Raw genomic sequence first — 72,089 nt, forward strand, 5'->3', positions numbered from 1 at the left:
GTTAGTCAACATAAATACAAGGTTGTCCGCTTCCTTTTATATATTTTGCTTGTCTGTTAGTCGGACAAAATAAATAGAAAATATGATTAAAACATTTTAGAAGTCTTTCAGGGGAAATGTTCAATATTTTGGATGAGTAACAGCTTAAGGTATTATGTAGTATTTTCATGCTTTGTATAATACTTAGCATGTAAATAACGTGAAAAATTATATGTTTTACGAACTTAGACTTCATGTAAATATATACTTATCCGAGAAAATTACGAGAATAGTCCCTATCACGTTACTCATAAGCTAAACTTTGGTCCAACGTTTGAAAAAAGTTACGATATTTACTTTTTTTTCCTGCCTTAAGGTGTACAATATATAGATAGTCAATATGTTAAGCATTAAAATAAGTGTCCACTATGGGTATATAATTCAAGATTCAATCACTGTATTCATTAATCATTAAAAACCTACCCAGGTTGTAAGCGGCTGCTTCTAAACTATGGACTTTTTCTAAATTATCCGTATTAATGGTTGATTTGAATTGCAATTTTCAATATATCTCCTCTATTTTATGTTTATGTTTCAAATTTCATCCTCTTTTTTTCAAAATTTCAATTTCTATCATGTTCAATTATCTCGTACTAACTTCATTTATCAAAAAATATATTTCAAATATGTAATAAATTCTACCATTAAATATTTACATATTTATATTTAGATACATTCACAAACATATATAAATCAATTATATATATATATATATATATATATATATATATATATATATATATATATATATATATATATATATATATATATATATATATATGGTTACGTTCTTGTGTTATAACTATCTACTATCTATTGTGGTGTGTATGTATGATTGATTTTAAACCAATCATTTTAGTTATTTTATGAAAACAATTAATTTATATTACAAGTTGAAGATATAATGAGTATTAATTAAATCTTCAGCATTTAATATGCATTAATTACTTTCTTAAAATAACTAAAATGATTAAATAGTATATATATATATATATATATATATATATATATATATATATATATATATATATATATATATATATATATATAAGGAAGGTAATATGGAAAAGGAAAAAAAAAATTCTAAAAAAACGTTAAAAATCGTAAAAATGAATAAAAAATATTTAGAGATCACAAAATTTTTTTTTTAATTTATATTCTAAAAATTCGTAGCTGTTTTATATTATCGCTGTAAAAAAATTTTAAAAATCGATTTTTTTCTGTAATCTTTTTCAGCGAAATTATATAAAAAATTGTTTATTTTTGGAATATAAAATAAAAAAATACATTTGTGATCTCTAAGTAATTTTTTATGCAAATTTATGATTTCTAGGATTTTTTATAGTTTTTTTATTTTCAATAGAACCTAAACCTTTCTCTCTTTCTCTCTCTCTTTCTCTCTCTCTCTCTCTCTCTCTCTCTCTCTATATATATATATATATATATATATATATATATATATATATATATATATATATATATATATATATATATATATATATATAAAGAGAGAGAAAGAGAGAGAGAGAGAGAGAGAGAGAGAGCGGGGGGGGGGGGGGGTGGGGGGGGGGGAGATAGGTATTGTTGAGATTAAAAATAAAATAGAGATCGTGAAATTCAACTCAACCATATATTTCACATATGCCGATCTAACCCACCAACAAACTAGTGCGACAGGTTTGTTATAATTATAAATGATTATATAGCATCACTAGTTAATTTCTCTTCCATCATCATTCCCGCCACTAATGGCGGATACAGGATCAAAGTAAAGAGTTTCTCCAACAAGTATAGGGTATCCCCAGTAAAAAAAATCGCGTAACATGCAATTTAAAAAAAAAAATTATGAAAAAATGACACTACTAAATTTTTTTTGAGGGGTATCCCGGGATACATACTAGATCCGCCAATGCCCACCAAGACAACCGCCACCACTGCCACCACCTCTGATATCAGCTGACCCCACCACTATCACCTCCATCGCTTATACCGCTGTTCTCTCTGTCACCACCACTTCTTTTGCCACCAACTATCATTATCTTTTTTGATTACTCAGTTTATGTGAACAGACATATATGTATAATTATTTATGTTTTGGCATATACATATAAACATATATAGTCATATATGATTATATATCTATCTGTCATATAATCATTTATAATTAAGCATACCCTGCTGCTGTCGGTATGTTGGAGCCTTAGAGCAGCAAATGAGAAATATATGACATTTTTTTAAACTCAAGAAAACGTCCCATATATATATATATATATATATATATATATATATATATATATATATATATATATATATATATATATAGGAAGGATAATTTGAGAACTCATAGTTTCGTGAGAGCCCGAAAACTAAAAATAGAGCGTTGGATAAAAAAAAGGGATAGTCAAGATGCACTGTGGCATTTTTGTAAATAAGTAGAAAAATAAAGGGACGGGGGCATTAGAATTAAATGGAATCAGGGGCATTTTGGGGTTATAGAAATTGACTCGTACACATACGTCTCCTATCACCATTCCTTATTAGATATCTCTCTCTCTCTCACTCTCTCTCTCTCTCTCTCTCTCTCTTTCTCTCTCTCTCCACCTTATCTCTTCCCCTCCTCTTGATCCTCGCTCAATCGGTCCACCTCTATGTCCGTCGACAATGAACGCGGCTACCAATTAACAATCTTTCATATCCAGATCATTGGTGATGAATTTACGAACCTATAGATCAACAATGTTAGTGTTCACCTTCGATTGCGATATTTGAAGCCCTAAATAGCCCGATTCATGATCATCGATTCATCGAGATCGATCAACAATGATCTCTCAAGTTTTTTTAAGCATCAATTTTGGTATCGAGTCATCATAAATTGGAAGTATTCTTCTAGCTCACTCTCCATCCTCCAATCTCCCCAATTATTTTTAACCATTAACTTCTAATTACTTACATACACTAAAAGCTTTTATAATCACATACAAATCAAATAATCATACCGTTCCATTATTCCTGAACCAAAATCAGTCAAGAAACAAAGCAGAAGGAAGCGTAAAACTATAGCAACCACGTAGAAATCGGCATCGATGAGTTGAGCTTCCAATTTGATTCCAGGTAAGTTTGATCAAAGTTTTAATCATGTTTTGTTGTTTATGTGTTCGTTTCGATTAAGTTCGTAGGATAAATTTGATCCTATGACGATCGTTAACTGAAAACCATAGATGATAATGCTCTTGATAGCTTTTCAAAATAAATTTGTTTTCGCTATCGATTTTGGATGAAATTGCAAGGAAAATTGTATTTACTATGAAGATGTACATGTAAAATCGTCATTAGTGAAGAATTCCAAAATTGAAATGATTATAAAAGCTTTAAGATAGAGAATCAATGATGGAAACAGTGCGATGATGAAGAAATCCACTGCTAATTGCCTAATCGTTATCAATATGCTAAACGTAACCAATCTGAAAAGAATAACATTAAAGAATAACATGATCATCCTTCTTATTTACACTAAAAGTAACCAAATCTGCTTTATGTATTTCTTTCATATCTTTTCAAAATTGCTAGAATTTAAACTGGTTGCTGAATTTATCTGATTTTTTATGTATGTTGAAAAGCATCTATTCCTTTAGAAGCATCAAGTGGATCATTATCTGGATCAACAAGCTTCTGGAAGAAAAAATTGTTGAAGAAGTGGAATTTGTGTCTCTCCTCAGGTTTGATTTTATTCTTCAAATACATGTCATCATTTAAAATTATAATCATTGTTAAGTGGAAAACGTAAGAACACTCTAAAATTAATGGCTTCACTAAAATCACTAAAGAGATCTTGTAATAAGTAATAACTTATCCAACATGGATAGAAAGTGAGAATTGTTACCTCCATCACATATACAACCGTTATCTCTGTTATCAGTTGACCCTATCACTGTCACCTCCATCACTTATACGACCGTTATCTCTGTTACCACTACATCTTTTGTCACCAACTGTCATTATCATTTATGATTACTCAGTCTATGTTAACATATATATGTATAATCATTTATGATTTGACATATACATATAAACATATAGAGCCATATATGATTATATATGTATGTCATGTAATCATTTATGTTTAAGCATACCATGCTGTTGTCGGTACGTTGGAGTGTTAGAGCAGCAAATGAGAAATATATGACATTTTTTAATATCAAGAGAATGTCCCAAATATATATATATATATATATATATATATATATATATATATATATATATATATATATATATATATATATATATATATATATATAAAAGGTGAAGTCTTTTCACATTATATTGGGGCCAAAACTGCAACAGATGTCAAGTTTGGGAACAAAGTTGGGAGTTTTCCAAAATGTTAACCAAACTTATGATTTTAAATGAACTTATAGGGACCATTTTTGTAATTTTATTGGTTATAAATGAATGATTTTATGAACATATCAAAACCACATCGACGTAAAATAATGGAGTATCAAACCCTCTTCTTCGTGCTTTCTTCTCTTTTCCCATTGATCATCTATGCCTTAACCAGTTGGAGAAGGCGCAATTCGCGGTTACCACCAGGACCTAAAGGTTTTCCCATCATCGGAAACCTCTTAGAATTCGGTGACAAACCCCATCAATCTCTTGCCATATTATCTAAACGTTATGGTCCTTTAATGTCACTGAAGCTCGGAAGCAATACAAGCATAGTTATTTCATCTCCTGATATCACCAAAGAGTTCTTTAACACACATGATGTAGCCTTCTTAAACCGATCAGCTCCTAAGGCTATCCAGCTCGGAGACTTTCATAAATACTCTATAGTTTGGATGGAGGCCGGAGATCAATGGAGAAAATTGAGAAGAATGACCAAGGAGTATATGTTCTCTGTTCAACAACTAGACGCTAGCGAAGTACTACGACGGGAAAAGGTATAAATTGGTTACATCAATGCTTTTATTGTAAAAAATAGAATTAAATAACAAAGATGCGGCATTAATTGAAACTTATGTTCTCATATTTATATATTCTAGGTACAAGAACTGGTCAACCATGTTAATCAATGTTGTATAGAGGAAAAACCTTTGAACGTAGGTGCATGTGCTTTCACGACGAGTCTCAACATCCTTTCCAACTTTATGTTTTCGATTGATCTTGCTGAATATGGTCCAAAATCAACACAACAATTCCAAGACTTAGTATTGCAAGCGATGCAAGCTGGTGCAAAGCCAGGTCTACCGGACCTTTTTCCTATACTTCACTCGTTGGATCCACTAGAGTTAATATGGTCGGAAAATGTTTATGCTAAGAAAATGTTGGCTATTTTCGATAAGATCATCAATGACAGGTTGCGAACTAGATCTGATGGTGTTTCAACCAAAAGCAATGATGTTCTAGACTTACTGCTCGACCAACACTCTAGTTTTACTCAAAATGATATGAGACACTTATTTTTGGTAAGTAAAACCTTTTACTAATATTTAAAAAATATTGCCTATTATAATAGCACATGCATTGATTAAGGTTTTGTTTTACAGACACTATTTATGGCGGGAACCGACACCACATCAAGCACGTTGGAATGGGCGATGTCGGAACTGATTCGTAACCCGGAGAAAATGAAAATAGCAAGGTTGGAGGTCGATAAACTCATGCAAAACAACAACAATGGAAACATACAAGAATCTGATATCTCGCAACTCACGTACCTACAAGCTGTGATTAAGGAAACTATGAGACTTCATCCTCCTGCCCCTTTTCTTATCCCTCGCCAAGCCCTACATGACGTTGCTATTCATGGTTTCGTTGTGCCTAAAAATGCACAAATTTTGTGTAACGTTTGGGCTATGGGTCGAGACCCAAACATATGGTCAGACCCAGAAATGTTCATGCCTGAGAGGTTTTTGGACGTGAAGATTGACTATAAAGGCCAAGATTTTGAGCTTATTCCATTTGGTGCAGGAAGGAGGATGTGTCCAGGATTGAATCTTGCTAATAGAATGCTACACATAATATTGGCATCTTTAATTCATAAGTTTGATTGGAAGGTTGTGGGAAATACTAGACCTCAAGATATTGATATGGGAGAAAAGTACGGGATCACTTTGCAAAAGGCTGAACCACTCATGGTTATCCCTATCAAACTTTGATTGTAGTTGTTTCTTAAATAAAACCTGAAAACCATTTGTTGCTGTACTTTGACTTTTATTTGAAATCATGTACTAATTTCTCTTATTTTGGTTGGAAACTATTTCAAGTTCTTTTGTTGTTATTGATTCATGATAAAAAGATTTCCATGTTGGAAGCTTCTTCAAAAGTACAACTAAAATTGTTTCAGAAAGAACCAAAAAATCTTAATGACTTTGATGCCAAAATATTTTACAAATAGTAAGTAATGGACATAATATCTACAACATTGAAAGAACCTTTACGATATAATCATAAAATACAAATGGTAAAAATTGATCAATATGATTATATCTGAAAAATAACCTATCACATTAGTACATAAGGTATCTTTTAATGTCGAATCTTGATTTTTTTTTGAGGCAGTTTCTTATTAAAACCGCATCATTAAACAGATATACCATTAAATAATATGAAAACAATGAAAACCACATTAAAAAAGCATCACCAGACCTATATTTTTTAATGCGGTTCACAAAGAATTAGCATCAGAGAAGATTTTTTTTTTGTGCAATTTGTTTTGATGGCATCATTAAATTACAATTTTTGGATGCTCTTTTTTATAAAACACATCCTTAATTGTCGATTTTTTGATGCAAAATTTTGAAGACCGCATCAACTAAATCATGGCTATTTCCGTTTAAGGTTTCTCTGTAAACGCTTACATACTTCGTTACTTCTTCTAGTGAATTTCTCTGCAACATAAATACATAAAAACTCAAAATATCCTCATTAATAGTTTTAATATCTTCACTAAAGGTATTTTTAATTTTAATGTACTTTAATTTTACTCTACCTATTTATTTAATAAATGGTTGTTGATTATTATTTTTTAAATTTATTTTTGTTGATTATTAACATGTTAAAATTTACGTAACTTGTTTGTTTAAAATCGATATATTTACATTCTTTGTTTGCTTTATTTTAATTTCAGATGAGTTGTGATTATTGGATGTACAAAACTTCACGTTTTTCTGAATTTTATATAGGGGATGTTCGAACTTTTATTATGGTTGCCGAAGCAAATCACATGAATAAAGGAAGTGGATCAATTTTTTGTCCTTGTAATATTTGTAAAAACTTTAAAACGTTTAATTGTACCAAAGAAATAGAGTATCATTTGATGCAAAATGGTTTTGTGCCCAATTTCACTTGCTGGTAAAGAGATGGAGAAACACTACTTGATTGTAGCACATCGACGAGCAATTTACATATTAATAATAGTACATACAACAATGATTCATATGTTGATGATGATGATCACCATTCGAATGACACTAAAGACAATTTCAATGAAATGTGTGATGGCATGGAGGCTAATATGGGTGATGCTGAACAAGAAAAATTACAACACATGTTTGAAGAAGCAGAAACACCATTATATAGCCGTTCCAAATGTATGAAGCTTGATGTTGTATTGATATTAATAAACTTAAAGTCGAAAAACGGATGGAACGATAAAAGTTTCACAAGTTTATTAGAGCTTTTGCATGACTTTCTTCCGGAAGACAATGAATTACCCATTTCCATATACCAAGCAAAAAAGCTAATGTGTCCGATGGGATTAGAAGTTAAAAAAATACATGCATGTCTAATTAATTGTATGTTGTATAGAAACAAGTTCGAGAATAAATAAAATTGTGTTTTTTGCAACGCATCGAGGTATAAACGAAAAAAAGATGCGGATGAAGTTGACGATGATGTGATAAAAAATGGACCACCGGCTAAGATGTTGTGGTATCTCCCTATTATACCGAGACTGAAAAGATTATTTTCTAATGAAAAAGAAGCAAAGTTACTTTATTAGCATTCAGAAGAACGTGTAACTGACAGAAAACAAAGACATGTTGTGGATTCACCTCGATGGAGAAACATTGATAAGAAGTATCCTGAATTCGGAAAAAAGATGAGAAACATACGGTTTGGGCTTAGTTCAGATGGGATCAATCATTTTGGGAACATAAGCACTCGTCATAGTACATGGACAATCCTTTTATGCATTTACAATCTTCCACCGTGGTTATGCATGCAACGGAAATACATTATGATGTTGTTGTTGATTTAGGGGCCATGACAGCCTGGTAACGATATTGATGTGTATTTGTCTCCTTTAATTAACGACATAAAAACTCTTTGGAGTTCGGGTGTAGACGTATATGATGCTTATAAGAAACAACATTTTTAATTGCGGGCCATGATTTTTTGTACTATAAGTGATTTTCCAGCATACAGTAACTTGTCAGGATAAAAAACAAAGGGTAAGAAAGCTTGTCCAGTTTGTGAAGATCAAACATGCTCGAGATGGTTAACAAATTGCAAAAAAACTATATACATGGGACATCGAATATTCCTTCCAAAGAGTCACCAGTTTAGGAAGAAAGTTATTGAGTTTGACGGAAGTATCGATATCAGAACGATGAGGAAGCGATTTGATGCATTTTTACGAGTTGGAAGTATAAATGTTGTGTTGGGAAAAAGATTTCGTGTTGATAAAGATGCCCTTTGAAAAAAAAAAGTCAACTATTTTGAATTGCCTGACTGGAGATATTTGGATGTTAGACATTGTCTAAATGATATGCATATAGAAAAAAGTGTATGTGAGAGCTTAATATGCTTATTATTAGATATGAAGCATAAAACTAAAGAGGTTAATGTACGAAAGGACATAGTCGAGATGGGGATACGTGAAGATTTTGCCCCGGAAAAAAGTGTTAACCGATATATCTCCCACCTGCTTGTTATACTACATCAAAGGAAGAAAAAATAATGGTTTGTCAATGTTTACATGATATTAAGGTTCCCTCAACTTATTCTACAAACATTAAAAGATTTGTGTCGATGAAAGAGTGTAAATTGTTTGGAATGAAGTCTCATGACTATCATGTTTTGATGACACATATGATTCCTATCGCAATTCGTGGAATTTTACAAGATGACGTCCGACATTCTATCACTAAGCTTTGTTTGTTTTTTAATAACATTCACTCAAAGGTTATTGATGTAGAAGACTTCAATCGATGGGAGAAAGATGTTTATGTTACACTTTGTGAACTTGAGACGCACTTTCCACCCTCATTTTCTGATATAATGGTTCACCTGATATCTCTTATCGTACAAGAGATTAAGGCTTGTGGTACTATATTCTTACAGTACATGTACCCTTTTGAAAGATATATGGGTATCCTAAAAGGTTACGTAAGAAACCGTTATCGACCTGAGGTAAGTGTTGTTGAAGGGTACACTTCTAAAGAGGTTATTGAATTTTGCCAAGGTAATCCTATTAATAATATATTACAGTTTCAATAATTTATAATATATTATATATAATATACTAATTTATTTTTTATAGGCTATATGAAAGATGCCGAAAGTGTTGGTGTTCCTAAAACTCGTCATCGGGTCGACTTGAAGGTAAGGGAAGACTCGGTTTGAAAATAACCATGCTAACTTATAAAGAGTTATAAGTTGCACATTTAGTGGTCCTAAAACACATGAAATGTCTTACTCTATACATTGATGAACACATGGACATGTTAAAGTCAAAATACCCAGGCAAGGAACAAATGTGGTACGTAAACAATCATAACAAAGAGTTTTCGAGGTGGCTAAAAAAGAAGGAAGCAGAAACTAATTTTGATGAAACTGTGAAAAGGTTGGGACATGGGCCAGATTGTAGGGTTAAATCTTATTAACGGTATGACATTAACGGTTATACGTTTTACACCAAATATCAAGATCAAAAAAGAACAATGCAGAATAGTGGAGTTACAATGATAGCATCAACGACTAAATTCGACAGACAGGATCATGATATTTTGATAAGAATAGCCAAAGATTCTTATTATGGTGTTATACAAAAATTTGGGAGTTGAACTATTATGACTTAGTTATTCCTATGTTCAAATGTAAGTTGGTGAATAACTGTATAGGTGTTCAAGTTGACAAAGATGGTTTTACACTCGTCGACCTTATAACTAATGGCTATGCATCTGAACCATTCGTTCTCGCAAAACATGTCACACAAGCTTTCTATATCAAAGACCTGGGAAAACAAAAAGAGCACATCGTCTTACAAGGTAAACGACGTATTCTTGGTGTTGATAATGTTGTTGACAAGGAAGAATACAGTTGATCTACCACTATTTTTCGTTGGTATTGAACCCGAAAATTATGATAATATTACACGCACAACATTCATACGATCTAACGTCGAAGTGACATATGTTGATTAAGTGCATGATTGGTTTTTTCTTTTTGTATTTTTTATTATTGTGGTTACATGATTTGTGTATCAAATACTATCCATTGATAGAGTAATTACTAGTGTCCTTATCTTTTGATAATTATAATGTTTCTATAGTAATATCCATTCATTATAATCATCAAATTAAATTATAGTATTTGTTTTAACTGAAAACACTAAATAACATTTGTGGTTTGTATTCAATAACAGTAAATATTAGTTCTTCTGTTAACAAAACAAACCATTGCACATTTAAAGAAAGGCAACATACTTATAAAGTTGAAAATAGCACCAGAAAATAATGAAACCGCCTTAAAAATACATAAAACAACATTAATAAATAGTTACAATCGCATCAAAAGATACACCGAACTAAAAGAAACAAACAACAAATGAAATAAAATGCGTTAAAAGCATCAAAAAATGAAGAAAATAGAAAAGGAAACCGCCTCATAAAAAACAGAAAAGCATAAAAAAAATGAAGAAACCGCCTTATAAAAAAATGCACCATAAAATTTTACTTAATTATATTGTAATGAAATTCAAAAATAAATAAATTTACAGCAGTGTTTATGTTTTCTAATGGAAACTGCACCATAAAATCAAGTATAATCCCTCTGAAACCGCCTCAAAAAATATGTTGAATAGCATTTAAAAATCCGCCCATTGGAACCGGCCCAAAAAAGACCTAAATCGCATCAAAACCCCTCTTTCCCACTAAAATTTTCGTCTTTTGCCTTCTAAATTTTGCTTACGCGCCAGCTATCTGCTGTGGAAACCTCCATTGTCGGATTCGTAAATGCTTATTTCTGTAAAACCTCCATAGCAGACGCTACTCCTCCGACGCTAACTCGGCCGGCGCTAACTCCTCCGACACTACATCATCATGCCGACAGAGGTGGTAGCCAACAACGTCGACACTACTCCTCTGACACTAACTCCACCGTCCTCGTTGCCAAAATCGTTTCCACAAGTCTCGGTGTCGACACATTGGCATTTATTGATATGTTGTTGTCTCGAGTAAGGTATATATTATATTGATTTGTTTTCAAAAAGTGTTATTACTTTACAAGTTTAGAATCTTTAGAATATAAACGTGTTTGTCTTACAGTATAGTTTAGTATATATTTATTTGTTGTTGTCAAAAAGTGTTATTATAGAATCTTACTGTCTCCTGTCGTATTCATTCCATTTGTAACATATATGGTCCTGTCGTATTCATTGCATTTGTAACATAAATGGGTCCACCAATTTCACTCGATAGATTACTTTTCAATGTACTATGTTGGATTGTGGTTTTGTTTTCTTGTAATATACTATTGTATGTTAATAAATGTAATATTTGACCCCACATATATGAGGTCTATCAATTTCATTGCATCCATCACTTTTCAGTTCATTATGTTGGAATATGGTTTTGTTTTCTTATAATATAAAATTGTAATGGATTAAGGTTTGTGTCGTTATGCCGGTCTAATGTTTTCCATGGATGAAATTATTTTTAATTTTTACAATGTTTTTAGGCTTATAAAAATGGAAGATGTTCAAACAAGAAAAAGAGTTCAACGCGGTGTTGCTTCATTTAAGTCAAAGATTCTTCCAGGAAAGTATCGTATTAAGTTTAATAAAAATAATATCCCAAAGGGTGGCATGTCAACTAAATTTATGTCTTGGTATGGCATGATGGTTCCGCATAGGTTTCCAACAGATATAGCTACTCATAAACTTGACGAAAAATATTATAAGGATTTAAGGTTGGAAGCCAAGGTATGTATATTTTTAATTTATTGCAAATATGAATAGCTTTTTATTAATTATTATATTTAACCCTTTTTGTTTTGAAATTATAGAGCCAGTGGAACATCGAGTCTGATGAGCACGAAAAATATATGAGGAAGAGCGCCGTGAAACTTGTATCGAATTTTAAATCAATGCAAGTTTCAAACATTGTAAAAAAAGGATTAAATGCTAGTGAGAAATATACTTTTATAGATCCCGTTGTGTGTAATAAATTCGTTGCACAGAAAACTATCCTAAGAATTTGGTATGTTTTAATTGTTTATTTATTTATTATTATTGAAAATATTATTAGTATGTTTACAATTAATTAATAACATTTTTTGATATGTGGCAAAAAGTCCAAAAACTAGAGAAAGCAATACTAAAAGGGAGTTCATTACTTGCTTAGGACGAAGTCCATTTCATGGTCTCGAAAAAAAAAACCAATTATATGGCCTCAACTCGTATCAAGATACAAGCTTTTGGACCGTATACAAAATGAACGATCTATGTTGTATTTATTGGCTTTTGCAAAAAAAAAACAACAACAACAACAAATACGTACTGTCTTCCAAAACAGACAATTGAAGATTTCTATGTTTTGGTAAATAGTTATGTTATTTAATCAATGAAGATTTTGATTTTTTTGGTAAATTAATGTTACCAAATATTTTTTTATAAGAACCAGAAGATAAAAGTATTATAGCCGATGAGAGTTATTATCAAAATATGGAAGACCTGATAGTTAGACTTTTGGGACCCGATCACGGGGGGCGACCACGGACAAAATCCAATATCATTGGGTGTACTCAGGTTGTCGATGGATTATTAAAGAATGTTGAAAATAGTCGAAGTTCGATACCACAGGTCGACACGAGCCCATCATTTCATAAATCTAGTGGTGCGTCTGGTGGATGGTTGATAGAATATTTACCAATTGAGGTAATAAATTTATAGTTTCCACATAAAAATGATATATATATATATATATATATATATATATATATATATATATAAAGTTATGTTTTTTATATTATATTTACAAGAAATGTTGTATGATTTGCATGTTGTGACAGAATGTAATTTGTTATTGAAAGTGGCCGACACCCAAATGAAAGTAGCTTTCGGTATTGCATGGCCAACCTCGAAAACAATTATACATTCGAAACCGATAAATGAAGGTTGTGTTAAAGTGCAAGTTGAAGAGATCATCGAAATATATGGGGTCTTGTCTGTGCATACCGTAACTCGAATAGAAGAAGTTGAATTTGTTAAACATCTTCTTCATACACTAGTTCAATGGCCGAGATGTGAAATAGAGGTCTATTTTTATTTAAATATAGCAATATATTGTAGTATATTTTTATTTAAATATTACAATATATTTTAGCTTGCAAATAGAACAACAAGCATGTCAAATAGTGGCATGGGAATCGGCTCGAATTGTGCATCGCCATAAATACACGTTGTTGACAACACAACTACTTTAGTTTATCATCCACAGGTAGTCGACCTCAACTGGTTCACTCTTTTATATTTTGTTTATTTTGTTTGATTTTGTAAATATGATAACAATTGTTTGTTATTTTAGTTTGAGGAAAACCACATTTCTTATTAGTATATGGAAACTAATGAACCTTTGCGACCACGACGTGGTTCAGTTGATATTGTTATTCTTAAAAAACTTGTTTTTAGATTTATTACATTTGTTTTTAGATATATTATGTTTGTATATAATCATATCTAAGTACTAAGTTTTTTTGTTTGTTTTTAGTTATTATCTATGAATCCACCACAAAATGATTTAAATGAACCCAGACCCAGACCCAGACCCAGACCCAGACCCAGACCCAGACCCGAACCCCAATTCGCACCCGAACCCAAAACTGAATCCGAATCTGAACCCGAACCCGAGCCGTCTTCAATTGAAAATCCTGAAGTGTATACATCTTTGAACAAAATACAACAACAAAGTCCTAAAATCCAACATGTTGCTTTTCAAGTAGTAGAAATGTTTGGGGATACACATGCCATTAATATTCTTCCACCCAAAGGAATGTATTGCCATAGGATTCGACTTTCCATCCCATATAACGAGGTGTTAGAACTATTTTTAAGAGATTGGCTTGATTTTAGCGTTATAGATTTGTTTGCGATGTAAGTTATTATACTTTTAATATGATATAATAACGTTTTAGATATAATTAATTTTAGTAACACACACACACGCACAGACACAGACACACACACACAAAGACTTTTTTTAGGTTGTGTAATTCTGAATGCGCTTTCTTTGATCCATTCTACATTAGCAATTTAAATCATCGAACAAATATTACGTTCACCATTGAACACATCAGAGAAGTATTTTCGTATCATAAAGGCAGAAAGAAATATTTTCTTGCTCCATATATATTTACAAGAGTAAACTCTTTGCTCAATAATACATACGTATACATATACACACTACACATACATGCTTATTTGTTCTATAATTTTAATTTTTGTAGTCGGCATTAGGTGCATTTTATCCTATGTCCAAATAGCAAATCCGGTTATATTCTGGATTCTTTAAGCGGTATAAAGGAAAAAGGCAAAAAGGACAAAAAGAGCGAAAAGGACAAAATCGAGGAAATTGACCAAAAGGACAAACCTCCTTCCATCTTTCGCTGATACTTTTCTAGGACAATTTAACAATTAGATAACGATACAGGTATGTTTTCTATTATTTTTTTATAAATTTATTTTAGTTAGTTTGATAGTAGTTAACTGTAGATTATATGTAGTGCAACCAACAAAAAGGTAATTGGGAATGTGGATACATAGTAATTAAACATATGCAGGAGTTTGTTAAGGCTGTTCAACATGATTTATAAAATAGAGCATATATTTAAAATATATCAATTTTCCTATTTGGTTGTATATATATATATATATATATATATATATATATATATATATATATATATATATATAATTTGTTTGTTTGTTGCATTTTAGAAGAAGAAAAAAATATGTTTTTCCTAATGAATTTGAAAATATTGTTTTAGAAATGATACTGCGTTTAATTGACATGGTGAATGATGGTCGGAAAAAATATGTGTAAGAATCAGGATGTTTTGTAGTATTAAGTGGTATTTTGATAGATGTTTGGGTGTTATTGTAACTAAGCACGCAATTAGAAATTATTGGAATTGTGTGCCACTGTTTTATAATGCATTTCTCATTTTTTTTGTTGCCATTGTTTTAATAATGTGTTTTTCACTTTTTGGTGCTCTAGTTTAATAGAGTTGGTACCTAATTTTTGGTGCGATATCTGTAGCATCAAAAAAATAAGAGAACTGGATCTAAAAAGCACTAAAAAACGATCTTTTACCGGATTTGTTAATGCGGTTTCCATTTATTGGTGCAGTTTTTTAATAGGCGGTTCCTGGTTTTTTGTGCTATTTTTATTTTTTTTTTCTGACATTTTCTAATGCGGTTTACAACGTTATATAATGCGGTTTTGGAACCGTATCAACAACTATGTTATTTTTTGCTGCTATTTGTATTTTTTCCCCGAACGTTTCTAATGCAGTTTACATCATTTTATAATGCGGTTTTTCGAACCTCATCAACATATATATTATTTTTTGATGCTATATTTATTGATGCGGTTCGAAAACTGCATCAACTAATAGTTTTAACCGCATCAGTAAATGTCTTTTGTACTAGTGTCACAAATGAATTTGCCAAAAATCAATCCATATCCATGATACGTCTTTTATTATATACTCATCATACTCCACAATACATAATCCTTGCACTTTATCTTCCATTAGGAACAATCCCTATAGGTTTTTAAATGTTCTGCAACAAACCATCCAGTTCCAAACTATAGGACCGATTATCTAGTTTGGTTAATTATGAAATCATGATTAACAAGTATGAATGTAATATGAGCACAAAAAAGTAAATAATTCATTTGTATTTCCACGAGAGTAAGAAGCTCAATCGCAATGAGGGACGTAAGAAAGAGAAAAGTACTTACTCTCACAACTAACTAACATCTCTATATATAGTAACCCAATAATCGAGTCGCTTAAAAGATAACCAATAAGCTAATGACACCTAAGCCGTGACTATAAAAAGGCACATAGAACCCACCATGTAGGACCCAATTTTTAAAAAAACCGGGTAATATTTTGTAAAAGTTGGGTTTTATAAAGGAGAATGTAATCTGACCCGATTTTAAGTGAAGAAACGGTTATATGATACAATTAAAGAACCCACATTCCATTGACATAACCGGTTCTTTTTGCAACATATTTATATAACACGGTTTTTCTAATGCAACCGTATTTTATGAGTACAAGGAGCGATTTATGAGATGGTTAAAGATCCATTTTTCAAAATTTACACTTTATGCCTTTCAATATCTTCACATAAAAAAAAGATTTTTATGTTATAACACATTTAACACCTAGTTTTTTTATCAATATGTTTATTTTCATATCCATTAAAACTCACATTCTTGGTTTTTCAACAAACTCTTTAATTATTATTTTATTCAATAGTACTTAGGATATCCAAAGCATCCATCATATGTTATTTACAATAAAATAAAACTAAACATAAACTCAATTGACTTAATTAGTAGTACAATGTCATCTGACATATACAATTAACATTTTTAAACATCAAAAAGTTGTTTCCAAGTTGTAGCACACCTATAGCTCGTTCCCATTACTGATAAACACCAAAAATTTGAAGATCCAAGCCAAATGTTTTCGATTCCAAGCAAGCTTACAACTAGCAGTAAAGTATTATCAGGAATCAAGGAAAACAAAGAGAAATTATGTTTAGTGAACAAATATTTCAAGAATTTGGTGGGAGATTTGAGGGGAAATGAATATTGCAAAAAACTTAGAGGGAGATTTGAGGGGGAAATGAATAGTACAAGAAACGAGAGGAAGATTTGAAAGGGAAATTATACAATACAAAATGCTTGAAGGAAAAATTAACAGAGCAAAAATTAAGCTAATTAGTTTTAGTTTTTATAGTTGTAACACTCCAAAAAAATTATAGAAATTTAAAATTTTCAAAAACAACCAATATCCATAATTGTTTACAAAAAAGACCATTGTTTCACAAGTAGAGTCATATCAGACTGTCCCAAAAATTAGTATCATGAAAAATAGGAAGATGTACACGATGAGACCTTTGCTTTCCCACGATCCTCTGAAGTACCTGAAACAATAAACTAAAACTATAAGCCAAATGTTAGTGAGTTACCCTAAAGTACTACCGCACAACATATAATATACATAAATCAATATGTTGAGTCCACAACCTCCCGTCTGGATTTCCTGCGTACCACATACTGGGTCCACAACCTCCCGGTTGGATTACCCTTGCCTACAACCTCCCGGCTGGAATGTCACAGCACTCAACCTCCCGGTTGGAATGCCCCGGTCTGTTGAGTGACAACACAAAGCAATAGTCTCCACCTACATTACTTGTCCACATATAATAGACGACAAGTATACATAACAAACATATAATCATACAGCCAAGAATCACAGGAAGTCCTACAGGTCTACCAGTCTAACACCTATTATTTGCTATCATATAGTCATACAGGTCTATCATGCGCTCAACATATCAACAACAATATGAAATAGGTTATCAAACCAATGGGCCGACCTTTGTGACTTCGACTCGGAAGTGCACTGAGGAAAACTCACCTCTAAATCTAAAAAGATCTCTAACAGAACACAACTCCGAATGACAGCTTAACTGGTCACTTAAACATGAAATAATGACCAATCTCATATACCACTCAAATTACCTAAAATACCCTTAGGTCTAACTTGGTTAAAGTTAAAAAGTCAAAAGTCAAACTTTGGTCAATGCAGATGAGTATGCTAGGCGTACTTAGCCTAAACGTGGGGCTTACTCATCCATTGACCAAAACCACGAGGTTGATCCAGTACACTCAGCGTACCAGTCTATATGCCCAACGTACGAGGCCTTCCATGAATACTTCTATTAAGAGCTTATTCCTTTACGCTTTTTTGTCCATTTCTCATATCTGACCATAAACTAACATCCTTCACCATAAAGTTTCCAACTTTATGGGGTTTCAAGGCTAGCAAATTCCCAGGTGTTAAAACCCCAACATCCTAACCCATTAAGATGCATCAACATTTTCATAGAGTGAAACGATGGTCCAAGATCACATTTTTATCACACAAACTACCCTAAAACGTCCAGAAGGACAACTTATTTGGTCTATGGTAGCTCATACTCAAAAGAACCAAGAATATGGAGCTAACACGTATAAACTTTTAACATAAACAAGATCTAGTGATATGTTCATCGAGTTCATAAATTTATTCCTCAAAATAAAGTTTGGAGGTTAGGTATTCCTGGGTATATATGATATTGATCTTCCAAGTTGGTGCTTCTCTCTTCTCCTTGCTTCAAAGGCACCACAAACAGACACTTTCAAGATCAAAGGAACACATAGAAGAGATTAGGGTTGCAATGGACGAAATGAGAGTTGGAGGCTGGTGAGGGAGTGAGCATTGGAGAGTTAATGATGTTTATATAGGGTTCAAACTCTAAAAATTAGGGTTTGTAGATCAGGCATGTACGCACAGCGTACGTGAGCTCATCCCTAGAAGTACAAAAATGCCACTATTAGTCATTTTGCAACATTTTTCATCTATAAAAATGAATTCACACTCTCTGACCTCGATATAGTCTTCATCAACCCACACATTGGAATATCGTTAAGGTTTCCATGAATCACGTTTTGTAAACATGTCTTGAAACCATCTTGTCTCTTCAAGATTGAATTCCTTCATAAGTAAACCCCAATTCACCTCAAAGACATAAAGTTGCATATTAATGTCCCAAACAAGTTTCGAGAATCTTTTCTAAAGTCTGTGTTTGTAAAAAAATCATCTGATCTCTATATTAAAACAAAAATAAAATAAACTTCTATATGTATTTACTAAAATAATATTAAATATTCATAAATGAATATACTAATATTTCAAAAATATTTTTATATTCATCTTAAAATAACTAAATACTATGTAACATATTTGAAATATATTAAAATAATACCTTGCTTTTCAAGTTCTTCATTATATGCCACATACATAATGGGTGCTTTGAATTAGGAAACACATTCTCAATTGCTTCTTTTATTGCAACATCTTGATCGGTTAAAACAAGTGTTGGTTCTTTCACATGAGTTATAAGAAACGCTTTAAGCAACCAAGAGTAGGATTCAATGCTTTCATTGCTTAGCAACCCCGCTGCAACAGTAACTGATTTTTTATGATGGTCAATAACAGTAAATGGAACAAAAACCATTCGATACCTATAGCATAAAAAAAATTCGTTAATGTCATTTTTTTACGTATTCATAACTAAATATAAAAATACTCATGTATGAATATAGTTACAGTATATTATTACAATATTTTCAATATTAAACACTGAACATTAAACATAAAGTTGCAATATTCATATATGAATAGGCTATAAAAAAGTAGATAAAATAACTTACTTGTTTGTTAGGAAAGTCGCATCAAACGAGATAACATCACCAAATTCAACATAATATGCCTTTTCCATTTCATTAGCCCAAAACATAGATTCCAAAACATCATCTTGACAATTAAACTCAAATGAGTAATTTGGATAGTGAGCTCGACGATCTTTCATTGTGTTTACTATCACTTGAGCATCTTTATAACCTATAACCCTGTTGATATCTCTCCTTAAATTTCTACAGACAGCTACTTTAGGGTTTACAAACTCATACTCACCTCTCATACTTGCCCTCAACTTATGAGTCGTAGTTGGACCTATTTTTGATGTTGAAGCACACACTATAAACTCTTTTTCTGAATATGACATTTGCCTCGCTTTTTTTTTTAAATCACTTCTCTTCTCAAGTGGTTGGTTATGAAGTTCATCAAACTAAAAAATTTAATAATCTGAAGTTCCATACACAGATTCAAATATAATCTTTGCTTGACAACCAATAACTCTTGAATTTGAATTTGAAGATTTATTTTTCTGTTTCCACCACGATTACATATAACATGTTTCTTCTTTATAATCTTGTTATCAAACCTTGACTGTGTGCTCAGTCTCACATCAAACCCACCAATTTCAGCATACTCAAAATACATTTTGATGACCAACTCTAATGATTTGAAGACTAAACCTTGAAATGGAATAAATTGAACAGGTACATCTGGCTTATAGACATGTTCTCCAATTACATTACCACAATATTGCACATAATCTACTGAACTCGAAGATTCACCTGATAAGAAATCATAAATAAAAATAAATCTACTAATGCATGAATAAAACAATCATGTATGAATAAAACAATCATATATGAATACATGAAATTCATATGAATAAAACAAAAAAAATTGCTTATATGAATACATGAAATTCATGAATGAATATAACAATTCATATATGAATAAAACGATTCATATATGAATTAAACAAAAACCAATGTTTATATGAATACATGAAATTCACATAAATAAAACATTCATATATGAATACATATAATTCATGAGGATTCAAAATATATAAAATAAACATAACTTATTCATATATGAATAAAACGAAAATAATAATAAATTTGAAATTACAATTATCACACGTTTATTCCTATATGAATAAGAGAACAATTTATTCACATTAACAGATTCATATGTCAATACATGATAATCAACATGATTAAAATTAAAAATAATTCAATAAGTGATAACTTCAAAAAATGAGTTCTCAACATCTTCTTCTTCACTCTCACACATTGAAGAATACAAATCACCATCAATAACACTAGAATTTTACATAATAAACCAAATGATCTGTAGAAAACAACAAAAACAATTTTAAAATCGATGAAAATAATGATAAAATAAAATATAAACTGAACAACAACAAAATAAAAACAAAAAACACAAAAAAGGTCGTAAATATGAAAACCTGATTAATTTCGAATATATCTCATCTCAGCGTACAAAATATCTGAAAGAAACTTAAATCGGCTCCTATTATGATAATGCAGTTGAAATAAAGATCATACGAAAAACTAATCAATAAATCAATCTCTCTCACTTCAAAGTGTAAAAACTACAACGATATATCCGATTGAAAGTTGAATCAGCTCCAATCATATCATAAAATTGAAATAGGGATCTCAAACTACAGAACAAAAATCCGATGAAACAACTGCAATACAGATTCGAAACTTAAGGATAAGAGGAAATAATATGAGTAATTCCTAACGAAGTATATAAAGCAATAATACTGATAACGAACAAAAATCTGATTCAAACGATATACCAACCTAATCAAATCGGAAACTGAATACAAAGAAGAAAACTAAAATACATATGTGAAGCTTCACGATTAAAGGAAAAAATACGTATAATTGCTAACGAGTTATATAAAGAAAAGAATCTTGATAATGAATTCCTCCATATCCGATTCAAACAAGCTAAAGATATCATCAAATCGGAAACTGAATACGACGAACTTGTAAGTTAAATCTAAAAAATTGACTAATTGACAAACATACCCTTACTGAAAAAATGATACACACGTTTTTGAAAATTTACATGTTAGATAAATGATTGGCTGAGAATGTTTCACAATTCTCAAACTTTTTTTTCTCAATTGAACTTATATATATATATATATATATATATATATATATATATATATATATATATATATATATATATATATATATATATATATATATATGTTCTATGGAAAACAAAACTTTTTTTGACTTTATAAATGAAAAATCGCAGCTTTTTCTTCAAATTCGTTGAAAAAATTTTGAAAACATAAAAAAAATCGATTTTTTGTTTTTTTTTTTCCAGCAAGTTTTATAAAAAAACCTGTGATTTTTTCAAATATAAACTCAAAAAAAAATTGTGATCTAAATGTTTTTTTTTATGCATTTTTATGATTTTTACGTTTTGTTTAGACTTTTTTGTTTACTACATAACCCTTGAATATATATATATATATATATATATATATATATATATATATATATATATATATATATATATATATATATATATATATATATATATATAGTCAATTTCAAATAAGAAGGAAATTGTTGGTAGGAAGGTAAGAAATTTTTTTAGATGCATATTTATTTAGCAAAAAATGAAATGAATCATTAAATTATTCAAAAGTAAGATGATTCACAAGAAAAAATTGCAAAAAAAAACACTTTCATGATTCATTTTAGGTAAATAAAGAAAAAAAATTCACTTTTATGACAATTTTGGTGAATATGAAGAAAACCATCATAAAAATAAATCATCGAAATGTTTTTTCAGGATTTTTTTGGTGAATAATGTTATTATTGATTCATTTGTTTTTTTCGCCAAAAAAATAAGTCGAAATTTTTTTTTACCGGATCTATATATATATATATATATATATATATATATATATATATATATATATATATATATATATATATATATATATATATATATATATTGTCGAACAAAACTTGTTATTTTTCAAAAGTTCTCAAAATGAAAAAGACAACATAAATTTAAAAAAAAAACAAAAAAGAAAAAAAAAGTCCCCAAGCAGAATCTATTTTGGTCATATTTATTTGTTAGTCAACATAAATACAAGGTTGTCCGCTTCCTTTTATATATTTTGCTTGTCTGTTAGTCGGACAAAATAAATAGAAAATATGATTAAAACATTTTAGAAGTCTTTCAGGGGAAATGTTCAATATTTTGGATGAGTAACAGCTTAAGGTATTATGTAGTATTTTCATGCTTTGTATAATACTTAGCATGTAAATAACGTGAAAAATTATATGTTTTACGAACTTAGACTTCATGTAAATATATACTTATCCGAGAAAATTACGAGAATAGTCCCTATCACGTTACTCATAAGCTAAACTTTGGTCCAACGTTTGAAAAAAGTTACGATATTTACTTTTTTTTCCTGCCTTAAGGTGTACAATATATAGATAGTCAATATGTTAAGCATTAAAATAAGTGTCCACTATGGGTATATAATTCAAGATTCAATCACTGTATTCATTAATCATTAAAAACCTACCCAGGTTGTAAGCGGCTGCTTCTAAACTATGGACTTTTTCTAAATTATCCGTATTAATGGTTGATTTGAATTGCAATTTTCAATATATCTCCTCTATTTTATGTTTATGTTTCAAATTTCATCCTCTTTTTTTCAAAATTTCAATTTCTATCATGTTCAATTATCTCGTACTAACTTCATTTATCAAAAAATATATTTCAAATATGTAATAAATTCTACCATTAAATATTTACATATTTATATTTAGATACATTCACAAACATATATAAATCAATTATATATATATATATATATATATATATATATATATATATATATATATATATATATATATATATATATATATGGTTACGTTCTTGTGTTATAACTATCTACTATCTATTGTGGTGTGTATGTATGATTGATTTTAAACCAATCATTTTAGTTATTTTATGAAAACAATTAATTTATATTACAAGTTGAAGATATAATGAGTATTAATTAAATCTTCAGCATTTAATATGCATTAATTACTTTCTTAAAATAACTAAAATGATTAAATAGTATATATATATATATATATATATATATATATATATATATATATATATATATATATATATATATATATATATATATATATATATATATATATATATATATATAAGGAAGGTAATATGGAAAAGGAAAAAAAAAATTCTAAAAAAACGTTAAAAATCGTAAAAATGAATAAAAAATATTTAGAGATCACAAAATTTTTTTTTTAATTTATATTCTAAAAATTCGTAGCTGTTTTATATTATCGCTGTAAAAAAATTTTAAAAATCGATTTTTTTCTGTAATCTTTTTCAGCGAAATTATATAAAAAATTGTTTATTTTTGGAATATAAAATAAAAAAATACATTTGTGATCTCTAAGTAATTTTTTATGCAAATTTATGATTTCTAGGATTTTTTATAGTTTTTTTATTTTCAATAGAACCTAAACCTTTCTCTCTTTCTCTCTCTCTTTCTCTCTCTCTCTCTCTCTCTCTCTCTATATATATATATATATATATATATATATATATATATATATATATATATATATATATATATATATATATAAAGAGAGAGAAAGAGAGAGAGAGAGAGAGAGAGAGCGGGGGGGGGGGGGGGGGTGGGGGGGGGGGAGATAGGTATTGTTGAGATTAAAAATAAAATAGAGATCGTGAAATTCAACTCAACCATATATTTCACATATGCCGATCTAACCCACCAACAAACTAGTGCGACAGGTTTGTTATAATTATAAATGATTATATAGCATCACTAGTTAATTTCTCTTCCATCATCATTCCCGCCACTAATGGCGGATACAGGATCAAAGTAAAGAGTTTCTCCAACAAGTATAGGGTATCCCCAGTAAAAAAAATCGCGTAACATGCAATTTAAAAAAAAAAATTATGAAAAAATGACACTACTAAATTTTTTTTGAGGGGTATCCCGGGATACATACTAGATCCGCCAATGCCCACCAAGACAACCGCCACCACTGCCACCACCTCTGATATCAGCTGACCCCACCACTATCACCTCCATCGCTTATACCGCTGTTCTCTCTGTCACCACCACTTCTTTTGCCACCAACTATCATTATCTTTTTTGATTACTCAGTTTATGTGAACAGACATATATGTATAATTATTTATGTTTTGGCATATACATATAAACATATATAGTCATATATGATTATATATCTATCTGTCATATAATCATTTATAATTAAGCATACCCTGCTGCTGTCGGTATGTTGGAGCCTTAGAGCAGCAAATGAGAAATATATGACATTTTTTTAAACTCAAGAAAACGTCCCATATATATATATATATATATATATATATATATATATATATATATATATATATATATATATATATATATATATATATAGGAAGGATAATTTGAGAACTCATAGTTTCGTGAGAGCCCGAAAACTAAAAATAGAGCGTTGGATAAAAAAAAGGGATAGTCAAGATGCACTGTGGCATTTTTGTAAATAAGTAGAAAAATAAAGGGACGGGGGCATTAGAATTAAATGGAATCAGGGGCATTTTGGGGTTATAGAAATTGACTCGTACACATACGTCTCCTATCACCATTCCTTATTAGATATCTCTCTCTCTCTCACTCTCTCTCTCTCTCTCTCTCTCTCTCTCTCTTTCTCTCTCTCTCCACCTTATCTCTTCCCCTCCTCTTGATCCTCGCTCAATCGGTCCACCTCTATGTCCGTCGACAATGAACGCGACTACCAATTAACAATCTTTCATATCCAGATCATTGGTGATGAATTTACGAACCTATAGATCAACAATGTTAGTGTTCACCTTCGATTGCGATATTTGAAGCCCTAAATAGCCCGATTCATGATCATCGATTCATCGAGATCGATCAACAATGATCTCTCAAGTTTTTTTAAGCATCAATTTTGGTATCGAGTCATCATAAATTGGAAGTATTCTTCTAGCTCACTCTCCATCCTCCAATCTCCCCAATTATTTTTAACCATTAACTTCTAATTACTTACATACACTAAAAGCTTTTATAATCACATACAAATCAAATAATCATACCGTTCCATTATTCCTGAACCAAAATCAGTCAAGAAACAAAGCAGAAGGAAGCGTAAAACTATAGCAACCACGTAGAAATCGGCATCGATGAGTTGAGCTTCCAATTTGATTCCAGGTAAGTTTGATCAAAGTTTTAATCATGTTTTGTTGTTTATGTGTTCGTTTCGATTAAGTTCGTAGGATAAATTTGATCCTATGACGATCGTTAACTGAAAACCATAGATGATAATGCTCTTGATAGCTTTTCAAAATAAATTTGTTTTCGCTATCGATTTTGGATGAAATTGCAAGGAAAATTGTATTTACTATGAAGATGTACATGTAAAATCGTCATTAGTGAAGAATTCCAAAATTGAAATGATTATAAAAGCTTTAAGATAGAGAATCAATGATGGAAACAGTGCGATGATGAAGAAATCCACTGCTAATTGCCTAATCGTTATCAATATGCTAAACGTAACCAATCTGAAAAGAATAACATTAAAGAATAACATGATCATCCTTCTTATTTACACTAAAAGTAACCAAATCTGCTTTATGTATTTCTTTCATATCTTTTCAAAATTGCTAGAATTTAAACTGGTTGCTGAATTTATCTGATTTTTTATGTATGTTGAAAAGCATCTATTCCTTTAGAAGCATCAAGTGGATCATTATCTGGATCAACAAGCTTCTGGAAGAAAAAATTGTTGAAGAAGTGGAATTTGTGTCTCTCCTCAGGTTTGATTTTATTCTTCAAATACATGTCATCATTTAAAATTATAATCATTGTTAAGTGGAAAACGTAAGAACACTCTAAAATTAATGGCTTCACTAAAATCACTAAAGAGATCTTGTAATAAGTAATAACTTATCCAACATGGATAGAAAGTGAGAATTGTTACCTCCATCACATATACAACCGTTATCTCTGTTATCAGTTGACCCTATCACTGTCACCTCCATCACTTATACGACCGTTATCTCTGTTACCACTACATCTTTTGTCACCAACTGTCATTATCATTTATGATTACTCAGTCTATGTTAACATATATATGTATAATCATTTATGATTTGACATATACATATAAACATATAGAGCCATATATGATTATATATGTATGTCATGTAATCATTTATGTTTAAGCATACCATGCTGTTGTCGGTACGTTGGAGTGTTAGAGCAGCAAATGAGAAATATATGACATTTTTTAATATCAAGAGAATGTCCCAAATATATATATATATATATATATATATATATATATATATATATATATATATATATATATATATATATATATATATATATATATATATATATAAAAGGTGAAGTCTTTTCACATTATATTGGGGCCAAAACTGCAACAGATGTCAAGTTTGGGAACAAAGTTGGGAGTTTTCCAAAATGTTAACCAAACTTATGATTTTAAATGAACTTATAGGGACCATTTTTGTAATTTTATTGGTTATAAATGAATGATTTTATGAACATATCAAAACCACATCGACGTAAAATAATGGAGTATCAAACCCTCTTCTTCGTGCTTTCTTCTCTTTTCCCATTGATCATCTATGCCTTAACCAGTTGGAGAAGGCGCAATTCGCGGTTACCACCAGGACCTAAAGGTTTTCCCATCATCGGAAACCTCTTAGAATTCGGTGACAAACCCCATCAATCTCTTGCCATATTATCTAAACGTTATGGTCCTTTAATGTCACTGAAGCTCGGAAGCAATACAAGCATAGTTATTTCATCTCCTGATATCACCAAAGAGTTCTTTAACACACATGATGTAGCCTTCTTAAACCGATCAGCTCCTAAGGCTATCCAGCTCGGAGACTTTCATAAATACTCTATAGTTTGGATGGAGGCCGGAGATCAATGGAGAAAATTGAGAAGAATGACCAAGGAGTATATGTTCTCTGTTCAACAACTAGACGCTAGCGAAGTACTACGACGGGAAAAGGTATAAATTGGTTACATCAATGCTTTTATTGTAAAAAATAGAATTAAATAACAAAGATGCGGCATTAATTGAAACTTATGTTCTCATATTTATATATTCTAGGTACAAGAACTGGTCAACCATGTTAATCAATGTTGTATAGAGGAAAAACCTTTGAACGTAGGTGCATGTGCTTTCACGACGAGTCTCAACATCCTTTCCAACTTTATGTTTTCGATTGATCTTGCTGAATATGGTCCAAAATCAACACAACAATTCCAAGACTTAGTATTGCAAGCGATGCAAGCTGGTGCAAAGCCAGGTCTACCGGACCTTTTTCCTATACTTCACTCGTTGGATCCACTAGAGTTAATATGGTCGGAAAATGTTTATGCTAAGAAAATGTTGGCTATTTTCGATAAGATCATCAATGACAGGTTGCGAACTAGATCTGATGGTGTTTCAACCAAAAGCAATGATGTTCTAGACTTACTGCTCGACCAACACTCTAGTTTTACTCAAAATGATATGAGACACTTATTTTTGGTAAGTAAAACCTTTTACTAATATTTAAAAAATATTGCCTATTATAATAGCACATGCATTGATTAAGGTTTTGTTTTACAGACACTATTTATGGCGGGAACCGACACCACATCAAGCACGTTGGAATGGGCGATGTCGGAACTGATTCGTAACCCGGAGAAAATGAAAATAGCAAGGTTGGAGGTCGATAAACTCATGCAAAACAACAACAATGGAAACATACAAGAATCTGATATCTCGCAACTCACGTACCTACAAGCTGTGATTAAGGAAACTATGAGACTTCATCCTCCTGCCCCTTTTCTTATCCCTCGCCAAGCCCTACATGACGTTGCTATTCATGGTTTCGTTGTGCCTAAAAATGCACAAATTTTGTGTAACGTTTGGGCTATGGGTCGAGACCCAAACATATGGTCAGACCCAGAAATGTTCATGCCTGAGAGGTTTTTGGACGTGAAGATTGACTATAAAGGCCAAGATTTTGAGCTTATTCCATTTGGTGCAGGAAGGAGGATGTGTCCAGGATTGAATCTTGCTAATAGAATGCTACACATAATATTGGCATCTTTAATTCATAAGTTTGATTGGAAGGTTGTGGGAAATACTAGACCTCAAGATATTGATATGGGAGAAAAGTACGGGATCACTTTGCAAAAGGCTGAACCACTCATGGTTATCCCTATCAAACTTTGATTGTAGTTGTTTCTTAAATAAAACCTGAAAACCATTTGTTGCTGTACTTTGACTTTTATTTGAAATCATGTACTAATTTCTCTTATTTTGGTTGGAAACTATTTCAAGTTCTTTTGTTGTTATTGATTCATGATAAAAAGATTTCCTAATGAAATTAATAATCTAGAATTAGTATTTTCTATAACTAATTAAGGATTATTAGTCTATGTAATGCAACAATTCTAAGAGGTATGATCAGAAAAGGATTGCCCATGGTTGGACCATGGTGTTTGATCGATTTGGGTCATTGCCAACATGTATTGGGCATACCCAATAGAAGATTGTTGTTCGATATTGGTGTCTCTTCCAATAAACAGAAACTGAATGAAGTGCTTCCATCTCCACAAAGAAAGGGTGCGGTCAAAGCAACATGATGGTTCGGTGATTGGTCATAGAGTTCTGATGAAGGGTTCAGTGTCTCAACCAATTTCTGATGTGTATATATATGTGTACGAATTTAATCTGTAAATTTTGTTATTGAGTTTATAATAAATTCTTAACTTTGTGTTCAAGAACCTATATTCTCTTTCTTCATATAGATGTGTGTGTGCAAAAATCATTTATGCATGTTTATTGTTTTTTGGGTTGTTTCTCCAACATTTCCATGTTGTAAGCTTCTTCAAAACTATAACTAATTTTTTGTTAGCAAGAACAAAAAAAAAACTTAATGACTTCGATCCCAAAAACTTTACCAACTTGTTTCGCAAAACAATCAGTAATTGACAGATTCTATACAAGATTGAAAGAACCTTTATGATATAAACAAACAAACAGATCATAAAGATTGAGCAACGATTATATCGGAAGAAAAGATCTCACAAATGAATTCGCCAAAAAATGATCCATATCTATATATGATATTTCTTTCATTATCACTACTAGAAACAGGGGTATCGGCGACAGTAAATTTCATCGTTAATCCATCACTGAAGGCCATCAACGACAGATTAGCGACGAAATTTGTCAGTCGAGAAAACCTTTGTCGCCAATTGTCAGCGAGATTAGCGATGACACAAACTGTTCAGGAACCTCTAGATTCCGTCACAAATCCGTCGCTAATGTCGGTGGTTGTTGAGTTATTTAGCTACTTTGTCAGGAAAGCAGTGGATTATGTGGCTATTTCCATCGAATAATGACATTTATAGCAAAATTTTTGTCCTAAATCTATAACCCGAATTTACAAAATAAAATTCAATGTATATACTAAACTATAATTAAATTCAAGTACTAAATTAAATAATAATATTTTACTAGCAAAATGAAGATTAATATTCGATTTCAAAGTATCAAAACCAAAACACAAAAATCAAGTGTCAAAGTCTAAATCGATTTCATAGTATTGAAACCAAATTACAAAAATCAAGTATGCAAGTCTAATTAGTTGGGTAGGTTACTTCCTTGAGTGGGTTTTAGAATGTCGTTATACATTTTGACAGTTTCTTGTTTTTTTGTCCCCAATTCTTCACGTTCCGCACATAACTCATCCCTTATCTCCTTGTGAATACGATCAAGAATAACCTACAAAGCAAACACTTTGTAAAATTGTAGTTTTAGAGACTCGGTTGTCACAGGATCAGATAGTAATTGTGGACATATGGTTGATCCTCTTTATGGGGATACCTAAGATGCTCTACTACTAAATAGTACATATATAAAAACCAAAACAAAAAGTAGAAAATAACTAGTCGTTGTTAGAATCAAATTTAATGGGATAAGTTTATCAGTTCACAGCATTAATAAATAATTAACTCTGTTAGGTGAAAGTGTAAACTGCATCTAGTAAGCAGTAAAAATTACCCAAAATTCTCCATTGAAGTGACTGATTACAATTCCTTCAAAATTGCTCTACTACTAAACAGTACATATATAAAAAAAAAACAAAACAAAATGAAGAAAATAACTAGTCGTTGTTAGAATCAAATTTAGGGATAATGACTTAAAAGGGTAATATATTTTTTGATTTCTACATATTTAGTCACTGACTTTTTTTTCGTCCACATTTACCCATTCAACTTGTTAAACTGTACGCATTTAGTCTTTATGACCGATTACTCCAGGTTAGCCGGGGAAATGACATAATAGGGTAATATATTTCTAATTTTGTACACATTTAGTTCTTAATATTTTTGTACACATTTAGTCCTTAATATTTTTGTACACATTTAGTCCTTAATATTTTTTTGTTTCAAAATAAGTCATTTTTGTTTTTGTACTCATTCAATACTTCTGAATAATTTCTTTAGGTTTTTCTCACGACATCTTACGCGGGACAATCATTGATGAAGTGTGTGCGGCTGTTGATGTTTATGTGTAACGTCTCATTTTCACAACCAAAAAGTTTCATTTTTAAATAACACAAAACTCCCTAATTTTAAATCCATTATTAAGAAAAAATGTTTATTCCAAAATCTATCGAAAATCAGAGTAATATAAGAAATGTGGAATCCTTAATACTGTTGATGAGTGTGTACAGTCATGTCTTCGCCTTCCCACGATCAACCATAAAACTTGAAAACATAAACAACTGAGTAAGCACAAAGTTAAGTGAGTTTCACTCAAAATACATGATACAACAAACGTATTATCATGCATAAAAGACTCACACTTATCAGATTGGAATACCTTGGCCCAATCAGTCATCCGACTGTAATGCCAACACACAACATGTCCAATCAAACATCGGACTGGAATTCCCAGGGTTTGTCGGCATGCCGTCTTAGCCCAACCGCTCTTCTCAAGCCTTCGTGCCTACAGCATACAGCCGATCCGCACCAGGTATCTTGGCCTACAACATATAGCAGGACCACCTCAACCTATGTCGCCACCATATAGCTATCTCACTTAAGATATGAGAAAAACCTAACGAAATCATTTATAAGTGTTGAATAAGTACAAAAAAAAAATTACTTATTTTGCAACAAAAAAATATTAAGGACTAAAAGTATACAAAAATATTAAGGATTAAATGTGTACAAAGTGAGAAGTATATTTACCCTATTAAGTCCCTTTTACCTGCTAACCTGGAGTAGCCGGTCATAAGGACTAAATGTGTACAGTTTAACAAGTTGAAGGGGTAAATGTTGACGAAAAAAAAGTCAGTGACTAAATATGTACAAATCAAAAAATATATTACCCTTTTAAGTCATTATCCCTCAAATTTAATGGGATCAATTTAGTTATAGATGCTTACCGTTCCACCCTAAAAAAAAAAAAAAAAAAAAAAAAAAAAAAAAAAAAAAAAAAAAAAGTCAAGAGACTCCTTACTAGCTGAAAAATCCATACAAAAAGGAATAAGTTTATTGGTTCACAACATTAATAAATAATTAACTTTGTTAAGTAAAAGTTTAAACTACATCTAGTAAGTAGAAAAAATTGCCCAAAATTCTCCATTGAAGTGACCAATTATAGTTCCTTCATACAGCTTGTGATCATTTGATTGGATCCTTGCAGCAGATGTAAGGTATGTCCCTTGATAAACAAAGACATAATCAAATAGTAAGCAACAAATATTTTACTCTTACAAGTCCAAAATATTGTAAACATCTTTGAATTTATGAAATTAAAAGAATTCAAAAGAAAAAGATATGTACCTCCCTAGCCTATATAATAGAAGCAACAAACCCAAGATACAAAGAATTCATTAAAAATGACAAAAGATAGTTAGATGTGATAGAAAAGGAATAGAAATTCATTAAAAATGATTTTAACATTTATAAGTAAACCAAGGATTTAGTAGCATGAAACATCCCAAAATCAAAGACCAAATTCTCTTTTATTTAATAATTCATAAAACAGATTATTGAAAACATCATTAAGTTATCTCATATCATAAAATCTCATAAGTCATATGTCTCAAAACAAGTCATAAGATAATAATGCCAGAGTACAAATCCCAAAAACATCATAGTGTGGAAAATCATGGTGTGGTGCGCTGCTATTGTGTCGACTTCTTTCCCTTCGAAGAAGAAGAACTTGAAACAAAAACTGAAAACCGTAAACACAAAGCTTAGTGAGTTCCCCCATCACACCACATACCATACAATAAACATACTGTTTAACATGTCTGGGTACTGGCCTACCCCTTCGGTCTCTTTGAATCGGTAATTGTCTAGCATATGAGGGTGCTGGCATATCCCTTCGATCACTTTCAACCGGTAACTTTCCTAGCATATCAGGGTGCTGGCCTACCCCTTCGGTCTCTTTCAACCAGTAACTTGCTTAAAATATCAGGGTTCTGGCCTACCCCTTCAGTCCTTTCGACCGGTACCGAGGACTATTTCACCCCTACTTCTATCATATAACATCCTAGTACATAAACACATAAGTCACATACTGCCTAGCATATCAGGGTGCTAGCCTACCCCTTCGGTCCTATCGACTGGTACTGTGGCCTATCATACCCCTCCTACCACTATCACATAATATCAAAGCATACTAGCACATAAAGCATAACATATAGTAGCATATCAAATAATTATCAACAAGAAAATCATCTCTACTATAACACTTACTAGTGGGTCGACATTGGTGCCTTCGACCCACTTCTACTGGAAGGTAACACACCTAAAATGTCGTGAAGTAGCTAAACTATACTCGGCTCTGAAATCAACTCCACTCAATCTCCTACACACAAAATATCTTCTTTAATTACCCTTTCATACTCATAACCCCTTACGGGTCAACTTTGGTCAATATCAAAGTCACAATCAACACCTTGGTCAAAGTCAGCATTTTGGTCAAAGTCAACATCTCGAGTTGACTCAACTCGTCGAGTTGGTCCATCAACTCGTCGAGTTCCATGAATAATAAACCCTGAAATCACGATCCAAATCGTCAAGTTCTTTCTCAACTCGTCTAGTTCCTCCTATCTATAGAATCGAGACTTCCCCAGTCGACTCATCGCGTCATGCTTTAACTAGTTGAGTTTTGCCCTTTACAAATTCGGGCACTTCGACCCAACTCGTCGAGTTCCTCTATTGACTCAAAGAGTTCTTTAGTCGCTTAACCCATTTTAAGGGATTAAGTCTTTATCCCTCAGATCTAAGTTCCACACTTCCAATACACACTGAACATGTCCTTTTAAGGGTAAAGTTTCCACATTTACCTGTTAGTACTCTTCCTTAAGATATATAGCTCAAACCCTAACTCTTAAGGACCTAGATCTTGCTCACAAGCCTTCAATACTTCAAGATAGGGTGCACAAACAGAGATCTGGACCTTAGAGACTAAATGAACACGTAAAGTCTCGACCTTTCTCTCCATGCATGGCCTTTTGGAGCTTAAAAGGCCAAAATGACATCCTATAGCTTGCATAGGGCTTCAATGGCCATAAAGTTTGCACCTTTATGTCATGAAAGCCCTCCATGGTTCCAGATCTAATGACATACTCACTTGGGACGTTCATTTCCCAAAGGCCATGCTTCTTGAACCAAAAATCCCATAAAAGTGAAGATAAAGAGATCTAAGCATATTATAGACAAGATAGGTGCTTTATACCTCCAATGAACCATAAATGAAGCAAGATTTTTGGATCTACTCTTCTCCAATCCTTCCTTGCTCCTTCTTCAAGTGTCTTCTTCTTCAAGAATCACCAAGAATTCATAAAATGGCTCAAAAACTCTCACAAGTGGATTACAGTTTTGTGGTTAGGGTTTGGAATGATGGAGGCTGTAAATGAGGCCAACCTTTGGAGGTTAAGGTGTTTAAATAGGGTGCTAAACCCTGAAAATTAGAGTTTCACTTTGGCAGCCCTACTCGTCGAGTTTGGGGCCTCCAACTCATCGAGTCCCTATACAAAATGAGTAAATTGATTTAAAATACATACCAAGAACCGGGCGTTACAAATCTCCCCCACTTATTTTAGACTTTGTCCTCGAAGTCTGCTGCATCTGGAAATAGCTATGGGTAGTGCTCCCTCATCTTGTACTCCAGCTCCCAAGTCCATCTCAAGCACTTGAGTTACTGTCTTTACATATTAACTAACTCTACCCTCTTGTTCCTTAGATCCTTTATCTTCCTGTCAAGGATAGCTACCATTCACTCGATATAGTTCAGGTTGTCGTCCACCTAAATATCATCTAAGGACACCACTGCGGAGTGATCTACCAAGCACTTCCGCAGCTGGGAGACATGAAAGATGTTGCAGATCTGACTAAGCTCGGCTGGCAGATCCAGTCGATACGCAACCCGACCCACCCGGACCAATACCTTGAACGGTCCAATGTATCTGGGGCCCAACTTTCCCCGCTTCCTGAACCGGATGACACCTTTCCAAGGTGACACCTTCAGGAGGACCATATCTCCTACCGAAAACTCCAGTTCTGATTGTCGTCTGTCGACGTAGCTCTTCTGCCAACTCTGGGCCGTCTGGAGTCTACTTCGGACCTGTAGGATCTTCTCTGTCGTCTTGAATACCACTTCGGTACTCCCCATGACCCTCTGTCCAACCTCACCCCAGCATATCGGGGTTCTACACTTCCTCCAATAAAGCATCTCAAAGGGAGGACGATCGATGTTGGCGTGGTAGTTGTTATTATAGGAAAACTATGCCAAGGGAAGGTAGGTATCCTAGCTACCACCAAAGTCTAATACGCACTCCCACAGCATGTCCTACAAGGTCTGGATAGTTCGCTCACTCTGACAATCCTTCTGCGGGTGAAAAGTCGTGCTAAAGTGCAGACGAGTACCTAACTCGTCATGAAATTTCTTCCAGAATCTGGAAGTGAACCGTACATCTCAGTCAGAGATCACGGAAACTGGCACTCTGTTTCGAGCTACTACCTCTCTGGTGTAAATGTCATCCAGCTTCTCTGCCGAAATGCTCTCCTGGATCGGGTTGAAATGGGCACTCTTGGTCAAGCGATCCATGATGACCCAAATCGAATCCACTCCCCGTGCGGTCCTGGGAAGCTTCGTGATGAAATCCATAGTAATATCCTCCTATTTCCACATAGGGATATCCGATGGCTGCATCTTGTCGTGAGGTCTATGGTCATCTGCCTTGACCTTCTAGAAGGTCAGGTACCTCTCAACATACCAGGCTACATCCTGCTTCATGCAGGGCCACCAATAATCAGGGATAAGATCTCTATACATCTACGCCGCTCCGAGATGGATGGAAAATCTAGACCTGTGCGCCTCCTCCATTAGGATCTGGCGTGCACTGCCTGTTTATAGAACCCACACTTTACGGTGAAGTGTCAACAGCCCGCGGCTATCATAGTCGAAGGAGGAAATCTAGCCCACGATACGCTCACTCTTCCGGTGTACCTCCTTCATAGCCTCCTACTAGGCCTCTCGGATATTCTCTAGAAGTGGAGTCACTACTGTCATCCTCAGACAGATGTCTCTGATCGGGGCTGCGAATGCCTTGCGGCTAAGTGCATCGGCCACAACGTTGGCCTTCCCCGGGTGGTAAAGGATCTCACAGTCGTAATCCTTCACCACATCTAACCACCGATGCTGCCTCATATTCAAATTCGGCTAATCCATGAGGTACCTCAAGCTCTTGTGGTCCGTGTAAATGGTACAACGGACCCCATAGAGGTAGTGTCGCCAAATCTTGAGGGCGAAAACAACCGTCCCCAACTCCAGATCATGCGTCGGGTAGTTCGCCTCATGAGGCTTCAACAGCCTCAAGGCATAGGTGATGACGTGCCCTCTCTACATCAACACTGCACCCAAACCCGAAATGAATGCATCGCAGTATACTACAAAATCTTCAATGTCTCGAACGCTGCCTGCTGCTCAGGCCCCCAACGAAATACAACGACCTTCTTCGTCAACCGGGTCAAGGGTACTGCTATCTTGGAGAAATCTTGTATGAACCTCTGGTAATAGCCTGCTAACCCGAGGAAACTCTGAATCTCAAATGGAGACTTCGGAACCTCCTATCTCATCATGGCCTCCACTTTCTCCTGGTCGACCAAAATACCGTCCTGGTTGACAAGGCACCACAGAAATTGCACCTCATGCAACCAGAACTCACACTTGGAGAACTTGGCGTACATGTTCTCCCTCCTTAGGGTATCCAAGACCTCTCGCAAGTTCTCCTCAGGTTGCTCCTGCATCTTGGAGTAAACCAAGATGTCATCAATGAAGACTATCATAGACCGATCCAGCATCGGTCTGCATATGTTGTTCATGAGGTTCATGAATGCAGCGGGGGCATTGGTGAGCCCAATGGGCATCACCACGAACTCATAGTGTCCATAGCGAGTCCAGAAAGCAGTCTTCTGTACATCTTCATCTCTGACTCTCATCTGGTGATAGCCTGAACGCAAGTCTATCTTGGAAAACCAAGATGCCTCCTGAAGCTGATCGAAGAGATCATCAATCCTTGGGAGTGGGTAACGGTTCTTCACCATTACCTTGTTCAACTCCCGGTAGTCTATACACATCCGATGCGACCCATCCTTCTTCTTCACAAACAGGATCGGGGCTCCCCAAGGCGAACTACTCGGCCTGATAAATCCCTTGTCAAACAGCTCCTGCAGCTGTGTAGACGACTCCTGCATCACGAGAGGAGCCAACCGGTACGGTAACTTGGCTATCGGAGCCGGACCATGGACTAGTTCGATCCTGAACTCCACCTTTCTCTCCGGAGGTATCCCAGGCAGCTCCTCTTGAAATATGTCCGGGTACTCTCGTAAAACTGGCACATTACTCACAGTTGCCTTACCCGCCTCCCAGGTATCCATAACGTAGGCGACATACCCTGCACAACCCTGCTGAAGGTAGCGCCTAGCCTCGTTGCTGAACATAAAGCTGGTCCACGTTGCGGCCTCTCGCCCTGAATCACCAACTCTCCCCCACTCGGGGTCCTAAAACGCACCAATTGCTGCTCACAGTAGATCACCACCCCATTAGGGCTCAACCAATCCATGCCTATAATAACCTTGTTGCCATGCAAAGGAATCAGAACCTAACCCACGAGGTCATACATCCTCAAAACACAATCTCTGTAGACCTCGGATGCCCGAAAGGACCGGTCATCAGCAATCTCGATCTCTAAAGGATAATCTAACATGCCTGAAGACTCATCAAACCTCTTGCTAAGTGCAAGAGAGACAAATGATCAAGTAGCCCCCGAATCAAATAACACTTGTACTATGATACCATTGACATGGAACGGTGCTAAACGGAAAACATAAAACATAAAACATAAATATCATAACCGACATGTATAAGAATTATGGGGAAGAATACATACCCGTCACCACATCTGCTGCGGCACGCGCCTCTTCGCCGGTCAACTGGAAGGCTCGGCTCCTCACCACTGGAGCATCTGTCTTGCCCTGTTGGTCATCCGTGATCTGCAGGGTCGCTAGAGCTGGCGCTGCCACGGGCCCTCCTGATGTTAATATCGAGCAATTGGACTTGTTATGTCCCTTCTGATTCCAATGAAAGCAAATCAGGTCTGATGTCTGAAGGGTGGGGGTAGGGGCAGTACAGTCCCTGCTAAAGTGCCCTAGCTTGTCGCAATTATAGCAGCCCAATGACCTTAATCTGCAAACTCCCTTATGCGTCTTGCAACATTTCCCACAACGGCTCTGGCCCTACTGGCCCTTCGAACTAGAGTCAGATCCCTTGGTATTCTTCCCCGAAACCCCAGTAGCATTCCCAGTCTCCTCCTTCCTCTTCCTAATGTGATCTATATCGACCTCCCTCTCCCTCGCCCTCGTTGTTATGTCCTCAAAAGTCGGTCATGTCGAGTAGCTGACATGTTTCCGAATGTCACCTCTCAACATGTCATGGTACTGGGTTTTCTTCATCCTCTCGTCACCTGCACACTGAGGGACCAGTAAGGCCCTCTCCCTAAACTTTGCAGTAATCTTCGCCACCGACTCAATAGTCTGCCTCATATCCAAGAACTCCCTGGCTAACTGGAGGATCTCTACAGCTGGCAGAAACTTAGCCCTAAACCTAGTCACAAAGTTTGACCAATTCATAGCCTCAATGGTTAGGGCTCCCAACGAATCACTGACTGCCTCCCACCAGTCTCTAGCTCTGTCTCTCAAACATCTCGCAGCATACTGGACCTTCGACCCCTCGGGCCAGATGCTCGTCAATTGTGCAAACTCAATGTCTGCAATCCATCTTCTGGCCACAATGGGGTCCTTCACCCCGTGAAAGTTTGGCACACCACATCCCCTGAAATCCATGAAGGAGAGTATGTGCATCCCTGACTAGCCAGATGCCATGTCGCTCCGGAATGCCCTAAGGCAATCGTCCATCAGTTCAATGATCCCTTCCTTAATCGACCCGAAAATGACCGGGGTCGCCTCAAGGATGCCGCTCATAATCTCAGATGCGATGCATTCGCGTAATCCGTCATCAACCGGCTCGGAACCCGACCCTGAACCTGAACCTGATCCAAACCTTGAACCTCCTGCTCCGTGACGTGTCACCGCCATTCTGAAACAAAACAAATAATTGTTAGGGTCATACATAACCTCGAGAGGTCTCACACACTCTACAAGTTCCCTAGTTCTATCTCAGCCCTCCCTGACTCAAGTATGGATCCTATGCTTTCAGTAGTATGGGCCCATACTACCTTCCACATTTATTTGTACTTTCCTCAAGGATTGCCTTGAATTCACCAAGTCCCTTTCACTACTACTGCTCATTGCACTAATCTCATCCTAGGCTTACCCTAGGGTAACCTCCAACCCACTTTCCGCCATCAGCTGCATAAGAAGACCCTGCTATCTCTCGCTAACTAGCTCATGGATACCATTACATATTACTAAGACTAGATAATTCTTTGAATGAGGGGTCCTACCCTACAACGGCTGGACTCAGACAAGAGCTGCGAAATAGGGCTAGTCCTAACCTTCCGAAATTATTTAGTCCTCTCAATATGTAACTTAATGTATTAATTTACTAGTTAATTAAAGATAAATAGGACTCCTAAAGCACAAAGCATGCAACATTCGGGAATTGAGTAACCCAAACCAAGCATATCCTAACCGGGCTGTCATGTCTCTGACTAGTAAGTATTATCATGCAGCTCAACAAGCACATACAACAGGCATATAAGGCATATTCCTAGATCCTTAGCCCTAATCTAGCATGCAGTTCTCATACACATACAATAGGCATATAAGGCATCCTTCCTAGATCCTCAGCCCTAATCTAGCATGTAGTTTCTCATAATCATATATCATAACAAACATGTATGGGTATCTTGGGGAAAATTTACTTGAGCTCGGCCGATTGCATGCATCACACACCTTTTTCTTTCTCAAAACCCTTGATTTTAATTTTTGAAAAATTGTTTTCTTTGTAAAAAATTTCCAAACCCTCAATTTGAGTCAAGACACCCAAAGGTGTGTTCGAATCCCTCAAACCAAGGCTCTGATAACAACTTGAAAGATCCCAAAATCCCAGACCAAAATTTTTGTTTTTTTTAATTTAATAATTCATAAAAAAATTATTGAAAACATAATTAAGTTATCTCATATCATAAAATCCCATAAGTCATATGTCTTAAAACAAGTCATAAGATAATAATGTCAGAGTACAAATCCCAAGAACATCATAGTGCAGAAAATCGTGGTGTGATGCGTTGCTATTGTGCCTACTCCTCTCCCTTCGAAGAACAAATACCTGATACAAAAACTAAAAACCATAAGCATAAAGCTTAGTGGGTTCCCCCATCATACCACATAACATATAATAAACATATTGTCTAACATGTCCAGGTACTGGCCTACCCCTTCGGTCTCTTTCAACCGGTAACTGCCTATCATATCAAGGTGTTGGTCTACCCATTCAGTCTCTTTCAACTGGTAACTTGACTAACATCTCAGGTGTTGGCCTATCCCTTCGGTCTCTTTCAGTTGGTAACTTTCGTAGCATATCAGGGTGTTGGCCTACCCCTTCGGTCCTTTCGATCGGTATCGGGGACTATTTCACCCCTACTTCTACCATATAACATCCTGGTACATAAACACATAAGTCACATACTGCCTAGCATATCAGGGAGCTGGACTACCCCTTCGGTCCTTTCGACCGGTACTGGGGCCTATCCTACCCTTCCTACTACTATCACATAATATTATAGCATACTAGCACATAAAGAATTACACATAGTGTCATATCAGATAATTATCACAAAGACAATCATCTCTACTATAACACTTACTAGTGGGTCGGCTGCCTTCGATCCACTTCTACTGGAAGGTAACTCACCCCAAATGTCGTGAAGTAGTTGAACTGTCCTTGGCTCTAAAATCAACTCTACCCAACTTCCTACACACAAAAGATCTTCTTTAATTACCCTTTCATACTCAAAACCCCTTACGGATCAACTTTGGTCAAAGTCAAAGTTACAGTTAACACCCTGGTCAAAGTCAGCCTTTTGGTCAAAGTCAACATCTTGAGTTGACTCAACTCGTCGAGTTCCTCCTATCTATAGAATTGGGACTTCCCCAGTCGACTCGTCGAGTCATACTTGAACTCGATGAGTTTTTCCCTTTACAGAGTCGGGGCACTTTGACCTAACTCGTCGAGTTCCTCTGTGGACTCGATGAGTTCTTCAGTCTCTTAAGCCATCTTAAGGATTAAGTCCTTATCCGTCAAATCTAAGTTCCACACTTCTAATACATACTAAACATGTCCTTTAAGGGTAAAGTTTCCACATTTACCCATTAGTAATCTTCCTTAAGATATATAGCTCAAACCCTAACTCTTAAGGACTTAGATCTTGGTCCACAAGCCTTCAATATTTCAAGATAGGGTGCATAAACTGAGATCTGGAACTTAGAGACTAAATGAACACGTAAAGTCTCCACCTTTTTCTCCGTGCATGACCTTTTGGATCTTAAAAGGCCAAAATGACATCCTATAGCTTGCATGAGGCTTCAATGGTCATAAAGTTTTCACCTTTATGTCATGAAAGCCCTCCATGGTTCCAGATCTGATGACATACTCACTTGGGAGGTCCATTTCCCAAAGGTTATGCTTCTTGAACCAAAAATCCCATAAAAGTGAAGATAAAGAGATCTAAGCATATTATAAACAAGATAGGAGCTTTATACCTTCAATTAATCGGAAATGAAGCTAGACTTCTAGATCTATTCTTCTTCGATCCTTCCTTGTTCCTTCTTCAAGTGCCTCTGCTTGAAGAATCACCAAGAATGCACAAAATGGCTCAAAAACTCTCACAAGTGGATTAGGGTTTCATGGCTAGGGTTTAGGATGATGGAGGCTGTAAATGAGGCCAACCTTTGGAGTTTAAGGTGCTTAAATTAGGTGGTTAAACCCTGAAAATTAGGGTTACAGTCTAGCTGGCCTACTCATCGAGTAGGCTTTAATCCCATCCCTACCCGTCGAGTTTGGGGCCTCCAACTCATCGAGTCCCTGTACAAAAATGAGTAAATTGATTTAAAATACATACCATGAATTGGGCATTACATAGCATCATTGGAAGACTAATAATTACAAAGATTGTTTCTCACAACTGAAGAAGCAAACAGGGAAGAAACTATGAAAGATATATAAAATATGCCAAGTGAAATTGTTACCAGATATCCATCCTGCAAAATACCAAAACATTTAATAAACACATAAGTAACTATGCAAAAGTTAGGAGCAGTTACATTGTGTTAGAAGTCAAGCCAAACTTTGACAACAAAAGTAAAAAAAAAAAAAAAGTGGCTAAGGATATGAATCATGAATGGTGATTATAAGGACATGTGGAGCAATTTAGGATGACTTCTTAGCTAACATTAATGGTAATTCTTATCCATTACATTTCCTTACATTTTAAGTATCTCATAGTACAAATAGGTGTGTTACATGAATGTAAAATACACATGAAAAATTTATGAGATGTATGTAAAAAAAGTGACGTCTTGTGAAATAAAGAAAATTTAAAGCAGTAGCTCTTGTTTGAAAAACAGTGTTGTTCTTGTGTGAGAGTAATTTTAGTCCATCGTCTTTGTTTCTTTATAACCACCAACAAGTGGTATTAGAGTCGAGGTTTGGTTCTACGATGAAAAGATGGAGAATATTATTCATCCTTAAATTCTGAAATTGACGACAACAAATTATGGGAACTAGAGTATTCAAATGAAGGTGTTACTTGGTTCTCAAGATATTTGGGATATAGTAGAATATGGATACACTGAGTCGGCATATGTAGTTGCTGAAACAACTTTAACAGATGCTCAAAAGACGAAGTTAAAGGATTCCCAGAAAAGAGATAAGAAAGCTTCATTTTTAATTTTCCAAGGTGTTGATGAATCAACCTTTGAGAAAATAACAAACTCAAAGACATCAAAGAAAGCTTGGGACCTTCTACAGGAATCGCTCCAAGGAGCCGAAAAGGTGAAAAAGGTACGACTCCAATCACTCTGCATTAAATTTGAAACATCGAAGATGAAAACTTCAGAAAGTGTAAATGATTATGTTACTCGTTTGAAAATGGTGGAAAAAGAGATGAAAAGTAATGGTGAAGCTCTTGATGAAGTAAGGGTAATGGGAAAATTACTTCGTTCATTAATCAGAAGATCTGATTATGTAGTCACAGCTATTAAAGAATCAAAACATTTGTTCTTAATTTCCATGGATTAGCTCGTGGGTAGTCTTCAAGCCCATAAACAGAGAATGAATCAAAATGATGATACTAGTAAACTAGAATAAGCTTTACAAAGCAAGATATCAATTAATGAAAACCAAACTAGTAACAGCTATATACGAGGCATAGGAAATCGTGGTGGTTATAGAGGTGGACCTGGTAGATGAGGCCGTGGTAGACAATCTTTTGATAGAAGTCAAGAAAATAAAAGATATCAACCCACTAAAAGATATGAGTTCTCTGGTCGTGGTCGAAGATTTCAAAGCAGATGAAGAGGAAGAGGCAAGTTTCAACAACAAAGTGACAAATCTCAGGTTTAATGCTATAACTGCAATAATTATGGTTATTTTAGTTATGAATGCAAATATCCAAAAGTATAAGAAAGAAGTCACTTTACAAAAGCAACTGAAGATAAAGATAAAGATGGCGGGCATGCAATATGTCTCACATACATAGGAGATGAAGAAGGCAAGAAAAAACATTTGTCATTTTGATAATAGTGCAAGTAACCACATGTGTATTTATAAGGATCTATTTGTGAAGTTGGACAAGGTAGTCAATGGAGACGTTAGCTTTGGTGATTTATCAAAGATTCTTGTCAAAGGAAAAGGTACAATTCTGATTCTTTCAAAGAATGGTGATAAAAAGTATATACACGATGTTTATTATGTACCTGCTTCGAAAACAAACATCATTAGTCTTGGTTAGCTCCTTGAAAGAGGATATGATATTCATATGAGATAAATTTTTTACAGTTAAAAATCAATTTCAAGAATTGATTACTAAAGTTTGAATGTCAAAGAATCGATTGTTTTCCATTAACATACAAATAGAAGTTCGAAAGTGTTTGTGTATCGTCATGAAAGATGACTCATGGTTGTGGAATTTAACATTTGGTCACCTTGGATTTTTTGGTTTGAAGTTGTTATCAAAGGAGAAGATGGTGAATGGGTTTCCAGAAATTAAATAGCCAGACTATTTATGTGAAGCATGTATCAAAGGAAAGCCGCACCGACAAAGTTTTCCAATTGGGAGATCATGGAGAGTTACAAGGCCATTAGAGCTTGTTCATACAAATATTGCTAGACCATACAATATACCTTCACTTGGTCAAAAACAAGTACTACGTAACATTCATTGATGATTTCAGTAGAAAAAGTTGGGTGTACATCATCAAAGAAAAATCAGAAGCTCTTGACGAGTTTACAAAATTCAAAGCAATAGCCGAAAAGCAAAGTGGGGAATATTTAAAGATACTCAGATCTGACAAAGGAAGATAATACACATCAAATTTATTTAATGACTTCTACAAAGATCATGGGTTCATTCACCAGTTAACAACATATACACCATAACAAAATGGAGTTGCAGAAAGTATAAATCACACAATTCTTGATATGGCGAGAAGCATGGTGAAGGGAAAACATTTAACAAGAACATTTTATGCATAAGCCATTCTATGTGTTGTTTATTTGTTGAATCGTTGTCCTACTAATAGTGTAAGATTCAAGACTCCAAATGAAGCATGGTGTGGTCACAAACTAGCAGTTGGTCATATTAGAATTTTTGGATGTATTGCACATACCCATGTTCCTGATCAAAAGAGAAAGAAGTTAGACGATAAAGGTGAGAAGTGCATCTTCTTTGGTTATGATACAAGAAGCAAGGCATATAGGTTATACAACCCACTAACGAAAAGGGAAATCATTTCTAGAGATCGATGTTAATTTGATGAAACAGATTATTAGAAATAGATCAATAAAGAATGAAAAAACGAAGGACTCTTATTTAAAGATGATAATGATGATTTCAATATACCAGATAATGAAATAATCATCAAACTCCTCCATCAAGTCCAAGTCTAACAACTCATGAATCAACATCATCCACATCACAAAGTAGCAGTAGCATTAGCAGTTCATGGGGAGCACCACCAAAAATGAGAAGTCTAGATGACATCTATGATGCAACAAGTCCAATTGATACTCCATTTGACGATTCACTATTTTTTTTTGATGGATGAATATGATCCAGTAACATATGAAAAAGATAGAAAAGAAACCAAGTGATGTAAAGCCATGGATTAAGAAATCAACTCAATCAAGAAGAATGACATGTGGGAGCTTACAAGTCTTCCAAAGGGACACAAAGCAATTGGTGTCAAATGGGTATATAAGACAAAGACCAATCAAAAAGGAAAAGTTGAAAAGTACAAGGCATGATTAGTTGAAAAAGGCTACAAGCAAAGACATGGAATTGATTATGATGAAGAATTTGCTCTAGTAGAAAGAGTCAATACTGTGACAACCCGGAATTTCTATCTTGTAAAGTCAATCAATTCAATCAAAAGTCAGACTTGTTTCTGTTATATTTCAGCCTTGTTAAGGGTCTGTTTGAGAGTTCTAAGCCTAGTACACTCAAGGATTGTGTGGTAGGAAGTGTTAGCTTGTGTTCATTGAGTTGCAATCGAGCCAAAAACACTATAAAAAAGGAGTTCATGGTCGTGAACCCATCCTTATCCGTCAACATCCTCCACATATATAAGAAATTGGCTCATTTTCTTCACTTCTTCAACTCTAGCCGTGAACACACCCATTCTCTCTCAGCTTTCTTCAACCGTGAACACTCTAAAGGCTTCCAAAAAGTAAGTATCTCATCCATCTTCTTGTTATCCATTAGAAACACTTGATTCCCTATGAAACAAACACCACTTTCCATGAATCTTCAAGAGTTCACGGCCGTGAACCCCTCTTAGATGAAGTTTGGCCATGAACCCTCCTTCCATGGCCGTAAACCCTTCATAGGATAAATGTTGGGCCATGAACACATCATGTGTTCTATGGCCATGAACCCGTCTAAGGCCGTGAACACTCCTTGTGTGGCCGTGAACACCCTTCATTCAATCATATGTGATTCTAACACTCCATTGAGAGTGTATCCTAGTTCCTAAGGTTGCTTCCCTTACATGTTAGTTGTTATATACACTAATTGTATACATATATGTGTCATTATATGCTTAATAGGATCTGTTTGTGCTCGAGACTTCACTTGACATACTTAGCATCCTATATCGATCTTTCATTCGAATCACTCACTACATGTGAGTTCATATCCCTACAACTACACTTTTAAATCCTCTTAAATGATTTTAGTGGGGGGGGGGGGGAGGGAGAATACAAATAGAACACAATGAAATTGTGTTAACCATCTACATGTGAAAACAACATCCAAAAGGATTTCTTATACTCGAAACTTGTTGAAAACTCTTTTAAAGCTTTTATAAACTTCTTTTATATCAAATCATATTTGTCTATCTATTTACGTATAAGTATGTTTTAACATACTTAGGACTATTGCTAGATTCCTTGACTCATGTTCTTATTTGGTTGTGGGCTTAAGGTAGGATCACTAGTCCGAATGTCGGTTAAGTTATAGTTGTACTTATTAAATACATATGTGAATATTAAACTCGCTTCAAGGGTTTTACTTAACTTAGTTATTTATGTGAGTAATTGAGTCTTTTCTACAATCAGTAACAATTCAAACAAACATACTAGTAAACTATAATAGGTATAGTTTAGAGGACTACTACATACTACTTCTAGAACAGTGAAACTTACATGAATCAGTTCTTACTTAAGTCAGTTCATACATGAGTCAGTTCATACATACTATAACAAGAACAGAAAGGAACATTCATACTATAACAAGAATAGAAAGGAACATACATACTATAACAAGAACAAGAAGGAACATACATACTATAACAAGAACAAGATAAGAATAATGTGAGACACTACTTCATGGCATGACAATATACTGTTGTGTCACGTTTTGTAACCAAAGTCTCCTGGAGGGAAAGAGTGAGTTTGTGTATAGATCTATAAGGGATTGACCATCCTACATCTTGCTGCTAGCTACAGTGAGACCTACAGGTCTATGAGTGACAAATGTCATACCATTTCGATGTCTTTGGAACGTCATGTTTAATACTAGTCAATCAAGAATGGTTATAACCTCATCATATTTTACCTTAATTAAACAAATTGGTTTTAAGGTAGTTAGTGCTTCAGTAGTTACTTTATACCATACTACTATACATCTTCATTTTTCCCATTACATTCATATAGTGATATTCTCGCATAAAAGGTAATGTAAACTGTTTTCTAGTAATGATAGTCATAAACTTGGGAAAACATTTATTTTTTCGAAAGAACAAACATACAAAACAACCAGGTCGTGGTAGAAGACTAATTTCCATTTTAGTAGAAAATATAGGATTTTCTAGGAAGTATATAGAAATTTACATCAAAACACTTAGAAACATTTTCATCAAACTAATGCAAACATTTGACACAAAAATACTTATGAACTCACCAGCTTTAATGTTTATCTACTCCTTCAAAATAACTTGTATTCTTAGGTCACCAGTAGACAGGTATAGATGGTCAGGTTTTGAGAAGACGGATCATATTCAAGACTCATCTTTATTTTGATTACATATTTTTGGTGTCTTACAATTACGTTCAGAACACGCTTGTATTAACTATATTATTAATGCAATGAATGATGTTGTTGCTTGTTTTACTATTGTGTGTTGTTATGATACTGAACGTGACGTCCTCTGCCCCTGAACGTTTCTACCATTCCGGTTTGCGGGTGTAACAGATACCATCAAACTTCTCACAACAATTGTATCTCAAATCAGTGGAATATTTATCATATGGACATGAAGTTAGCATTCCTAAATGGATATCTTGAACAGGAAGTTTATATTGAGCAACCTGAAGGTTATGTTTAAAAAGGTCATGACGATAAAGTCTATAAGTTGAAGAAAGTCTTATATGGTTTAAAACAAGCTCCAAGAGCCTGGAACATAAGAATCAATGAGCACTTCCAGAAGGGTGGATTTGTGAAAAGTCCATACAACATGCACTTTATACAAAAAGAAAACAGAATACGGATATTATGATTGTATGCTTGTATTTAGATTATATGATCTTCACCGGAAACAATCCAAGTATGGTTGAAGTTTTTAAGAAAGTAATGACTACATAATTTGAGATGAAAAATATTGGTCAAATGTCATACTTTATTGGAGTTGAAGTAAATCAAATCAATGATGGAGTATTTATGTCACAAAAGAAGTATGCAGAGCTGATTTTAAAGAAGTTCAGAATGGAATATTGTATGTCAGTCAACACACCAGCAGAAGCATGAATGAAGCTAAGTGTTGAATCAATTAGAGAATCTGCAAACTCAACATTATTCAAAAGCTTGGTGTGAAGCTTAAGGTATCTGAATTTTACTTGCCCAAATATTATTTATGAAGTTGGAGTAGTTAGTAGATATATGGAGAAGCCAAAGCACGATCATTTTATTGAAGCTAAGAGAATTTTAAGATACGTAAAAGGTACGTTGACTCATGGTTTCTTGTACAAATACTCTCAATATGCAAAATTGGCTGGCTATTCAGATAGTGATTATGGTGGAGATATGGATGATGGTAAGAGTACTTATGGATATTTATTTCAAATGGGTTCAACAGTGTTTTCATGGTCTTCAAAGAAGAAACAAATTATTTCTCTTTCAACATGTGAAGCAAAATACATGGCAGTTGCAGCATAACCATGTTAAGCTATTTGGTTGAAGAATATTTTGAGTGAATTATATTTCACATATAAAGATACGGTTAAGATATATGTTATTAACAAGTCTGCTGTCTTAGTTTTCAAAGAATCATGACTCACACAATCGAAGCAATCATATCAACATAAAGTACCATTTCATTAGAAGATATGTGAAAGATAGAGTGGTCAAGTTGATGAATTGTACCACTAAAGAGAACCTAGCTGATTTTTTTGACGATTCCCTTGAAGACAGAGAGATTTCTGAAAATGGTGAAGTTTGGTTTGAGGGGGAGTGTTTAAAGTCAAACCAAAATTTGTCAATAAAAGTAAGTAAATGTGACTACGGATATGTGGAGCAATTTATGATGACTAGTTAGCTAACATTATTGGCAATTCATAGCTATTACGTTTCCTTACCTTTTAAGCATCCCACAATATAAATAGGTGTGCTATATGAATGTAAAATACATAAGAAACATGTATGATATGTATGTGAGAAAAAGTGAAATATTGTGAAATAAAGAAAAGTTAGAGCATTAGCTCTTGTTTGAAAAATATTGTTGTTCTTGTGTGACAATAATTTTAGTCCACCGTCTTTGTTCTTTATAACCACTAACAATTGCACTCTAAAGATAAAGCTAACATAAAAAAAAACTGCATTATTTCGTTGAAAGCTACAAGATGATATACCATTCATATATGATTTCTTCACCCTTAAATCTCGATCCAGCTATAGTTATAATTATCTACTAGAATAACTTATAAGAAGAATATAAAAAACACATATAGAATATAAATGTTTTGACTAGCAAATTAATTCCTTCTTTTGTATATATTGTGCAAATTTTGTTCAACAATCTACACGTTTTTAAAAAATATCAAACTCAAAAGACCTAGCCACTTATGCGTTATACATCTTATAACACAAAATAAAGATCCAACCTTCTTTAACTATGAATCCATTCCATCAAAACATATACCTTGGTTTTTGAGGTTAACCTTATGACTCCTCAAATCCAAATTGACATCGAATGGTTACCATTTTTATACTAAACTTAGCAATGTTTTCTCCATAACTCTTGTTGAGAGAAAAACTTGGAGACACACTTGAACAAACGTTAGAACAAGTATATTGCGGAATAGTTAGTCTCAAAGGATCTAAAAGCTCAACAATAATATAGTTAGATTGTTAGATTGTTAGTTGCGGAAAGTACAGAAATATAAATGACAACAATTGTTATATCAAGAATACAATTAAACTAATTCATAACAAGGAATGCATTCACTCCGAGTTAGTAAGGAAGATCAAGTTTAGTGATTAAGTCTAGAAGACTTGCTCCGAAGAGAGGTTATGTTTCAGTAGCAGTTTAGAGTGCGAAGAGTAGTAAGATAAAGAAGAAAAGAAGATAACTTGGAGAAATATATTCAGAATAATTCACAAGTCATCGAGTGATAGAGAGATGATTGAAGAAGAAATCTTGTGTATTAAGAAGTTAAGACTTGTATTTGAGTACATTAGAAAGAGTCTCTATTTATAGAGTCTCAGGAAACAACTACTCTATAAGCAGCCGTGCAAGGCATGCTGGATAATAAAGTACATTACAAAAGATAAGTAAAGGAAATAACAAAGATTGCGGATGCTGAAGACGTGTTGACTCCGGATGCTGAGATGATTGCTGATGGAGAACAGTTGCGGTTGATAGATGATTGCGGTACCTTAGTTCAAGAGGGTCACTTTTATGTTTCAACAATTTCCCCTAAGTGACCTCTTTAAATTCGGTTCAAGAGTCATGTTTGAGAAACATGATCAGAATCCACCAGAATTTTCTGACATTTTCAAGCCAAGTGATTCTTCTAGAAATTTCAAACTTGACTTCAGCAGTAATGTGCTTTGATCTTTCTACTGCGGTCTTGCGGATGTCAAGTTGTTTCTTGGGCAGGCGGTGCATAGCGTTCATTGGAATGAAGTATTTGACGTTGTCCGCCTTCCGTTTGAAAATGATCCCAAGTTCAGGAAAGTTTGTTGCGCCTAATGATCTTTCTTCAAAGCCTTCGGTAGGCATTGACACAGGTTCAAGTGGGGGGAGATCAAACTTCATGATGATGGTGGGGTGGATATCTGCATCGATTTTGGCGAAGTCACAAACTGTGTCCCTTAGAAAGGATTTGGCTTTGTCGAGTGCCATTTGCATCTTCGGATGCTTCTCTGCCTTGTTTTGGAATACTCTGGCAATGAGGAATATTTCTTCCAGATTCATCCTTGGAAAATCTGCCTGAGTTCGTATGTAGTCATGCTCTCTTCTGGTTTGAGTGTACTGAACAAAGTCAGCCTTCATGAATTTCCGCATCTTGTAATTTTTAACTGCGGATGGTCTATCGTTAGACCATATGTTTTCCACAGAAGAGCCATGCTTCGCATAAAAGCAATTGAGTCTTTCAAATTCCATAGGCAGTCGTTTGTGATCAGGGAGACTGCAGTCAAAGGATTCAAAAACTGCAAAATACTTGGCATTGGGAGAGATTGGAATACCCCAATAACCATCGGAAGGGGGTTCAGCATACGTGAGATGTGGAGTGTAGTCTTCATCTAACAGCCTACGGAGCGGATTGACCCATGAGTTAATCAGCGACTCATCAATCATTGTATCAAATCTGCATTCTCTCCATATAAGTTCAGCAAGCTTGGCCGCTTTCCAATCGTGTTTCCTTTGGGCTGTGGCAGGAGAGTATGTGGAACTTGCTGATGACATATTTTCCTCAAGATTTTTGAGGTGAGGAGGAGTTTCAGGCCTATTGAGGATGTTGTTTTTAGGTGAAGAGTGAAGAGATGGAATATTTTGGCATGGTGGGGGTGAGGGCTGCGGTGTGGGAATTTTCTTTGTGGAGATGGGAGGACTCTGATGGATGGAGGTATCCGAGTGATGGACTTCTTCATCACTTCCCCCTCTTGAGGGATGCAACGGAGGTGCTTCCTCAAGCCATTGTTTAAGGCCATCCACTTTGGCACAGACTTCTGCAAAGTGAGCTTTCATTGTTTCGGCCAGTTGTGATTTGTTTGGAGTGGAGGAGTTGAAGAGCAGCTTGTGTATATCCTTGGTAAGCTGGAGGATCTCAGGGCCATGGAAGTTAGAAGATAGGGATTTCTGCATTCTGTTGATTGTGGCATGAAGAACAGATATAGTAGACTCATAGGCAGTATGAATGTCATCTATCACCTTTTGAGATAGAGAAGCTTGGTCCGTAATGGCTGTTTGTAGATCTTGTTTGATTGCGGTCACCTCAGTAATGAGGCGTTCCGCTGCAGCCAGAAATTCTTGATGATCGGCCCTGCGGTTGTTATCAAGAGATCAGATCCCTATTTCGATTTTGAGAGAGATGCGCTCAGCAGCCATACGCTCTCTCGTCTCAAGTCTTTCAACTCGCTCAATTAAGGACTGCGGTCCTGGAATATCTTCAGATGGAGGTAGGGTGGGTTTAACCGCAACCAAAATCTTATCAACTTTGGCTTGGAGATTAAGCAATTCCTTCCTAGTGACAACATCCTTCATCTTCTTCTTTTTCTTCTCCTTGGGCTTAGAAGTGGAATTTTGAGAACCGTTGGACTCTTCTTCTTCTTCGAACGTCATAAGGTCGTCATCTAAAGGATTTGGTTTGTTGACCTCTTGGATGTCTTCATCATCAAAACCGAAGGTAGGGGCTGAACTGAGTTCAATTGCCGGCTCTTCGTCTTGAGATGGGTTGACTGCGGGAGATGGAACAGGAGTTGGAGTAGGAGGAACTTTTGAGGTAGCTGCGGCTGCGGCTGAAGCTTGAGCTTTCAACATGGTGTCTGCCATTTGATCCATCCAGGTTTGAACCTTTTGGATTGTGGCAGGAGTATGGGCATTGCTGATGGCATTTTCCCAGTACTTGGCCACAGACAGTATTTCTTGTTCCTTCTGTTGTTGTTGTTTGACCTGTTGCTCCTTGCGGGCTTGGAATGCTCTTTTAAAAGCTGCATATTTCTTGATTTCGGCATGAGTAGTTGGCTGATACCGACTCCAAAAGTCGCTTGAATCTTCACCGTCAATTGGTTCTGTTTGCACCAAGGTGTCCCTTGGGTTCACGGATCCTTGCACATTAGTGCTCACCGTGCCTAAACCACCTGAAAGAAATGGAAGCAGAGTAGGATTTCCTGGGCTTCCTTGGTCTTCTTGACCCGTGGTCAAGTCTGGCCTCGGCCCAGTTCTGGCATGGGCGAAAGAGATGCCCTACGGATGGAGTGGTGTTTGAAGTGTTTGGGATACATGCAAAAGGATGGAGTCTAACTCCTCAGAAGAAAAAGTATGCAGCCGGTAAGCCCTGGAGATCTTAGGGCGAGGTCCAGATTTATCTACTTGAGATATAACTGGAGGGTTGTCTCCTCATTCGGATGATGAAGAGGATGAAACAATCTCACAATGATGAGGTTGAGTGGTATTCGAGTGTGGTATTGAATGGATGTGTGGCCATCCTAAGGACTACCGGAGCCTGTTGAGAGGCTACAGTATCAGTCCGGTCATGCATTTGGCCAGTGGTTTCGGTTGTCTTTCTTTTCTTGAGGATAGATATGGGTTGTCTATCTTCCTCAGAGTCACTGCTCGATACAGTGGTGGGTTTGGTTTTTCGCTTCTTTGATCGTGCGGTTTGTTTTGGGGCATTCTTCTTAGGTGTGCTAGTTTTCTATTTAGATGCCACCTTTTTTGTCTGTTGAGAAAGGTTAGATAGTGTAGTGGCAGAGGGGGCTGCGGTACCCTCAGGAAGAATGGTTGAAGAAGGAAGAGGTGGGGTAGAAGGGTATAGGATATTACCCTCCATGGCCTCTATATGATCTGAGACATCAGCAGTCTCAAGACCAAGCAAGGTAAGAATGTGAATGGGGAGCCTGCGGATAGGTCCAAATAAAGTTTGATCAGAAGAGGGATTGTACCTTTTGAGATCCTTAGTGACAAAGAAGTTGATGTCACTGCCCATGTTGATACCAGCGTCCGCATGTAGATCAGAAATCCACAAAAACCAGAATCGAGCAAAGGTGAGCTCGGTTGGGTTCTCCCTGGGGTGCTCTTTGGGGATGTATTGGAGGAAATCATCCCAAAGAATCTGGCCATAATTGACATTGTGGCCTGTGTAGATGCTCCACACTAGTTCAAGGAGCTTCAAAACCATGTCGTCAATGCCTCCGGTCCTGCCAGATAGACATCGGATGATGAAGTAGCATACGAACTGCCAAACCGTAGGTAGTTGATTCTTCTTAAACTCACCAATCCCTCGGATCGGTTTCTGGTAACCCATTTGGTAGAGTGCGATGGTGATGTCAGATAAGGATGGTGTGAAGATCTTGATGGAGGGATGAATCAAAAGGTTTATGGCAGTCAAGAAATTCTCTTTGGTCAAGATGACCAAAGAATCATTGATGAGGTTAAGATGCATTTCTTGTGGGTTTTTCAGTGGTCTGTATGCAGAAAGAGCACACTTGAAGAGTGTAGAAATAGGAACAACGTCGGTGAAAGCGTCAAATGGGCCAAACAAGATATGGTTCTTGAGATACTTGATCATTAGCTTGGTTGGGGCGTTGTACGACTGATGATCTTCAAACACTACTCTGAAGTTGCTTGAAGCTATCGTTGGAGATGTGGAACCAGTTGGATTCATGGAGCCTAAAGCCTTGGATTGCTCCTTTGATGCACCTGATTTCGCCATTGAGAGATGAGAGATTGGAGTTCTTGAGAGCTTATGGGAGTTTTGGAGAGTTGAGAGAATAACCGAGTAAACAGAGAGCGTAAACGATTTTAGAGAAGAAGATGGGTTTATAAAGGAGGTAAAAGGATTTTAACCCTAGGTAAAAGATAGAAGGGGGTAAGAAGTTGAATGGGGTTTTTTGGTGGAAATCAATGATTATGGGATTGAATCTCAGCCACACGAAGATGAAACGGGTTTTGGAGAGATTTTGAGAGATCTTAAAAGGGGTTTGCATTTAATGGCAGATTAGACGCATGGTAAAGCGTCAGGTAAACGTGGGGTGATAAGAGAGAAAGTTGTAACTGATGGGACGTGGTTGGGAGAGGAAAGGACAAGTTGAGGATGGATTTATTTGGGAATCGTTCTTTTTGTCATTATCCCTAAAATAGGTCTGATACGGGGTTTATTCAGAAACGGAATGTGACAGTTTCTAAAGGGAATGTTTGTATTTTATTTAATGAAGGATCGTTAAATAGCACACAAAGATTCGAGAGTTAATGAATCTGTTGGAATTTATTTAAGACGATTGCGGATGAAATCTTTATTGCGGTTGAGAAAGTTCATCACGGATGAGCAAAGAAAGATTTCAGAGAGAATCTGTGAGAAAACACTTGTACAAAGGTTAGAAATAAAAGGTCATTAAAACCCATGAGAGATACGTATGACATATGGTTGCGGTACCTAGATTGCGGTACCAAAACCATCTATCATATGTAATTCTCAGTTAGAACCGCAATGGAGACCAATGATGGTCTGCGGTAGCTAACACTTCATAAAGAATTGCGGGTCCGGATTCATCATTCCCAACATTTGTAAGAATGGATTGAGTTTTGTAGAGTCAAGAGCTTTTGTAAAAACATCAGCAATCTCTTCATGAGTAGGAACAAAGATGAGTTCAATATTACCTTTTAGAATATGATCTTTGATGAAATGATACCGTAACTCAATATGTTTTGTCTTGGAGTGCTGAATAGGATTATGAGAAATCGCTATAGCACTTTCAGAGTCACAGTAAATTGGTATCCGCAGCATTCTGTACCTGTAGTCTAGCAATTGTGTCTTCATCCAAAGAGCTTGGGAACAGCAGCTGGCTGCGGCCACATATTCTGCTTCTGCAGTACATAGGGATACACACATTTGTTTTCTTGAGGACCAGCTTACAAGTCTTCCTCGTAGGAATTGGCATCCACCTGATGTACTTTTTCTATAGAGCTTGCAACCTGCATGATCCGCATCGGTGAAGGCTTAAAGACTGAAGTCGTTTCCTGCAGGATACCATAAACCCATTGATTTGCTTCTTTTAAGATACCGAAGAATTTGTTTCGCTGCGGTCATGTGAGGCACTTTTGGATCAGCCTGGTATCTTACACATACACCAGTTGCGAAGACAATGTCAGGTCTGCTTGCGGTGAGGTACATTAGTGAACCAATGATACCTCTATAAGTCTTGTGATCCACAGATTCTCCGGAGGGATCAGCAGAGATCTTATAACCGAAGGCCATAGGGACCTTAGCAGAAGAGCAGTTGTCCATTGAATATTTCTTCAGAAGTTCGGTGGTGTATTTTTCTTGATGAATGAAAATTCCTTGCTGAATTTGTTTGACTTGAAGACCTAGAAAGAAATTAATCTCTCTATTCATGCTCATTTTGAATTTGTTGGTCATGAGCTTAGCAAATTCATCTACCATGCCTTGATCAGTAGACCCGAAAATGATATCATCAACATATATTTGTACCATCATAAGGTGGTCACCATTTGCTTTTCTGAATAATGTGAGATCAATCACTCCTCTTTTGTACCCGGATGAGACAAGAAATTCAGAGAGTGTCTCATACCAAGCTCTTGGGGCTTGTTTCAGGCCATAGACTACTTTTTCAAGCTTGTAGCAGTGGTCTGGAAATTTAATATTTTCAAATCCTGGAGGTTGCTGAAGATAAACCTCTTCTTTTAATTCACCATTGAGAAAAGCACTATTAACATCCATTTGGTGTACCTTGACATTTTTATGGGCTGCGTATGCTAGAAAGATCCGGATGGCTTCCACGCGTGCTATCGAAGCATACGTTTCATCGTAGTCAATGCCTTCTAGTTGACTGTAGCCCTTGGCAACAAGTATTGCCTTGTTTCTGATGACAGAGCCAGATTTGTCTAGCTTATTCTTGAAAACCCATCTTGTACCAACAATAGTATGACCTTGTGGAAGAAGAACAAGTTGCCATACTTTGTTTCTTTCAAATTCTTCTAATTCTTCTTGCATTGCGGCTATCCAGTCTGCTTCAAGCAATGTTTCTTTGATCGTTCTAGGTTCAACCGAAGACATAAATGTTGCATAATGGCAGTGATCAGATAAGTCCTTGGAAGTCCGAGTCTGGATACCTGCGGATGGGTTGCCAATAATTTGACCTGGTGGATGGTCTTTCGTCCATACATGAAGACGTGGCATCAGATGATCAACAGCTACGGTAGAGGGGATATCTTGGATGTCAGAGGAATCTACAGTTGGGGGTGGCAGTTCCTCCTGGACTTGAGAACATCCTGCTGAATCATCTTGATCTATTGGAGCAGAATTTACTTGAGGAGGTTCCCCCTGGAATGCAGATAGGAGTTCCTCTGGAACCTGAGAAGGTTCCCCCTAGAATGCAGATGGGAGAGTGACAATTCTTGGATCGGTTCTCGTGTCAATATTCTCAATGAATTCATCATCTGAGTCCTCCGAAGGTTCGTTTGATGGTGAAACTTCGCTTCAGGCAGGAATGTAAGCAGCATCAGGTACTGGAACCTCAACGGTTGCAACAAGATCCGGAGTAGAGCTTTCCCCCTCAACCGGAGAGGTGGAAGTATTGAGCGATACTACTTCAGATAGAGATGGTCCAGATACGTCGGCATGTTGTTGTTGAGCTGCGGGTGACACCAAAACTTCGGATAGTTTCTCCATTTCAATGGGATCAAAAAGATCATCATAGTTGATTTCAACTAGATTCAGAGGTCCGGAAGCGGCTGTAATGTCACTTTCCATGATTGCAGTGGTTTCGGTGGATGGAGGTGCAACGCAGATGTGAGAGTCATCAAATTTCACATCAAATCTTTCAATGATCAACCTTGTTCGTCTAATGAGCACTCGGTATGCAACCTTGTTAGTGGAATAACCAAGGAAGATACATTCATAAGACTTTGGTGCAAACTTGTTGAGTTGGTCTCAATTGTTGATCACGAAGAATCTACATCCAAATATATGAAAGAAACAAACATTGGGTTTGCGATTATTGAGACCTTCATATGGTGTTTTATTGAGACGCTTGCACACGATACTTCGGTTTTGAACAAAGCATGCGGTTGCTACTGCTTTAGCCCAGAAGTAGAGAGGAAGTTGGGCGAAGTTAAGCATGGATCTAGCTGCTTCAACGAGTGTGCGGTTCCTTCTTTCTACTACACCATTTTGTTGCAGTGTATAGGGCGCTGAAAAGTTGTGAGAGATGCCTTTGGAAACTAGGAAGTTGTTGAGAAGATGATTAGTAAACTCTGTTCCATTATCACTGCGGATGCGTCTGACTAGAAGCTTGATCTGAAGTTCGATTTCTTTGATGAAGTTAATGAAGATTTGCGGTGTCTTTGATTTGAGTCTGAGAAAGAAGACCCATGTGAAGCGTGTATAGTCATCAACAATAACCAGTATATACTTTATGTGGTGAAGACTGGCTACGGTTGAGGGACCGTAGAGATCAATGTGTAATAGCTCCAATGGTTCAGATATAGAAGAATCCATTATCATAGGATGACTTGCTTTTGATTGTTTACCGCATTCACACGCTGGACAAAGGGCATCGTTGCTGAATTTGAGAATGGGGAGACCACGGACTAGTTCTCTTGTGACGAGGTTGTTGATGTACCGAAAGTTGAAATGAGCTAGCTTGCGATTCCATAGCCAGCAGACTTCGGATACAGCTTTGGACAGAAAACACAATTGCGGTTTACCAATGATGAGAGAAACATCCAGAGGATACATCATGCCTTCGGAGCGAGATTTGATTAAGCAAGTGCTTCGATCACTCGTCATTATGTAACAGAATTGATCGTCAAATTCAACGCGATGTCCTACTTTACATAATTGGCCAACACTGATAAGATTGTGTTTAAGGCTTTCTACATAAGCAACCTTCTGAATGGAAAAGTTCCCCGTAGTGAGAACACCGTAACCTCGGATGACACCGTTTGCATTGTTGCCAAATGTGACATTTCCACCATTGCATATAGGCCTGAAATCCCGAAGGTACTCTAACCTTCTGGTCATGTGCAAGGAGCAGGCACTATCAATTAACCATTCTTCTTCTTGTTGTTCCTCCTTGCACAAAGCCTGAGAATTACACGGTTAGTTTAGGCATCCAAACAAGTTTGGAGCCAGGGACGATTGATGTATTCTTAAATGATGCATGGTCCGAGGTTGCATGGACATGTCTTTTGTCAACTTTTAAACCTAGTCATGGGTGTTTGTTCATATTTGGATTATTACGAGGTTTCTGAAAAGTACGAGGTTTCTGACTTTGATTTGACTTGACATGAGATAAAAACTTTTGACAGCTGCACTGACATTTACAAAAAGAGGGTTTGTCATTGAATCTGACATTGTGCTTGTTCAGCGGTTTATAGGATGAATTAGACTTGGTATTGGTCCGAGGTGGGTAACTTCTGAAAGATTTGACATTTGATTTCTGAAAAGTTTGTTTTGAACGAGGTTTAGCACGTGTAAATCTTTGAGTCCCTTTAGGTGGATTTGGTAAGATTCTTTTCCACTTGTTTTGATGTGATTTTAAAAGTGTTGGAGTGGGTAAAATTCCTTTCCAATTAGGGTCATTTGAGGAATAGACCTGAAAAACGTAGTTTCTTGTAAGTTTGACACCTTTTTGGGTTGTGTCAGAAGTAGCAGGAATGACTTTTGAAACTGAACTTCCCTTTTTGCTTGTTTTCATGAAAGAAGAGTTTTTTGAAATGTAGTTTGTGAAAACAAATTTTTCTGGATTCTTGGATTTTGGAATTCTCATATATTTCTTATTTTTTGAAAAACTTTGTCTGCTTGTGTTTCGAGATCTAATTTCTTCTTTGAAAGCTCTTTTTGCCAAAGATTTTGGTGAACCGCAGTCATTGTTATTTAGCTGCGGTTTCCTGGGATTTTTTGAACAATTTTGAAAACGTGGACTAGAATCATCAGAACTTGAGGATTCTAGAATTTGAGAGCATTGGCCTACTTCAGAATTTTCTATAGGTAACTCATGAAAAATCGGCTGAAGAGTTGTAGTTCCTTGAACTGATGGTTTTGGTAAATATGATTTGACTACCACAGAGTAGGTTTTAGATGAGACTGCGGTGGGACATTTCTGGGACATTTGACTACAGTGTGGAAAACTGTGGTCTGAGGACAAATATGGAAAGTCCTTTGAGATTTCAAGGCCTTCAACAACAATTTCTTCATCAACTACGGATGAAGTTTGAGAATTTGAATGAGTGGTGCCACTGATGGGAGTTTGATCACATGTGTGACTAGAATCCTCGGGCACAATTTCCTCAATGACACAATTATTGCTCAAATTGTGTAACTTACCGAAGTGAGTTTTGATATCTTCGGGAAAAGTCTTATCATTGACAGGGAAATGAAATTCTTTATCAGGAGGGACATACACTATGTCTTTGTTGAACCAGGGTGAGGAATCCATTGCGGTAGGATACCCAATTGACCAACCCCAATTATATGTATTGTCCACAGTTCCATTGTTTACCAAATTTTCAATAGCCTCACTTTCATTAGAAAAAAAATTCAATTAAGAGATTTAAGCGTACAATTTCTCTCTGAGCTAAATCTCTCTGGTTCAAAGCTATTTCTAATTGGGTTTCACTTAACATTCTAGCATCTTTCTCTAACTCTAGATCCTTCTCTAACATTGCCATTTTAAGTCTCTTGTTATCCAGTCTTCCTCTCACATGGAACATCTCTTGGGACGCAATGTTCTTCTCATCTAGGGCTTTGTTATAGTCTGTAAGGACGGCAGCACAAGTGTCATTAAGATCATCTATGTAGGGTTGACAGTCATGCATGCTATAATTTAAAGTTTGGATCATGAGTTTTACCTATTCAACGATACTTAAAGTCCCATCCTTTGCCATGTAGCAGTAGTTTTTGTTCAACATTGCTGACCCATCATCATCCGCAGTGGCCAGCATGCAGATTTTCCCTTTTCCTTTAACACTGCTGATGGTCTCTTCTTCATCCCCTGATGACCAAACTTGATGGTCTCTTTTAACTTGAGCCACATATGCCCTTGCCTTTTCTTTTTCTTCCACCTCTTGAGCCATTCTAAGATAGAATGCTCTATCCTTGACTACATTGTCCTTACAGTCTTTTGTGAAGTGATTTTCTTTATTGCATTTGTGACAAATCACAACATCAGTCTTGTCTTCTGATTGAGTACCGGAGTCATTGTTCTGAGGAGACTGTAGTACCTCCTTTGGTTGATTGTTCTGAGAGCTTTTAGGATATCAAGAATGGATGTTCTGAGGACTAAAGTTACGGTTGAATGGAGGTTTGTTGAATTGTTGATTCTTGCGGAAAGAAGAAGGTGGTATGCGGTTGAACTGTTGGCTAACCAGATCAATAGCCTTCTGAAATTCTTCTTCATCATCATACTCAGAATCCGCTTCGTATGACAGTGGTGGGGTATCATACGATGAAGAGTAGGGTGACTGCGGTGGAGCTTGTGCTATGAGAGCAAGTGGTCCTCCGAAGTCAGCACAGTCTTTGAGTACAGTGGATTCTTGTGCTTGAAGTTCTCCATAGAGTTTGTAGAGTGATAAAGAGTGAATCTTCCTGTCACCTAGGACTATCATCTTGGCCGTAGTCCAATGTCGTCCTAAGCCATTAAGGAACTGGAGATTGGTTTCATGGTTGCTGCGGATGGTACCAGCATTTGATAACTTTATGACTATCAGGTTGAATCTCTTGAAGGAGTATTCCAAACTTTCACCTGTATGAGCTTTGAAGTTGTTGAAGTCGTTGAGTGCGGTAGTGAGCTTCTTATCTTGTGCTGTTCTGATCCTTCGTACAGGTTCTTGAGTACATCCCAGATCTCTTTTGCTGACTTGCAGTTTATGATAATATCAAAGTTGTCAGGAGCAATACCACAAGAAATTTCATAAAAAGCAACAGCATCACTTTCCATTTTATCGAGATCATCCTTGGTGGGACGGCTCATGGTTGGTTGACCTCCTCCTAGCCTAGTTGCCACGCCGTCAGTTTGGACTGGTGTGAGGACTGGAATGTGTGGTCCTTCTTCCACGGATCGCCATACATCTCTACCCAGTCTTCTTAAGTACCTTTCCATCCTTTGTGACCAGTGATGATATTCATTTGCTACTAGTAATGGAGCTCTGTTAGAACCACCAACACTATTAGAGACATTCAGAGATAACGATTGTGCCATTTTTTTTTTTTTGAGTTTTTTTTTTAGAAATGAGCTTTAGTGGTATAGAAGGCTTAATGAGAAAATCAGAGTTCTGATATTCAAAAAGCAACCACTTTGGCTCTAATACCAATTGTTGAGAGAAAAACTTGGAGACACACTTGAACAAACGTTAGAACAAGTATATTGCGGAATAGTTAATCTCAAAGGATCTAAAAGTTCATCAATAATATAGTTAGATATTTAGATTGTTAGTTGCGGAAAGTAAAGAAATATAAATGACAGCAATTGTTATATCAAGAATACACTTAAACTGATTCATAACAAGGAATGCATTCACTCTGAGTTAGTAAGGAAGATCAAGTTTAGTGATTAAGTCTAGAAGACTTGCTCCGAAGAGAGGTTATGTTTCAGTAGCAGTTTAGAGTGCGAAGAGTAGTAAGATAAAGAAGAAAAGAAGATAACTTGGAGAAATATATTCAGAATAATTCACAAGTCATCGAGTGATAGAGAGATGATTGAAGAAGAAATCTTGTGTATTAAGAAGTTAAGAGTTGTATTTGAATACATTAGAAAGAGTCTCTATTTATAGAGTCTCGGGAAACAACTACTCTATAAGCAGTCGTGCAAGGCATGTTGGATAATAGAGTACATTACAAAAGATAAGTAAAGGAAATAACAAAGACTGCGGATGCTGAAGACGTGTTGACTCCGAATGCTGAGATGATTGCTAATGGAGAACAGTTGCGGTTGATAGATGATTGCGGTACCTTAGTTCAAGAGGATCACTTTTATGTTTCAACAACTCTATTAATTCACTGACCAAAAAGGTGGAAATAAAGGAGTTGTTCATCCAACTTCTCTATGATAAAAAAAATGAAGCATTTTTCTACACCTGGTATATATAAATGAATTATTTTGGATTTAAACGATGCATAGAAACTCTATAATACACACTCCTAACAATCTACATACAAACATTGATCAAAATTTAACACAATAACTAAACATAAAATTATTCAGTATATGTAGAAACCAGAAAAAGGGAACTCACAGTTTTGAGTTGTACTCTGCAAATTCTAAGAAGCATTGTAAGCCAGGTAAAGCAACAAGAACAACCAAATAAGAATATGAATTTATCTGTTATGAATAAGTGTTTGAGTTCCATTTTGAATCTCATCAACAAGCGACGATTATTTATCCGCAGCCATCTACTCACTCTACTAACGATTGATCCTTAATATCTGCAATATGAGACATTGTGACAGAATCAAAGATTTGAGGAATGTAGATTAGAATAGTCTTGAAAGTGAATGATGAAAATATCAAAGCATACATGGAATCATGGAGATTGGCAACGAAAACTCGAAAAACTTATAATCTAATGTTTCAATTTTATAATCGACGCCTCTAAAAGAATCTGGGATGTACTTAAAGTCATGAATCGGTGTTGTTGGGGTGGTGGCGGTAGAAATCAGCGATGTTGGGGGTTGGTGGTGGGGGTGCCCAAAATCGACGATGCTAGGGGTAAGGAATGGCGGGTTTAAATTAGAGTAAGAGGATGGCAAGTTAAAATTAGGGTAATATATTTTTAGAAGGGGAATTTGGGAGGGCGGTATAGGGAGAATGAAAGTATTCAGAGGGAATTGAAAATCAGCCAAAATATTGGAGGGAACTAGAAATTAGCGACGGGTCTATCCATATTTACGGAGTAGAATTTACATTTTATGCAACCGTCTGATTTCTGTCGTTGATCCCTAGTAATACCATCGTTGATTAGCTACATATACTTTTCATCACTGATTCCTTTATTGATATCTTATTTTCTAGTAGTGTATACAGTCATCATATTCCACCATGCACGAACCTTTTACTTTAGCTTCCATTAGGGGCAGTCCCCATACACTTCCACATGTTCTCTAAAAAACCTTCGTGTTTCAAACAAAATTAACCCTATTGCGATGAGTTATTTATAACATATAACGACGATATAGTCTACTGATACGATATGTCGTTGCCATAGCTTTGTTGCTATAAGTGGTTGTTGTCTTCGGGTTAAATATCATCAGCATAGATGCCATTTACCATTGGCATTTCATCGTTAAATATGGTGCCACGATAGATTACAAATATTAATTGAACAGGTGTGGTGATGACTAAGTGACGTATATGAAGATGAAATGTTGTATTTATAGGTGACATAATGACTGATGAAATGTATTTAGTGCACAATACAATTGTTACAAAGAAATGTCCTCATGATAACCCGAATCATAACCTCACTAGTGCAAAACTGGTCTTTGGCCATGTAAAAACCCTGTCACTATATGCATTTTATGAGAGTTTTTTTTCATTTAATGTGAAAGGAAATGTTGCATCATTAAAGGTAAGTTATGGTGATGTTTAATTGTGGTTACTATAAAACATAAAAACCGTTACTCTAGGTAAAAACTGATGGGTTTTACGTAGAATGATTCAGAAAAATATTTTAAACTCTTAAGGGTACATGAAACCTAATTAGATCTATTTTATAACTCTATTGAAGCAACAAACCATTGAACGACAAAATCCTAACCCTAGTAAAATCTAAATTCGCAAGGATAGTTTTTGTTAGTGTAAACAAATACTTTAATCAATCCAATAGTCTATTGAGAAGCTAGTTTTAATTGTGTGCAAGCCTCTAATAGATCACACCCACTGTTGGATTAGTGTCTAAGTCCATAACTATTTTGGTATGTACTTGACCCGATGGTGCATGGTCCTTTTGGGTTGCCTTCACCAAAGCAACTTGATAGGATGAATTATGGAGAGAAAGGATTAAATATGATTTATTAATATATTATGGGAATAATATATTAAAGGAGAAATCATATTGTTTAATTAATATTAGTCAAGAATTAATTGGTAATTAGTTTTGTGACTAAAAGGGACTGGAATTGTAATTATAAGATAATTGCAATTTGGGCCATGGATTGTCTTGTATAATGGGGTGGACGAATTCTATGGGGAAACCCATAAGGAAATCGTCCAAGGCCTTAATTAAAAGGGTCCATGGGTTGCTTAGGGCTTAAGCATCCAAATTAGGGTTTCCTTGTTAGATAACCCTAATAGCCTCACTATATATAGATCCCTTAAGGACCAAAAACATGGACATGACTCCTTCTAGGGTTAGAACACGTTTTGGGCAGCCTCCATCCTCTCTCCTCATCATCCTCTTGCTTATGGTGTTTGTGAACCATTAGAGGAGTGACACTTATGACTCTAAGCTTTCTAAAGTCAATACAAGGAGGAATTGGATTGTTATTGCTACATAACAATCAAGGTAATATCTTAAACATATTCTCATGTTAATATGATTACTTGAATGCTAGAATTAGGGTTTATATTCTTGGATAACTTGCATGTACAATAGAGAAACCTAGATCCAAGCATTAGGGTTTGTATGAGCACATAGGATGTTCTTAGGACCAAAACCCATCAGTGGTATCAGAGCCTAGACTGGTTTCTATTGTATTGATGCATTATATGATTGAAAAATTCAATTTTTGGTTTCTGGAGGCTGGACTCGTCGAGTCCATGCTTGACTCGACGAGTCAACTCGTCAGATGGAGCAATCTTCGCGATTTCTTGCTGTTTTTGCTTATGGAAAGTTGCCTTATCATATTAGATCAATATAAATCCAATTTTATGATATATTTGACTATATTCTTGATCTAATTGAAGATATTTATCAATTAATAAAATATTTGTTTCCTTATGTGATAATTGATTAATTATTTTGATTAAATTGGTAAATTGTTTTGCAAGAAATCATTAAATAAATCAAATATGGATAATTATGTGATTAATTGTTAATTAAGATTATTTGTTATTTGATCCTTGTGTTATGAAAAGTTTCATATTTTCCCCTTTAGGTTTTATAGTTTAAATTTGAACCCAAAAGTTTTGTTGTTTTGAAATTTAAATAGTTAAAACCCTAATGTTTTGAAAAAGGTTTCAAAACTTGCCCTCAAGTTTTGGAATTTAAATTTTGATTAATTGTTTAATTTTGATGTATATTTAAATTCTAAACCCTAATGTTTTGAAATGTTTCAAAACTTGCCCTCAAGTTTTGGAATTTAAAAGTTGATTAAAAGTTTAATTAGGAATGTTAAATTCTAAAACTCTAGTATTGTTTTGAAAAAGTTCAAATCACACCCTTATGGTTTATTAATTAATTAAAGTGTATAATTAAAAGAAGTTTAATAAATCCATAAAAAGATTAGGTTTACAATTTAATTGAATTAAAAGTATAATTGTTAAATCAGACCACCTAGTATTTTAAAAGTGTAAAATACACCCTATACTATATATATATATATATATATATATATATATATATATATATATATATATATATAACATTTAAAGTCTAACATTATATATATGTATGAGTAAAAGTCAGTCTTACTGTTAGTAGGCCTTATTCACGAAGCTGGTCTATAAGGGGTGTTTAAGGAAATTGCCTATAAAATGGCGATTGAATGGGTATCCACTCTTACCCACCGCACTCTTGACTAGTGGAGGGTCGTTAGCCGAATGGGTAGGATAGGACGAAACCTTCCATTATAAGTATAATGAATTACTAAAATAACTAAATGTTTTTCAAATTCCCAATCTTAGTTACTTAGGTAAAAGTGAATTAATGCAATTCCATGAAATTACACTTTGTGCCCTTGCGAAGACATTAGTGGAGCGTGTGTGGTTTACCGGCACACTAAATGGTTCTAAGAAAAGGTAGCAAAGGGTGACTCAATGTTTGTCATAGTTCGATGGAGCGTGTGTGGTTTACCGGCACATCGAATAGGTGACTGTAACATGTGGGGGCACCATGTAGTTTGCATGGTTATTCACACCCGCTTTGTGATCCTCGGCATCCCAGTCACAAACTAGAGGGGCATATCGATATTTAAACATGTCATTGAAAGTTCAATGAATCTCAAAGGATCTAGGAGTTTTCATAGATTTAAAACTTAAATTTCTTTTTCGTTTTTCATGGTGGAAATTAGTGAATCGTCATTCACTTACCTTCAAATATTCTACAATTAGGGTTACGGCATCCCTCTCCCGAGTTGTAGAATATTGTGTTGGGTCCTAGCCTTAGTATCTCATTTGGGTGATTTACTAAGGACTCAATCAATCAACTAACTTGAATTCGTTTTTCTCCCATTTTGTAGATGTCAAAGTTCGACAACTATGGTTTTCCCAAATCCCGTGGAACAAGCTTTCCACATGAAGATGATATTCCACGATTCGATCGAGGAACAAGAAATCATGCTTCACTTCCTCCACCTCCTCCAATTATTCTCCGTAACCCACAAGTTCGAAGGCTTGAAAAGTTCAAGCTCACTCAAGTCCTTTTGGCAAGTAAACATAAAGAAGGAGAGTCGGTGTGTGCACACGTCCTAGGGATGAAGTCACACATTGATAGGTTAAGAATGTTGGGATCCGTTGTCTGTGAAGAGATGGTTGTTGATTGGGTTCTTCAGTCACTTCCTAACTCATATAGTGAGTTTGTAAGAGAGTACTATATGATGAATCGCGACGTGACCTATTTACCTAAGAGAAAGGCAATGTTTGAAGTAGTTCCATGTCCTATTCCAAAAGAGTCAATTTGCTTTTATTGCCAAGAGAAGGGGCATTGGAAACGAAGCTGCCCTATTTACCTAAGAGATCTAAGAGATGGGAGAGTCAAAACGTATGGCTCTGCTTTAGGTAAAATCCATTGAGTAACTCTTTTAAGCTCCTATTCTAGATTCTTAATACATAATGTGATAAGATTACAATTGATGTTTTGTAGAATCAAAGAAAAGAGAGGAAGCTTAAGGGAAGAAGTGAGCAGAATCTAACCGTGAAGGAATGGATTTCGATCGCATTTCTCGAAGATTAGATTCTTGAGCTACTACTTAGAGTTAGAATTAGATTGCTAAGAAAGATGTATTAGCATAGTTTTTTCAATAAATTGCATTGTAAGGACAAATTTTTCCGCAATAAAATAAATTTTGATTTTATATTATTGATTTATCCTTGCAATGGCGTATATGAAAAATTGATGTTTGAATATTAGCAATAATGGATTTGGTTCTTATTATATTATTTATGGAAAGTCGAGAGGTTACCAAATAGGGAGAGTTTCTCATCGCCCAAGTTTCAATTGGACAGAAACTTGGAATCATGCAACTTGGTTGCACGATGAATGAGAAATTTCACATTTGGAAATTAGAGTAATTCATTGACAAAGTGTCAAGTGAAGGACTTGGAGATCGAATACACAAAGTTGCGTGTTGATCAAGTCCACCATAAGAGTAACAAAGATATTCGTCATGTTTTACTAAAGGTTTAGTAAATATTATTATACTTACAAGATTAAGTGTAATTATGAATTCATTGAAAAAAGTTTAAATCAATAGCAGAACGAATAAGAAGAATCAAGTAGGCAGAAAGATAAAAGTTTCTCCATTCTAAGAAGAAGGGAGAGCACCTTTTATGCTTTATGATAGGTCTTAATGATTAAGAACCATATCTCAATTGATCCTCTAAGTGAGTCTTAGTACAATTGTATGTCTAAGAAGAGGAATCAAGAATTGAAGAAATGGTTAAATCAAGAAGTCAATCATACTTCGTTCCAAACAAGTCTTAGAGTTAAGATTGTGACAATGGGTGACAAGTATTAAGAAGGTTTATCACATTCATCAAATGTGGATAGTTGTGATGTCTTGGATAAGACAAAGACCAACTAGGACCAATTTATGAAGTGTTTTGATAAAAAAACTACACTAACTCTTGAATATTTGTTTGTCAATAAATGTTTATTGACAAGAGAATCTTATATGTCGAGGAGTCAGTGGGAGTCTTAATGGTCTTGAAAGGTTTCAAGAACAAATCAAAATAGACCTTATCGATCATCACTAGCACACGAGTTGAGGTTTACAACCTATCGTGTTGACACTGTATTGTTTCTGTGTCGTTCCAATTGAGTTAATTATGCATGTGAGCCCTATAAGTTCTCATTTAAATGCATAAAAGGCAAGGACCTTGATCAATGAAAAGTGCATTAATAGGAAAAGGTGAGCTGCTTAACTACTTGGAAGACATGGTGGGCAGCTATGCTACCATAAGGCAAGAAATCAAGATTAAGAAAGTTCGGTCCATAAGAGTTTGAATTTGTCGTAAACTTTGGTTTTAACAAATTCACATGGATAAGAACACATACACCGTTTAAATCTAAGTGTCATAAGATTTCCTCCTTCATGAAAATGATTGTGAGGAAATGCTTTCACTAAGAAAGATTTTAAGAAGATAGTGATTGTAAAAATTGCATTCTCGAATTCGATTATGGTTACGGTATCCCTTTCCATAATTTGAATTGTGAGGTTTGGCAATTAGTCTTAATTGTTTAGACACACATATGAACTATCTATGGCAAAGGTGTATAAGTTCAAGAAGCCTTGATAAAAGATTATCAAAGCACTAAGTATTAGAATCATGAACTTAAGAAATTCAATAAGCATTGTTTTTCTGAAAGTTAAGTTGTTTCTGAATACATGTCAAAGCTAGTGGGAGCATAAGTGTTATGTTTATAATAATCATCATGATAGTGGGAGCATAAATGTTATGATTGTATGATTATTAAGGAAAGTATTGCAAGGTTAGCAATATTAATTATAGAAAACAAGATTTATACCTTGCAAAGTCGTAAGGGTTGTGAAGTTGTTTTGCTATAATTAAGGGAGAGAATATTATGCTTCATTTCAAATCTAAAGGCTTAGGTTGTGGAATGTTAATAAATTTAGTCAAAGGTACATAGTGTGTTCTTAAAATTTCGATTATGATTACGGCATTCCTCTTCACAATTCGAATTGTTAGAACATAGCAAATAAAATATTATGGCAGAAGATTGATAAAGTATCAAATCTTTATGTAAGACATTATGCATCGTGTCCCATACGCTTTGAGTATAGGATTGATTGTGAATGCTATAATATTTGACCATTCTAAAATTTTCCAAATGTCTAGCGCATTTAGAGGGAAAAAGGACTAGAATCGGTTTTGACTAAAGTAATTAAACAACTATCAAAGGACAATCCAAAGTTCGACGAGGATTGGTTGCTTGTGAGTAGTTGGAAGTATAGTATTGGAAAATATGGAAATGTTTCCATAATGGATGGACCATATCGACATTATTATAAATAGATAAGATTCTATTAAGAATGAGTTGTCATATAGAAAATTATGGAAGCGTGTCCATATTGGGAATTGAATATTGAAACATCTATGTCTAAGATTAGGAACTTTTATGCAAAAGGATGTTCAAAGGAATGTACTTTGAGTGAGAGACATCATATCTAAGGAATTGTCTTGTTACAATCTCCAATAGAGGACTTCGTAATATCATTGGCAATAGTCTTTGTGACTTTGGTGCAGTGACATTACAAAATGATCGTTGCATAGAATGTTAGAATCTAGCATATTCTATAAGTAGCAAGAATTTGATATTCTTTCACTTATGAAAAAGGATTTGGGGTTGTGAAATGAGAATGATTGGAAATGTGCTCAATTTGGTCTATTTCCCAAAGTAAGAACCATAGGTAAACATTGTGTGCATGCTAAGAGCATGGGACAAGTGTAATAATTCAAGTAAGAAGTTGATTACCCAAAACGACAAATAATGAGTTACCGATATGGTGATAAATAAAAGGTGTTTTATTTATAATCAAAGGTTTGAGGCCATATGGGATTAGTATTATTCTTGTGTTTCACATTTGCATGTTTTGACTCCCAGAATAATTTAATTGGTTAAGAACAGTCAAATTATTCAAGCGGGCCACAGTCGTTCATATTTTGGAAGTAGATATGAAAGAAGACTGTCATGAATTGGTGTGTGGATTTTCTAAAGAGTATTAGACATAAGCAAATGTTTGCTACAACGTTCATGAGTGCTTATGAATATGATTTGAGCATTGGATTAAACCCACGCTCACTTGGATCACTCCATGAATTGTATCATGAGTGATTGGTGAGACGATAACATCTTATATTCTTGAAATCGAGATGTGTGAGTTGTATCTTGCAAATCGGTTGCACATTGATAATATGTAAACGCACTAGTAACTTGGTGTCATAAAACATATTGTTGTGTGTGATTCGGTGAGTGAGTGCAAGCGAGCATTGAATCAAAGTTTATCTGTTCCTTTTATCCAATGTAGGATAAAAGCGATATCTTTGGGCCCCTCGATTATTTAGTGATGACAAACGTAAATGCTCGGCCGGGCTAGGGCTAATTTGATTTGTTCAATTAGTTAGTCGTCATAAATCGGAATCGAGATATAGTACAAAGAGAATGATTTGAAATCATATCTCATATGATATCTAGAATGGAGGAATATATGATCCCTTATCTAAGGACACGCGTATCTGATAGGATCAGA

At 35.2% G+C, this 72,089-nt stretch overlaps 4 protein-coding genes across 4 annotated transcripts in view; 2 read left to right on the forward strand and 2 right to left on the reverse strand.

Moving 5' to 3' along the window:
- Positions 1-2,020, reverse strand: part of LOC128132387 (protein FAR1-RELATED SEQUENCE 5-like) — a 5,842-nt gene extending 3,822 nt beyond the window's left edge. Inside the window, exon 1 of the mRNA XM_052768929.1 lies at positions 1,957-2,020. Coding sequence (XP_052624889.1) covers positions 1,957-2,020 — 64 coding nt within the window. The remainder of the gene's footprint in view (positions 1-1,956) is intronic.
- A 2,499-nt stretch (positions 2,021-4,519) lies between these two features.
- On the forward strand, positions 4,520-6,295 carry LOC128132048 (cytochrome P450 76T24-like). Its single transcript, XM_052768091.1, has 3 exons — positions 4,520-4,979; positions 5,082-5,504; positions 5,586-6,295. Exons 1-3 carry the CDS (start codon positions 4,530-4,532, stop codon positions 6,195-6,197), a joined length of 1,485 nt encoding a protein of 494 aa, XP_052624051.1. The 5' UTR covers positions 4,520-4,529; the 3' UTR covers positions 6,198-6,295.
- A 12,826-nt stretch (positions 6,296-19,121) lies between these two features.
- Positions 19,122-24,964, reverse strand: LOC128132388 (protein FAR1-RELATED SEQUENCE 5-like). Its single transcript, XM_052768930.1, has 5 exons — positions 24,901-24,964; positions 20,299-20,588; positions 19,821-20,236; positions 19,373-19,631; positions 19,122-19,214 (listed from the first exon to the last, which is right to left on the reverse strand). Exons 1-5 carry the CDS (start codon positions 24,962-24,964, stop codon positions 19,122-19,124), a joined length of 1,122 nt encoding a protein of 373 aa, XP_052624890.1.
- Positions 24,965-27,487: 2,523 nt separating this feature from the next.
- Positions 27,488-29,263, forward strand: LOC111898577 (cytochrome P450 76T24). The gene is made up of 3 exons (XM_023894475.2): positions 27,488-27,947; positions 28,050-28,472; positions 28,554-29,263. The coding sequence occupies exons 1-3, from the start codon at positions 27,498-27,500 to the stop codon at positions 29,163-29,165; spliced, it is 1,485 nt and encodes a 494-aa protein (XP_023750243.1). The 5' UTR covers positions 27,488-27,497; the 3' UTR covers positions 29,166-29,263.
- The last annotated feature ends 42,826 nt before the right edge of the window (positions 29,264-72,089 follow it).

The sequence above is a fragment of the Lactuca sativa genome, chromosome 2 (assembly GCF_002870075.4).
Source record: "Lactuca sativa cultivar Salinas chromosome 2, Lsat_Salinas_v11, whole genome shotgun sequence".
Lineage (NCBI taxonomy): Eukaryota > Viridiplantae > Streptophyta > Magnoliopsida > Asterales > Asteraceae > Lactuca > Lactuca sativa.

What these genes read in the sequence shown, in the direction of transcription:
- LOC128132388 (XM_052768930.1), bottom strand. Translation starts at nt 24,964, where the DNA reads ATGGAGGTGATAGTGGTGGGGTCAGCTGATATCAGAGGTGGTGGCAGT. An exon ending in TTCAAATTCAAGAGTTATTG is followed by an intron (nt 20,237 to 20,298) that starts GTTGTCAAGCAA and finishes TAAATTTTTTAG; the next exon opens with TTTGATGAACTTCATAACCA. An exon ending in GCGACTTTCCTAACAAACAA is followed by an intron (nt 19,632 to 19,820) that starts GTAAGTTATTTT and finishes TTTATGCTATAG; the next exon opens with GTATCGAATGGTTTTTGTTC.
- LOC111898577 (XM_023894475.2), top strand. Translation starts at nt 27,498, where the DNA reads ATGGAGTATCAAACCCTCTTCTTCGTGCTTTCTTCTCTTTTCCCATTG. An exon ending in AAGTACTACGACGGGAAAAG is followed by an intron (nt 27,948 to 28,049) that starts GTATAAATTGGT and finishes TATATATTCTAG; the next exon opens with GTACAAGAACTGGTCAACCA. An exon ending in ATATGAGACACTTATTTTTG is followed by an intron (nt 28,473 to 28,553) that starts GTAAGTAAAACC and finishes TTTGTTTTACAG; the next exon opens with ACACTATTTATGGCGGGAAC.
- LOC128132048 (XM_052768091.1), top strand. Translation starts at nt 4,530, where the DNA reads ATGGAGTATCAAACCCTCTTCTTCGTGCTTTCTTCTCTTTTCCCATTG. An exon ending in AAGTACTACGACGGGAAAAG is followed by an intron (nt 4,980 to 5,081) that starts GTATAAATTGGT and finishes TATATATTCTAG; the next exon opens with GTACAAGAACTGGTCAACCA. An exon ending in ATATGAGACACTTATTTTTG is followed by an intron (nt 5,505 to 5,585) that starts GTAAGTAAAACC and finishes TTTGTTTTACAG; the next exon opens with ACACTATTTATGGCGGGAAC.